Source organism: Oncorhynchus masou, chromosome 16 (assembly GCF_036934945.1).
Source record: "Oncorhynchus masou masou isolate Uvic2021 chromosome 16, UVic_Omas_1.1, whole genome shotgun sequence".
NCBI classification, from domain to species: domain Eukaryota; kingdom Metazoa; phylum Chordata; class Actinopteri; order Salmoniformes; family Salmonidae; genus Oncorhynchus; species Oncorhynchus masou.
In genome coordinates this window covers 28006442-28078530 of record NC_088227.1, presented here as the reverse complement: position 1 = coordinate 28078530, position 72089 = coordinate 28006442, and the positions used below count along the sequence as shown (strand labels likewise).

The window sequence follows — 72089 nt, the reverse complement described above, 5'->3', positions numbered from 1 at the left end:
GATGACAGCTTTGCACACTCTTGGCATTCTCTCAACCAGCTTCATGAGGCTGTCACCTGGAATGCATTTCAATTAACAGGTGTGCCTTATTAAAAGTTAATTTGTGGAATTTCTTTCCTTAATGCGTTTGAGCCAATTAGTTGTGTTGTGACAAGGTAGGGTTGGTATACAGAAGATAGTCCTATTTGGTAAAAGACCAAGTCCATATTATGGCAAGAACAGCTCAAATAAGCAAAGAGAAATGACAGTCCATCAATACTTTAAGACATGAAGGTCAGTCAATTCGGAAAATGTCATGAACTTTGAACATTTCTTCATGTGCAGTCGCAAAAACCATCAAGCTCTAAGATGAAACTGGTTCTCATGAGGACCACCGCAGGAATGGAAGACCCAGTGTTACCTCTGCTGCAGAGGATAGGTTCATTAGTTAACTGCACCTCCGATTGCAGCCCAAATAAATGCTTCACAGAGTTCAAGTAACAGACACATCTCTAGATCAACTGTTCAGAGGAGACTGTGTGAATCAAGCCTTTATGGTCGAATACACAACTACTAAAGGACACCAATAAGAATAAGAGACTTGCTTGGGCCAAGAAACACGAGCAATGGACATTAGACCGGTGGAAATCTGTTCTTTGGTCTGATGAGTCCAAATTTTAGATTTTTGGTTTCCACCGCCATGTCTTTGTGAGATGCAGAATAGGTGAACAGATGATCTCCGCATGTGTGGTTCCCACTGTGAAGCATGGAGGTGTGGGGGTGCTTTGCTGGTGACACTGTCAGTGATTTATTTAGAATTCAAGGAACGCTTAACCAGCATGGCTACCACAGCATTCTGAAGCGGTACACCATCCCATCTGGTTTGCGCTTAGTGGGACCATCATTTGTTTTTCAACAAATGAGATGGTTTGGGATGAGTCGGACCGCAGAGTGAAGGAAAAGCAGCTAACAAGTGCTCATCATATGTGGGAACTCCTTCAAGACTGTTGGAAAAGCATTCCAGGTGAAGCTGATTGAGAGAATGCCAAGAGTGTTCCAAGCTCTCAAGGCAAAGGGTGGCTACTTTGACGAATCTAAAATATAAGTGCTTTAACACTTTTTGTTGGTTACTACATGATTCCATATGTGTTATTTAAAGTTTTTGTTGTCTTCACTATTTTTATACAATGTAGAAAATAGTAAAAATAAAGATAAACCCTTGAATGAGTAGGTGTGTCAACTTATGACCGGTACTGTGTATTTTGATTAACAGCTGCATGGGAACTTTTTAAAGGAAGATAAGATATTTTCACCTCTCTCACTCTTTCTGTTGGTTTCAGTTTAGAAAGCTCATCATTTAGACAGATTTCAGTTGAATTTTATGTTCAAATGTTCAACAGTTTTTTAAATCATTCTCTTCAAAATGTTTCCAACTGTGTGACCTCAAGCACAGCAATGATGATGTTTCATGTGTGTAATAATATGTGAGTGGGTCCGGAAGGAGGCAATCATGTGTAGAGGCTTACTGACAAGAAGACATTGTGTACCTTTGTCCGTGGGTCACAGTATAATTCCTTTCTCTCTGCCTCTCTTTGAAGGTCACTTAGCATTGGAAAAGAGCGACATGGCTGATCAGGTATAGAGTGGCTGTCAGCCCAGGGTAATGTAAATGACCAAATGTTTAGTCTATGGTGTGTTATCCCTTCAGGTTTTAGACAGGCCATGGAGTTAATCATATACTTTGACCTGAGGCAAATGGAGACGACAGGTTTAGGACCTATTCATAGAAAGGTGGGCAAGGGAGAAGGAAGGGGGACTGAGGTGGGGGGTGGGGGGGTGAGAGAAAAGGAAGGTTAGAGGGGGAATGAAGGAGGGAAAATTAGAGGATATGAAGATGAGGAGAGCGAAAGAGAGAAAATAAGAAAGGAGATTCTCTTCAGGGCTCGTCTGTGTTCTTGGACCAACTCAGTGGCCTTGTGGTTGGTGTCAGTAACTATGAAGTATTGCTGGTTGTCATCTGACGTCATGAGATGTCTTACCTAAAGCATCTTCAGAGAAGAGGAGTTTGTGCCAGTGCTTCCTTATTAAGGCATCTCTACTGAGGTACATCTCAGATGTTGAGTATGAAGCATTGTTAGTTGTTTCCTGCGTGATCATGTCTTGATTAGTGTGTATGTGTGCTACTGCATCCTCGAGACAGTATAAGTGGATCCTTTGTCAGACTGGGTTTAGGACAATGAGGTGGGAAAGGAGAGGATGTGAAGAGGATAGTGGGAGGGAGATGAGAGGAGAGCAAAATGGAGAAAGGAGGAAAGGAGATTATCTTGACTATGTTTGACTATGTTTGACTATGTTCTCTGTGTGCAGTGTTTCCCCCATATTCATTTAGCAGCAGTGCACCGAAGAGAATTGGTTGGCGATGTCATTAAGATCAAGAGATCAAATTAAACTGTCCTCGATTTTCTGATAAGTTTCAAAGGAAGAGAGAATATTCAAATGTTCATGCATTTGAGTAATTGTCCTTTAGATTTCCATCCAATTGGAGACAGATTTTCATGCTAATATAAAATAAATCTGCCTAAAAACTATGTGTGCATTTTCCCACCAGAGATGTGTTTCCATCAAATTTACTTGTTGCTCGGCGTGATGACGTAGTGCATTTAAAAATACATTCCCATGTACCGAATAAGTTAGATGGGTTTTCGTCACATTTTCAACTCTGATTTTGTCACTAAAAGTGTAGCATTATAAAGCAAATGTGCCCACTCTGGTCTAGCGTACAGCTCGCAAATACAGTGTGGGTATAGCCTACATGATGAGACTATTATGGACCAAAGAGTAATATTATTTTATTTGTCAAACGGCAGCCAAGCATCGATCATCATGTCACCAGAATAAGACCCTTGATATTTGTTGGGAATCAAACTCATCACCTTGCACTTTCACCAACCTGTGAAGTACAACATGTATTTAATGCATAATACATTTTACCGACACAAACAGATCCCACTCGCATAAAAGGTTTGTATGGAAACCTAATTATAATCGTAAAAATGTTTCTCTAGGAAGACCCCACCCGTCTTACACTCCCCAATTCTACCTCTGCCATCGCTTTAAAAATTATTTTTTTAATACTTTGTTTGTTTGTAGGAACACAAAGAAAGTACAAATAAAGTCAAATAAAAGAACAAACGAAAAAAAGATTTACAGTGCACTTCATACTTTCATCATCATATCATCATATTAGTTACATTGACATCTTTGAATTAGACCTTTTCCAAGTACGAACCCCATTTTTCCCAGTATTCTTGACCTCTCTCCTGTTGAGTTCTTAAAGCAAAGGTTATACGCTCCATGTGGTGTATTTCTTCTACAATGTCTATCCATTGTGTCACTGTGGGAGGGTCTTTTTGTAGCCATTTCCTAGTGATAGCCTTTTTACTGGCTGCCAGTAGGACCTTCAAGAGGTACTTTTCTATATTGTGTAAGTTATCAGGTATTTCACCCATGTACAAAGAAATGAATGTTTGTCAAATCCCATTATTTTTCCAATGTTAGATCTTATTTCTCCCCAGTAAGTTTCAATTGCGGGTCTGCCACCACTTTTGAATAAAATCCTGAAGGAAACACTGGTGTGTTGAGTAGAAATCAGTGTATTGTATTATATTGTACAATAACTGATGAAACTAACACTGTAAAGTGTGAATGTTTTATCAGTGTTATTTCCTGATATTTGCTGGTTGAAAATACACTACACAGTAGGGGTGTGAAATTGTGATCCTTAACGTTAAGAAAAATCCCTAACCAAAAAGTAAACCGCATATTGCGTCAATTTCCGCAACAACTAAGAGTGTTGAGACACGAGGCTCAACTTCTTCCCTGTTTTGGTGCCCTGGCTAACACTCTATGAACAGTGTGACGTACAGGTATTGTGTGTGACTGTGAGAGCGAAGTGTTGCATCTCGCTTATCTCAATATCCTAGCCTATTCATTGATGATATGCCCTGCGTAATGGAAGTTGAGGAAAAATTTCAAGCCAAGAAATTGCGGGATACACCCTTCCATTGCTAGAGATGGCTTGTGATTGCAGATAAATGGGTCTAGTGCACGGTTCTGACTGTCTGCTTGGTGGCCGACCTGCTGTGCCACTCCCCTCTCCGTCCTTTGCTAGCTTGCAGTTTCCTGTGTGATCACGTCTTGATTGGTGTGTGTGTGCTACTGTGTCCTCAAGGCTGAGTATTTTTTTCCCCTGATTCTCTATATTGTTCTCCCAATCACACTCACAATCACTGCTACTGGAAAAGACTCCTCGGCCAGTCAGGACAGGTCAATTAAGACAATCTCATTACCAAACTGCCAATATCTGGTATTGTGTTTTCACTACTATGGTGCTGTGTTTCTAACAGGGTTGATTAGGACAAAAACACATGGTAACAACTGGGATTACAAATGTAAAACAACTGGAGAGTGATGGCACTGAGTCTAAATGTAATTATAAACAGGGGGGTTTGAGCCCTGAATGCTGATTGGCTGACAGCCATGGTATATCAGACCATATACTACAGGTATGACATTTATTTATTATTTTTACTGCTCTAATTACATTGGTAACCAGTTCCAGCAGCATCTGGTCTCCCATCCAGGGACCTACCAGGACCAACCCTGCTTAGCTTCAGAAGCCAGCCAGCAGTGGGATGCAGGGTGGTATGCTGCTGGCCGTAACACATCAACATGTGGATTAAGTCAAGGGGTATGAATACTTGACGGCACTGTATACAGTTGCGGCCAAATATATTGGCACCCTTGCCCTTTTCTTAAATAATTCTTGCTGAGCTTGCTGCACCTACTGGTAATTTGGCCGGTTTTCAGCAGCAAACTGCTCTCATTCTTCAATGTTTAATGGGTTCTCTCCACCAAGTGCTGTTTTTAGCTCTCACCATAGGATGTGATTCAGATCTGGACTCTTCTCTGACCACTCCAGAACAGTCCAATGTTCCTTCTTGAAACATTCCAGGGTGCTTTTGATGTTTGTTTAGGGTTGTTGTCCTGCTGCAAGACCCACAACCTTTAACAGAGAGACAGATTTTGAACAAATTGCACTCTAAAACACCTTGATAATCTGCTGATTCCATAATGTCTTGCACACATTCAAAATCCCCAGTAACAGAGGCAGCAAAGCAACCCCACCGCGTTATCTAACCTTTCCCATGTTTGATTGTGGGCAAGGTGTTCTTTTCTTTGAATGCTTCATTTATTTATTGTATTTGGCAGCAACTGTATATAGGGTTCCCTGGAGATACACTGTTGAGGCCATTTGCTTCACTAGGAGTTAAAGGAATTAATAAGTTAAGATCTATTTCTATATGTATATCAAGTCTATGTCTTTCTCTTGCAGGTGAGGGCGAGTCGTAATGCTGAGGCTGCGAAGAGGTGTTTGGCGACCATAGAGGAGTGTGCTCGTCCCAGGGAGGGGAACCTGCTGGAGCTGGCTGTGGGGCCTGCCAGAGCCAGGTGAGGAACTTTGCTAGTCCCGTGGTCAGAAACCCTGGTCCCATTGTCACTTTGGCAGTATGGTTTGTATAAGTAAGCAAACAATATAATAGAATACCAGGTAAGTATCAGTGTAAACAGCACTGTAATATAAAGCGCTGCCATGACGGATATATGTGGTTGTTTTTCCTACTAAAGATCAATATACAGAATGTAAATAACTCTGGATTAGAGCATCTGATAAATTGACTAAAACGTAAATATGTCTAAATGAATTGCCCTTGAAGGAAATGTGTTTTGAACACCTGTAACGTGTGCGTTGGGAGAAGGAAAGCAAGTTCAGGGAGTGCATAATTTAATAAACAAATGAACAAAACAAGTAACATGAACAACGCACAGACAAGAAACAGAAACAATGACACCTGGGGAAGGAACCAAAGGGAGTGACATATATAGCGCAGGTAATCAATGAGGTGATGGAGTTCAGGTGAGTGTCACTATGCGCTGATGTGCGTAACGATGGTGACAGGTGTGCACCATAACGAGCAGCCTAGTGACCTAGAGGCCGGAGAGGGAGCAGACGTGATAAGATTGACTTTTCATTATACCCAAAGTGGGAACATGATATGCCCAATAATAATACAAGCAATTCATCCAACTGTAGCTGAGTAAAATGTAAATGAATCTACACAAGTAACACTGGTCTTGTGAATGACCACAAATCCCTTCCTCCAAAGACACTCTGTTGCGAAGCATCATAAAGAACAGCTGGTTTGAAAGTTATTTATGTGGCAGGTACAGGAACAGGTGCAGTTGAAGTCGGAAGTTTACATACACTTATGTTTGAGTCATTAAAATTAGTTTTTCAACCACTCCACAAATTTCTTGTTAATATACAGTGTGTGCAAATGAGGTAAGATTAGGGAGGTAATGCAATAAATAGGCCGTAGTGGAGAAGTAATTACAATTTAGCAATGAAACACTGGAGTGATGGATGTGCAGAAGATGAATGTGCAAGTAGAGATACTGGGGTGCAAAGGAACAACAACAACAAAAATAACTATGGGGATGAGGTAGTTGGATGGGCTATTTACAAATAGGCTATGTACAGGTGCAGTGATCTGTGAGCTGCTCTGACAGCTGTTGCTTAAAGTTAGTGAGGGAGATATGAGTCTCCAGCTTCAGTGATTTTTGCAATTCCTTCCAGTTATTGGCAGCAGAGAACTGGGAGGAAAGGCGGCCAAAGGAGGAATTGGCTTTGGGGGTGACCAGTGAAATATACCTGCTGGAGTGTGTGCTACGGATGGGTGATGCTATGGTGACCAGTGAGCTGAGAAAAGGCGGACCTTTACCAAGCAAAGACTTATAAATGACCTGGAGCAAGTGGGTTTGGCGGCGAATATGAAGCGAGGGCCAGCCAACTAGAGCATACAGGTCTCAGTGGTGGGTAGTATATGGGGCTTTGGTGACAAAACGGATGGCACTGTGATAGACTGCATCCAATTTGCTGAATTGAGTGTTGGAGGCTTTTTTATAAATGACATCGCCGAAGTCAAGGATCGGTAGGATAGTCCGTTTTACGAGGGTATGTTTGGCAGCATGAGTGAAGGATTCATGGTTGCGAAATAGGAAGCCATTTCTAGATTTAATTTTGGATTGCAGATGCTTAATGTGAGTCTGGAAGGAGTGTTTACAGCCTAACCAGACACCTAGGCATTTATAATTTCCCACATATTCTAAGTCAGAGCCGTCCAGAGTAGTGATGCTGGATGGGTGGGCGGGTGCGGGCAATGATGGGTTGAAGAGCATGTAATTAGTTTTACTTGCATTTAAGAGCAGTTGGAGGCCATGGAAGGAGAGTTGTATGGCATTTAAACTTGTCTGGAGGTTAGTTAACACAGTGTCCAAAGAAGGGCCAGAAGTATACAGCATGGTGTCATCTGTGTAGAGGTGGATCAGAGAATCACCAGCAGCAAGAGCGACATCATTGATGTATACAGAGAAAAGAGTCGGACAGAGAATTTAACCCTGTGTCACCCCCATAGAGACTGCCAGAGGTCCGGACAATAGGCCCTCCGATTTGATACACTGAACTCTGAGAAGTAGTTGGTCAACCAGGCGAGGCAGTCATTTGAGAAACCGAGGCGGTTGAGTCTGCCGATAAGAATGTGGTGATTGAGTCGAAAGCCTTGGTCAGGTCGATGAATACGGCTGCACAGTATTGTATTTTATCGATGGTGGTTATGATATCGTTTAGGACCTTGAGTGTGGCTGAGGTACACCCATGACCAGCTCTGAAACCAGATTGCATAGCGGAGAAGGTACGGTGGGATTCGAAATGGTCGGTGATCTGTTTGTTAACTTGGCTTTCGAAGACCTTAGAAAGGCAGGGTAGAATAGATATAGGTCTGTAACAGTTTGGGTCTAGAGTGTCTCCCCCTTTGAAGAGGGGGATGACCACAGCAGCTTTCCAATCTTTGGGGATCTCAGATGATACGAGAGGTTGAACAGGCTAGTAATAGGGGTTGCAACAAGTTTGGCTTATAATTTGAGAAAGAGAGGGTCCAGATTGTCTAGCCCAGCTGATTTGTAGGCGTCCAGATTTTGCCGCTCTTTCAGAACATCAGCTATCCGGATTTGGGTGAAGGAGAAATGGGGGAGGTTTGGGCAAGTTGCTGTGAGGGGTGCAGGTCTGTTAACTGGGGTAGGGGTAGCCAGGTGCAAAGCATGGTCAGCCGTTAAAAAAAATGCTTCTTGAAATTCTCAATTATCGTGGATTTATCGGTGGTGACAGTGTTTCCTAGCCTCAGTGCAGTGGGCAGCTGGGAGGAGGTGTTCTTATTCTCCATGGACTTTACAGTGTCCCAGAGCCTTTTTGAGTTTGTGCTACAGGATGCACATTTCTGTTTGAAAAAGCTAGCCTTTGCTTTCCTAACTGCCTGTGTATATTGGTTCCTAACTTCCCTGAAAAATGACATATTGTGGGGGCTATTTGATGCTAATGCAGTACGCCACAGGATGTTTTTGTGCTGGTCAAGGGCAGGCAGGTCTGGAGTGAACCAAGGGCTATATCTGTTCCTGGTTCTACATTTTTTGAATGGGGCATGCTTATTTAAGATGGTGAGGAAGGAACTTTTAAAGAATAACCAGGCATCCTCTACTGACGGAATGAGGTCAATATCCTTCCAGGACACCCGGTTCAGATCGATTAGAAAGGCCTGCTCGCTGAAGTGTTTTCTAGGGAGAGTTTGACAGTGATGAGGGGTGGTTGTTTGACCGCAGACCCATTACGGACACAGGCATTGAGGCAGTGATCGCTGAGATCCTGATTGAAGACAGCAGAGGTGTATTTAGAGGGCAGGGTGGTCAGGATGATATCTATGGTGCTGTCAAGACAACTGGGAACTCAGAAAAAATACTAGGTCAAATATTGACATCAGTGATCTTTAGGTCGGAAAGTCTGAGCTCTAGAAAGAGGCCTGAGTTCCCGAGTTGGAATTCCGAGTTGGATGACCGTTGAAAAAGATTTCCCAGTCGGAGCTTGTTTCTTTCCGAATGCCCAGTTGTCTTGAATGCACTGAAGTCGGAGATTTCCAAGTTCCCAGTTGTTTTGAATGCGGAATTAATGCCCAGAGGAAGACGGCAAGGTATGCCCTTTGAGCCATGAACCAAATATCCTCCGTAGTGACAGTGAATGAGTTGTCTGCAGCATTCGGTCACATGAGCTCGATCAGCTGTTCGATTTCACTTACCAGCATGTCAACTGAGCCAGGATAACAGTCCAACGGATTGTGAAGTTGTTCCCAAAGTGCCCTTCCAAGCGTTGGAGGTGAGCAGTCATCACTCACGTGGAACACTTACTGATGCTGTTTTCTGTTATTTTCAGAGTCAACCAAGTCAGTTGTTTTTACATCCATTGTGAATGACAACAGTTCCTCTCTCAATGTGAAAAATCTTTCCAACCCTCCCCCTCGATAACCACCAAGCCTTGGAGTGAAAAAGAACATTGTCATGCTCTGATCCCATATCGCCACATTGTTTTGTGAACAGGCGTGTGCGCAGTGGATGTGCTGTAGTACATCTCGAGTTCTGTGCTCAGCTCTTTTGCCGTCAGTTGCTCTGTGTATCATACAATGCCTCCATATAGCAGAGGGAGACGCATTCATAACCAGAGTTCAGAGGCCTGCCTGCCGTCCCGGGATAGATGGAGCTCCATCTGTGCAAAAGCCCACCATTCCATCCCATATGGAATCTGTTTTTCGTCAACATGCCATATGCCGTTTCATGCTTGGGATTCGTAAGACAGAATAAGGTCCTTGTGATTAGCATCCCCCGACATGTATAGAGAACAAAAGCCAATGCATGGGCATCTCGGCCGTCACCGCTAACGTCCATTTGGAACATAAGCTGGGGAGTTTTGGTCGTTCAGTCAGTTTCCTCTTGATTGCTAGCAATAACATAAATTTTTTTCTCACAATTCTGGATATTCTCCAGCAACCCAATTTTCATTTCAGACTACCCATAGTTTGTGAACCGCTGGCCTATGACATTGGACTACACTACAACTCGTCTTGCGCTGCGCAGAATATCAGATCTCAACAATGATTAGAAAAGTGTTTAACATCACCATTAGGCTTAGGCACATCGTTATCATATAGATATTTTCATAAGCGCAACGTGAGAGGTTGGAATATCGGACTGACAAACCAAAAAATCTAAATTGGTGGTGTTTGAATTTTTTGAGATGTGGGACATGATTGTTTGGTTGCGAGACAAAAGGGCCAAAATGTGGGACTGTCCTGCACAATTCAGGACTAGTGGTCACCCTACAAGTATGGAGTCCCACAAGGTTAGCCACCATAAAATCAAGCTGTAAAACAGATGGAAAAGTAAAGACGCTTTTCTTATCGTAGCGGATGGTGGCTAGTCTCGTATTGCACTTCATAGGACTTTTAAACCATTTAATTCAGCAGCAATTGCATTCTTTAACTTGATTATACATGCAATTAAAAAGAACATTAAATATACGTTTTATTGCTGTATATGAAATCAAAGGAGACATGGGTATATTTGATGGAAAATGGGCTAGGTAAAAAATGGCCCATTATTCCCTATGTAGTGCACTGCTTTTGGCTAGAGCCATATAGTATGTGAGATGGTAGTGTTTCCTCTGCAGTCATTTATATGTGACGTATGTGAGGTAGAACTCATCAGTTGGACTGGCCTTTGGTTTCCATAGGCGGGCATGTTTTTTCACTGGACCTCCTATGTGTGCACGTGCTTGCGCATTCCACATTTTTTTAAATGAGTGTTATACTTAAGCAATAAGGCCCGTGGAGGTGTTGTGGTATATGGTCAATAAACCACAGCTGAGGGATGTTCTTTGCACGACACAACGCGGAGTGCCTGGACACAGCCCTTAGCTATGGTATAATGGCCATATGTCACGAACCCCCGAGGAGCCTTATTGCTATTATAAACTGGTTACCAACGTAATTAGAGCGGTAAAACTAAACGTCTTGTCATACCCGTGGTATACGGTCTGATATACCATGGCTTTCAGCCAATCAGAATTCAGGGCTCAAACCAGCCAGTTTATAGTAAAAACCATAAGCAGCTCGTGAGTTTCAAGTTTGGGGAAGCTTACAATTTATCCTACCATTTCTACCGATCTGTGTGCCAGTTCTAATAATTTGTATATGCTCATTTTTGTGAAACTTTAATTTCAATGATAACGTTTTTGTTTCTCAAAATCATTGTCACGTGGTTCATCATAAAAATCTGAAGTAAACCGATAAAAATCGGAAAAGTTCAAATTTAACTAGGGTGAGAGCACCAGCTTCTGCCATATGGGGCGGCAGGGTAGCCTAGTGGTTAGGGCGTTGGACTAGTAACCGGAAGGTTGCAAGTTCAAATCCCTGAGCTGACCAGGTACAAATCTGTCATTCTGCCCCTGAACAGGCAGTTAACCCACTGTTCCTAGGCCGTTATTGAAACTAAGAATTTGTTCTTAACTGACTTGCCTAGTAAAATACAAATAAAAACTTATATACACTGATCTATTGGCGGATAAAGAAATAAGTGCATAGAAGTCAGAAATATTCTATAGAATATGCAGCAGTAAACCCATACCATCATTGTCAACTAAGTAAAATACATAGACCTAAAGTAGAAAAATTAAAACAGTAGGAAATATTTCATTAATCTCTAGTCTGCTTATCTCCCTTTCTATCTGTCTTGAATTAAGCTATTGCTAGTGAAGTGCAACATTATACCAAATCATCAACTGGGTCGCCCTAAAGCAGTACTGAGCCAATGTGCGTGCGGGTTTGAGGTAATTTGTACATGTAGGTAAGAGTGAAGTGACTATGCATAGATAACAATGGGGGAGATGCAGCAGGATCATGTTGCAGAGGGAGGTGTTTAGTCCCAGGGTCCTTAGCTTAGTGATAAGCTTCATGGGCACTTTGGTGTTGAATGCTGAGCTGTAGTCAATGAACAGCATTCTCACATAGGTGTTCCTTTTGTCCAGGTGGGGAAGGGCAGTTTGGAGTGCTATTGAGATTGCGTCATCTGTGGATCTGTTGGGGCGGTACGTGAATTGTAGTGGTTCTATGGTATCTGGGAGGATGTTGTTGATGTGAGCCCATGACCAGTCCTTCAAAGCACTTCATGGCTACCGACGTGAGTGCTATGGGGCGGGAATCATTTAGGCAGGTTACCGTCACTATCTTGGGCACAGGGACTATGGTTGTCTGCTTGAAACATGTTGGTATTACAGACTCGGTCAGGGAGAGGTTGCAAATGTCAGTGAAGACACTTGCCAGTTGGTCCGCCATGCTTTGAGTACACATCCTGGTAATCCGCCTGGCCCCGCAGCTTTGTGAATATTGACGTGTTTAAAGGGCTTGCTCACATCGGCTACCGAGAGTGTTATCACACAGTCGTCCAGAACAGCTGGTGCTGTCGTGCATGCTTCAGTGTTGCTTGCCTCGAAGCGAGCATAAAAGGAATTTAGCTTGTCTGGTAGGCTTGCGTCACTGGGCAGCTCGCGTCTGGGTTTCGGTTTGTTGTCCGTAATAGTTTTCAAGACCTGCCATATCCGACGAGCATCAGAGCCGGTGTAGGACTATTCAATCTTAATCCTGTATTGACACTTTGCTTGTTTAATGGTTCGTAGCAGGATTTCTTATAAGCGTCCGGATTAGTGTCCCGCTCCTTGAAAGCGTTCTAGCTCGTTGCGGATGTTGCCAGTAATCCATGGTTTCTGGTTGGGGATATGTACGTACAGTCACTGCGGGGACGACGTCGTCGATGCACTTATTGATGAAGCAAGTGACTGAGGTGGTATAATCCTCAATGTCATTGGATGAATCCCGGAACATATTCCAGTCTGTGCTAGCAAAACAGTACTGTAGCGTAGCATCCGTGTCATCTGGCCACTTCCGTATTGAGCGAGTCACGGGCACTTCCTGCTTTCGTATTTGCTTGTAAGCAGGGTTAGGATAGAATTATGGTCAGATTTGCCAAATGGAGGGCGAGGGAGAGCTTTGTATGCTTCTGTGTGTGGAGTAAAGGTGGTCTGTAGTTTTTTCCCCCCCTCTGGTTGCACATGTGACATGCTGGTAAAAATTTGGTAAAACGGATTTAAGTTTGCCTGTATTAAAGTCCCCGGCCACTAGGAGCGCCGCTTCTGGATGAGCATGTTCTTGTTTGCTTATAGCCTTATAGAGTCTGTTGAATGTGGTCTTAGTGCCAGCATTGGTCTGTGGTGGTAACTAGATGGCTACGAATAATATAGATGAGAACTGTTGGTAGATAGTGTGGTCTACAGCTAATCTATCATAAGGTACTCTACCTCAGACCAGAGAATCTTGTTTCTCCTGGTTTGAGAATCTTTAGGTTCCTTTTGGCAAACTCCAAGCGGGCTGTCATATGCCTTTTACTGAGGAGTGGCTTCCATATGGCCACTCTACCATAAAGGCCTGATTGGTGGAGTACTGCAGAGATGGTTGTCCTTCTGGAAGGTTCTCTCATTTCCACAGAGGAACTGTAGAACCATCGGATTCTTGGTTACCTCCCTGACCAAGGCCTTTCTCCCCCGGTTGCTCATTTTGGCTGGGCGGTCAGCACTAGGAAGAGTCTTGGTGGTTCCAAACTTGTTCCATTTAAGAATGATGGAGGCCACTGTGTTCTTGGGGAACTTCAATGCTGGAGAAATGTTTTGGTACCCGTCCACAGATCTTCCATCCTGTCTCGGCGATCTACGGACTATTTTTTTTGACCTCATGTCTTGGTTTTTGCTCTGACATGCACTGTCAACTGTGGGAGCTTATATAGACAGATGTGTGCATTTCAAAATCATGTCAAATTAATTGAATTTACCACAGGTGGACTCCAATCGAGTTGTAGAAACATCTCAAGGAAGATCAATGGAAACAGGATGCACCTGACCTCAATTTTGATTCTCATAGCAAAGGTTTTGTAAATAAGTTTTTTCAGTTATTTATTTGTAATGAATTTGCAAACATTTCTAAAAAAATGTTTTCTCTTTGTCATTATGGGGTATTGTGTGTAGATTGAGGACAATTTTTTATTTGATCAATTTTAAAATAAGGCTGTAAAATAACAAAATATGGAATTCTTTCTGTTCTTTCTGTAACTAAAGTTACTTTGAAAAAGTAGTTCACTACATGCTAACTACTTTGTGAAAAATGATCAAACCTAAATTTGAATTGTCATAGACTACAAATTGCAACAACAGATCTCTCTGGAGTCAGATGTTAACATAATGTGTAACTTAGCCCATTAAACACAAAAAAAATGTTTAAAGGGAGAATTAGGCAGGTCTGATGCTGAATAAGAAAGAAAATTATTGCCTCCATTACCAATATTTTCTTTTTGCAAAAAAAGCCGTGTGTAATTCCAGTAATTAGCCACACCGCTACATGGCAAAAAAGTCATTAACAACTAAATACACTACCAAAATTTGAATTTAGTTCAACTTCTACCAAGCTACAGTAAAATGTTGTTAAATTACTTGTTGAACTACATGTAGTTCACTACTCCCCAGCACTGTGTATACAATCACCTAAGAAATACATAACAGCATTTTTCTTTGAACCCAGGACTCCCCTGCGATCAGTGCAGTGCAATTGTTATTGAATGGACTATCCTGGTTAAATAAATACAGTAATCTGAAATGGCAGGGAGTGTTGAAAGGAGAGCTTGTAAAAAACCCTGCTTATATATACTGGTGTCCGGAATTATTGGATCAGATCAAATCAAAGTTTATTAGTCACGTGCGCCGAATACAACAGGTGTAGTAGAACTTACAGTGAAATGCTTACTTACAGGCTCTAACCAATAGTGCGGAGAAAAAAAAGTTTGTGTGTGTGTTTGTGGGTAAGTAAAGAAATAAAACAACAGTAAAAGTATATTTGAAAATAAGAGTAGCAAGGCTATATACAGACTCCGGTTAGTCAGGCTTATTGATGTAGTATGTACATCTGGGTGACTATGCAAATATGATGAACAGAGAGTAGCAGTAGTGTAAAAAGAGGGGTTCGTGGGTGGTAGGACACAGGGCAGATAGCCCGGTTAGCCAATGTGTGGGAGCACTGTTTAGTCGGGCCAATTGAGGTAGTATGTACATGATCCCTTGATTAAGATCAGAAAAAAACTGTATAAAATAAATAATACAAATACTGAGCTATATCGTATGCTCACATTTACAAATATATATATTTTACACTAATACAATTGTTCCGCTAAAGATATTTAGTTTAACAAGAAATAATAAAAAAATAGATTGCAAAATGATTGGCTCCCCTGTTTTCAATACTCTAGCACCCTCCCTTTACGAAGATAATGACGCTGAGCCTTTTTCTAAAATGTTTTATGAGATTGGAGAACACATTGGGAGGGATCAGACCATTCCTCCATAAAGAATCTTTCCAGATCCTTGATATTAATTGTCTGTGCTTATGGACTAGCCTCTTCAATTCAAACCACAGGTTTTCAATGGGGTTCAAGTCCGGAGACTGAGATTTCCATTGCAAAATGTTTATTTTTGTGGTCAATTAACCATTCTTTGTGGATTTGATTTGTGCTTGGGGTTATTGTCTTGTTGGAAGATCCACTTGTGGCCAAGTTTCGGACTCCTGCAGAGTGTTGTTGACCTTAACAAGGGCACCAGGACCAGAATAAATAGCTCAGTATTTATTTAAATTTTATTCAGCCTTTTTAGCTGATATTTTTCAAGGGATCCAATAATTCCGGGTCCCACTGTATGTGATTAAAAGAGAAGATTTGTTAAGACATGCTGTTGTGTATTCCCCAGATGTTCTGTAGGGGAGATCACGGATGCCATGAAGGCTGTGTTTGGGGAACATAAAGCCAGCACCAGAATGGTGAGTGGAGCCTATCGCAGCGAGTTTGGAGAGCATGAGGAGATCTCTGCAGCACACAACCGGTAAAAGCAAAAAGAATAATACTTCAAATTGTCTTCTCCTCTGCTCTGTTTTCAACCTCCTGAGTCTCACTATTGATATGATTTATTCATCTTCTCCCAGGGTGGAGGAGTTTAAGAAGCATGAGGGCAGAAACCCTCGTCTGCTGGTGGCCAAGATGGGCCAGGACGTCCATGACAGAGCTGCCGAGCTGGGATTCGACATAGACATCGGACCGCTTTTTCCAGGTGAACTTAGTAGCTAGCTAGCTACTGGACTTGGGAAAAAAATACTCTTTCAATTCTCTTCAAGTCTTCATAGAACTCCAGGACAGCATGTGGAGATCAACTGAGGCAGGGATTCAAACCAAAGCAGATAAACAGCCTGTGTACTGCGATTAAGCCGTTAACAGCGAATGTGATCTCTGCCATTGTCTGGGAAGTTGCCTTTATATTTAAATCTGTTGCTTTGCATAGGTTGTTAATTTGCTTTGGATTGAATCCTGGCCTCAATGTAATTTTATTCATAACTGAACTAATTCTTACAGGTTAAGGCAGTCAATCACATATCAGCTACAATGATCACGCTATGGAACTCAGTGTGCTAACAATGGCCCTCTAATGCAGCAATGTTAACATGTGCAGACATACCACATAACACTCGTACGTGGAAAAAGGTGGGCCATACCTCGGTAAAGCCTCCTTTCAAATGATTAAAGCTGTAATTCATCTGTGTCTGTGAGTCCTTCTGGTCCACTCCATGGAAGGCAAATACAACCAAAACATTCCCTACATAGGCATACTAACTTCAAAGCTGCATACCGGCCTGTTAAGCTACCGTTTCACCACTGTTTTCACAATAAGGCTAATCTCAGTCTTATGTTCTGTTATTGGTGCTCTAGTAGCTACTTCCCCTTAGGTAGACCTACTGTACCCTATACTCCTGAGTTTCATTAGCAGGCAGCAGTCTCAACCTCTCTCTCCTAATCCCTCTCGCCTATCTCTCTCCTCTAGCCCCTCTTACCCTCTCTCCCAGTCCAGGAAGAGATGGAGGGGATAGAGATGCATATGGGCTAGTAAGGTGAACGCTGATGCCACCCCTGAGATAAACAGTGCCCTCTTTGCCAAAGGCAGGGGCAAGATGCAGCTTAGCCTATACGGTAGAACGAGTATATAGCCTCTGTGGCCATTTCTGTAACTTACAGGGCAACCAAATTTATGACAATTTCATGAGACACACTATTTACATCATGCGTGTTTCCTATCAAATGGCCTAAATGGCACCTTATCAAATAAAAATGTGCTTTGATGTGAATATGAATGAACATGTTAACAAACACAACATACCCTAAAAACAGGATGGGTTACAGAAAAATTGACAATAGTCTATGGAATGAAATTAGGCTACTCACGACTGTTGTCTGGGAGTTTCCCTTAGTGGGCTAAATTGTCATGATAATTAGCGATTGGTCAATTTCTGATATGATCATGGTGAAGAAGAAAATACGAACTGCATTTTCCAAGATAACGCAACGCCTGATCATTTTGGGTGGCTGAAATAGGCAACGTGTGAGTTTCATCTTTGGGGGAAGCTAAGAATTTATCCTACCATTTCTACCAATCTGCGTGCCACTTATGATTTAAACTCAGCTTATTATTAGTGGTGGTCAGAAATCAGACATCCCCAAATTCGCACTTTCTTACAGTTGCACTCAGCAGGCTAGGTAGCCTACTTTATGCATGCTCAGGCACTCGGTCAACATTAACAGCACAGAGAAACAAACCATACACACGCTAATATGGAGTGCTCCAAACAAAAGACAATGAAAACATTTATAAAACTCGTAAATTATGATATGAAATAAACCAAAACAACAATTCCACTCCGAGAATGAGAATGGTAAATAACTAATTAATACATGCATTAACAGGAATTTATGTAACCAAATGCGTGCAACTGAAATGTGTCTTCCGCATTTAACCCAACCCCTCTGAATCAGAGAGGTGTAGGGGGCTGCCTTAAATCGACATCCATGTCTTCGACACCCGGGGCCCAGTGGGTTAACTGCCTTGCTCCGGGGCAGAACGACAGATTTTTACCTTCCCTGTCATTTGGTTACATAAATTCCTGTTAATGCATATATTAATTAGTTATTTACCATTCTCATTCTCAGAGTGGAATTGTAAGCCTGCTCACTTGTGATTTGAAACAATCCACAGCAATTTCTTTTTAAGAAGCTAATGATCCTCTGTGGCTAAGTATTTGTAATTATTTTATTTAAGGCAGGATTCATTTTATGAATTTGGTAAATTTATTTCAATTTACGTTAGGATGTGCCGCCTATGATATTCAGAATCATCAAAATGATTTCTCTTTGTCAGGTATCAGGACTATATAGCCAGTGCAACTGCCTGTTTTACTAATGGTAGGCTACCACATGGATAGGCATTCATTAAAGTGTATTGTTGGCTGACACTGTATAGCCTAGGCTACTATTCTACTTTGCGAGGATAGGAGGAGGGCGTACATTTTTTTTGTCTCGCCTAGGGCGTCATATCAGCAAGGACCGTGTCTGCGAGCAATACATCAAAAGTAAAATATAAACAAACAGGCATTACAAATGGCTATCAAAATATTGCGGTATGGAAATTGCGCATATTGCAATTTCGCTTAAAATTTGGTAAGTTGTGCAGCCCTATGTCAAACACACACTCCTCACTGGTGTCAACATTCATGGTTACTTTGAGTCATATGTCAGCATCACTATTGATCCAACACCTCAGGACTTCAGCCCGAGTACACACACACACGCTCTCTCTCTCACACACACACACACACACACACACACACACACACACACACACAGGGAGAGCTACATGTCACTTTCTTTATATTATCAGCTTTCATTTTCTCTAGCTTCTCTGATAATTTTTTTAATTTGGTGCACAAGGACTCTTGAATATAATAGTATGAATATTGTCAAGCAACACGTGACCCAATCACTCAGTGATGATAATGTCCACTATTGTCCTGTGGCTGTATCTCTTCTCTTCTCAATCATGTGTTTTGTATTCCACATTCCATTCAGGCCAGACCTGGGCCGTCTCAGTCTTGAAATGGGACGGTAGTAGGGTGGGCATTATTGGGATATCATATATGGTTAGTGTAACAGCCGTTGGTGGAAGAAGGTGAGGACCAAGGTGCAGCCTGGTACGTGTTCATCTTTATTTATGAATTGAACACTGAATGAAAAAAACAACAAAAGAGAATGAACGAAACAGTTCTGTCTGGTACAGAATACAAAAACAGAAAACAACTCCTCACAAACACAGTTTGGAACAGGCTACCTAAGTATGGTTCTCAATCAGAGACAACGATTGACAGCTGCCTCTGATTGGGAACCATACCAGACCAAACACATAGAAATACATCACACAGAACAAAACATAGAAATGAAAAACATAGAATGCCCACCCCAACTCACGACTTGACCAAACCAAAATAGAGATATAAAAAATGAACTAAGGTCAGGACGTGACAGTTAGACCTTTTGTGCCCATTTGATTGCATTTTCTGGACTTTTCTGGCCATTTCCCCCCATTTGTTCCCCCCTCTGAGACCTCATTAATGTATAGGTTATAGGCACTGAGCTAAAGGATAGAGCTGCCTCTTTTATGGAGCGGGGCTCTAATCCATAAGCTAATAAGAAATCCCGCTATGCCCGTCCGACAAACCATCAAACAGGCATAAAAAAACATCAAAAAAGCATCGAATCGTACTACACCGGCTCCGACGCTCGTCGGATGTGGCAGGCGTTACAAACTATTACAGACTACAAAGGGAAGCACAGCCAAGAGCTGCCTAGTGACACAAGCGCTAAATTACTTCTATGCTTGCTTCGAGGCAAGTTCCGACGCTCGTCGGATGTGGCAGGGGTTGCAAACTATTACAGACTACAAAGGGAAGCACAGCCAAGAGCTGCCTAGTGACACAAGCGCTAAATTACTTCTATGCTTGCTTCGAGGCAAGTAACTTTTAAACAGGTCAACATTCACAAGGCCGCAGAGCCAGACGAATTACCAGGACGTGTACTCCGAGCATGCGCTAATCAACTTGAAGTGTTTTCATTGACATTTTCAACCTATCCCTGTCTGAGTCTGTAATACCAACATGTTTCAAGCAGACCACCATAGTCCCTGTGCCCAAGAACACTTAGGTAACTTGCCTAAATGACTACCGACCCCTTATCAAGTGCTTTGAAAAGCTGGTCATGGCTCACATCAACACCATTATCCCAGAAACCCTAGACCAACTCCAATTTGCATACCGCCCCAACAGATCCACAGAGTATGCACACCACACTATCCTTTCACACCTGGACAAAAGGAACACCTATGTGAGAATGCTATTCATTGACTACAGCTTCATTATAGTGCCCTCAAAGCTCATCCCTAAGCTAAGGACGCTGGGACTAAACATCTCCCTCTGAAACTGGATCCTGGACTTGCTGATGGGCCACCCCCAGGTGGTAAGGGTAAGCAACAACACATCCACCAGGCTGATCCTCAACACAGGGGCCCCTCAGGGGTGCATGCTCAGTCCCCTCCTGTACGCCCTGTTCACTCATGACTGCACGGCCAGGCACGACAACCCAAAACACCATCATTAAGTTTGCAGATGACACAACAGTGGTAGGCCTGATCATCGTCAACGACGAGACAGCCTATAGGGAGGTGGTCAGAGACCTGGCCGTGTGATGCAAGGACAACAACCCCTCAACAAGATCAAGACGAAGGAGATGATTGTGGACTACAGGAAAAGGAGGACCGAGCACGCCCCCATTCTCATCGACGGGGCTGCAGTGGAGCAGGTTGAGAGCTTCAAGTTCCTTGGCATCCACATCGCCAACAAACTAACATGGTAAAAGCACAACAAGACTGTCGTGAAGAGGGCACGACAAAATGTATTCCCCCTCAGGAGACTGAAAAGATTTTGCTTGGGTCCTCAGATCCTCAAAAGGTTCTACAGCTGCACCATCGAGAGCATCCTGACGAGTTGCATCACTGCCTGGTATGGCAACTGCTCAGCCTCTGACCGCAAGGCACTACAGAGGGTAGTGCGTACGGCCCAGTACATCACCGGGGCCAAGCTTCCTGCCATCCAGGACCACTATATCAGGCGGTGTCAGAGGAAGGCCGTACAAATTGTTTTAAGGACTCCAGCCACCCTAGTCAAACACCTCTCTCTGCTACCACACGGCAAGCGGTACCGGAGCGCCAAGTCTAGGTCCAAGAGGCTTCTAAACAGCTTCTACCCCCAAGCCATAAGTCTCCCGAACATCTTATCAATGGCTACCCAGACTATTTGCATTGCCCCCCCCCCCCCCCCTTATGCTGCTGCCACTCTCTGTTATTATCTATGCTAAGTCACTTTAATAACTCTACCTACATGTACATACAGTGGGGCAAAAAAGTATTTAGTCAGCCACCAATTGTGCAAGTTCTCCCACTTAAAAAGATGAGAGAGGCCTATAATTTTCATTATAGGTACACTTCAACTATGACAGACAAAATGAGAAAAAAAAATCCAGAAAATCACCTTGTAGGATTTTTTATTAATTTATTTGCAAATTATATCTGTCAGAGACAAAGGATTCTCTCGATCTCTGTGTTTTCATGGCGGCAGATTCTTCTTCAGGTGTCGGATCATTTTTTTAAATGTATTCATCTTTAACTGACTTGCCCTGTTAAATTGTCTAATTTTGGTAGAATTTCAGCCAGTAGTTTTGAAAGTGGTGCTCACATGGCATCATACCCTGGGTTTTCCTATGTTTGTTGTTATTGTGAAGAAAATGTTCAACATCTGACTCCATTCTAGGCACACCCAAATTTTGATCTGCTTCTCTGAATTGCCTAGTGAAATCCTCACACTAAGATCATATTTTATAATTTAGTTAGTCATATTGACAATAGAACAAGCTTTCAAATTATGCCCACCTGACCCAAATTGCGATTTATAATGGACCGCTTTTGGATTGCTTAAGCAACAACAGTAATTGTGTAAAGGCGGGGATTCAGGGCTGTGTTCCAATTAAAACAACTATAAGTGTGCTTGCTTTAGTTCCTCAACGGCCCAGCTTGGAGAGCTAAAAAAAACACCTTATAGTTGAAGATTCTTGAGTCATAAAAGTGCATTAAAATTACTTAGGAACTGTGTACACTTTTGAGAGATGTGTGGCCACTTGGAAACACCAGTTAGACCTCTCACTCAAACCCTTATTTTCTTTTGTCTTATATTGCACCTTCCCCAAATTTTCCAATAATATTTTTATTGTGTTACTGAATATATCCAGACTATTTTCAAATTTCGTTATCAAGAAAAAAGGACAGTAATGTTTGGATTCAGTCTTGTCAGGTCAACTGCTGTGTTCTCACCTTTTAGTCTAATAATTTTCCCATAATCTCCAAACTGTTACCTTTTACTTGCTACCATGGTCATGCATATGCTTCCCATTTTTCTCCCGTAAGAAACATTTAAATTTAAATATCCATATAGGCCAATTCCCATGAGTGTAAGGGGCTTTTAAGATGAATGCACTAACTGTAAGTCACTCTGGATAAGAGCGTCTGCTAAATGACTCAAATGTAAATGACTACTGTTTTTTAGTACTACTTTCTCTTCTCTATAGACCCCCCTGGAGGTGGCCCAGCAGGCTGTGGATGCAGACTGTGTTGGGGTCAGCACGCTGGCCCCAGGACACAGGCTCTTCAAGGAGCTAACCAACATCAACCACCCTGACATCCTGGTCATCTGTGGAGTGGTCATCCCACCTCAGGTACACTATACCCTCTGACCCCTAACCCAACCTCCATCGCCCTGACATCTGTGGAGGGGTCATCCCACCTCAGTTACACTATAATCTCTGACCTCGAACCCAACCTCAACTGCCCTGGCATCCTGGTCATCTGTGGAGGGGTCATCCCACCTCAGTTACACTATAATCTCTGACCTCGAACCCAACCTCAACTGCCCTGGCATCCTGGTCATCTGTGGAGGGGTCATCCCACCTCGGGTACAGTAACCTCTGACCTCTTAGAATGATGAGCCCCTTCTCTTTCCAATACCAAATTATTATTTCTGATACCAAATTATTTCTGATACCAAAGTCCTTGTCTTAAACAACCCCCAGCACCAAACAATTTCAAAATCAAGTTCAAAGTTAATTTGCCATGTCTAAAGAATACATTGGAAAACTCAGTCACTCAAACTCTCACGATAAGAAATAAACACACAATATTTGCTCTTTCCCACTATCTTTCTTTTCTCTCTGCAGAATACTAAACAGCGGTAGTGGTGTTTCCTTTAAAAAAGCTACTGGCACAGGCGAGTCGTCAATTACGCGTCCACAGAATGTTTTTTCCAAAAGTAACTTTTTTGGGGTGAAGTTTGCATTTACTACTAATACAACAGATAAATGGTTCCAATACAAATACACTACATTGAAAAAAGTGCTTTTCAATCATCTCATTCCAAAAATCAGGCATTAATATTGAGTTGGTCCCTATTTGCTGCTATAATAGCCTCTACTATTCTGGGAAGGCTTTCCACTCGATTTTGGAACATTGCTGCGGGGACTTGCTTCCATTCAGCCACGAGCATTAGTGAGGTCGGGACCTTATGTTTGGCGATTAGGCCTGGCTCGCAGTCGGTGGTCCAAATCCCAAAGTTGTTAGATGGGGTTGAGGTCAGGGCTCTGTGCAGGCAAGTCAAGTTCTTCCACACCGATATCAACAAACCATTTCTTTATGGACCTCACTTTGTGCACAGGGGCATTGTCATGCTGAAACAGGAAAGGGCCTTCCCCAAACTGTTTTCACAAAGTTGGAAGCACAGAATCGTCTAGAATATAATTTTTATGCTGCAGCATTACAATTTCCCTTCACTGGAACTAAGGTTTACCTCTCTAAGGGCTCATAACAGCCCCAGACCATTATTCCTCCTCCACCAAACATTACAGTTGGCAATATGCATTGGGGCACGTAGCGTTCTCCTGGCATCCGCCAGACCCAGATTTGTCTGTCGGACCGCCTGATGGTGAAGCATGATTCATCACTCCAGAGAATGCGTTTCCACTGCTTCAGAGGACAATGGCGGCGAGCTTTACACCACTCCAGCTGATTAAATAACCCCCCCCCCTTATCAATCTACACATAATACCCCATACTGACAAAGCAAAAACAGGTTTTTAGAATTTTTTGCAAATGTATTACAAATAACAAACAGCAATACCTTATTTACATAACTATTCATACCCTTTGCTATGATACTCGAAATTGAGCTCAGGTGCATCCTGTTTCCATTGATCATCCTTGAAATGTTTATACAACTTGATTGGAGTCCACTTCTGGTACGTTCAATTGTTTGGACATGATTTGGAAAGGCACACGCCTGTCTATATAAGGTCCCATAGTGGACAGTGCATGTCAGAGCAAAAACCAAGCTATGAGGTCGAAAGAATTGGCCGTCAAGTGCAGAGACAGGATTGTGTCGAGGCATAGATCTGGGAATGGGTACCAAAAAAATGTCTGCAGCATTGAAGGTCCCCAAGAACACTGTGGCCTCCATCATTCTTAAATGGATAAAGTTTGGAATGACCAAGACTCTTCCTAGAGCTGGCCACCTGGCCAAACTGTGCAATCGGGGGATAAGGGCCTTGGTCAGGGAGGTGACCAAAAACCCATTGATCACTCTGACAGAGCTCCAGAGTTCCTCTGTAGAGATGGGAGAACCTTCCAGAAGGACAACCTTCTCTGCAGCACTCCACCAATCAGGCTTTTATGGTAGAGTGGCCAGACGGAAGCCACTCCTCAGTAAAAGGCACATGAAAGCCCGCTTGGAGTTTGGCAAAAGGCACCTAAAGGACTCTCATGAGAAACAAGATTCCCTGGTCTGATGAAACCAAAATGGAACTCTTTGGCCTGAATGCCAAGCGTCACATCTGGAGGAAACCTGGCACCATCCCTACGGTGATGTCACGCCCTGACCTTAGAGAGCTTTTTATGTCTCCATTTAGGTTTGGTCAGGGTGTGATTTGGGTGGGCAAACTGACAGAGCTTGAGAGAATCTGCAGAGAAGAATGGGAGAAACTCCCCAAATACAGGTGTGCCACGTTTGTAGCGTCATACCCAAGAAGACTCAAGACTGTAATGTGCTTCAACAAAGTACTGAGTAAAGGTTCTGAATGGTTACGCAAACAACTATTTAAAAAACGATTTATTCCAATAAGGCTGTAATGTAACAAAAGGTGTAAAACAGTCAAGGAGTCTGAATACTTGCCGAATGTGCTCTATAGCGTAGCTTACAGTGATTGGAATTAATCGTTTTTGTAATCTTTTAGTTGTCACTGTAATTTAATAAGCATAGTTGATTTGATGATGTTGAAATGAAGCTAGAATAGTGGAGGCAGCTCCTGTTTTCATGCGACTTGTGTAACTCTCTGGTGTTCTAAATCAATAGTTGTTTAGTAGTCTAAAGATGTCGAAAACATTAGCTTGATTGACTATGCTGTAGGTCATACAACATTTTGTCACATGCAATATGTTTTGTGGACTCCACCTGACATATGTTGCTCTTCGGTTTTGTGAGCCGCTGTGTCTTATTGTCTCGGCCTTAGGCCTATATATTATGGTGCCAAGGCATATGAACTAACAGGTTATAGAGCAAACAACACAATTATCACAACACATACAATAGGTTGTAATTTGGCTTTTTTTTCCTAGGCTTGGCTCGCCCAGTGATTTTACCCATGCACCACTACTGTTCTCATAACTATTTTTACTTTCGCTCTTCATTATCATGTGTGACATTGTGAATCCTAACATTCCCTTTATCTCCAGAACTTGCCCTCAGACAAATAGTAATGACTAAATTCAATATAGATCATGGAAACCAGAATGAATCATAACTGGAGAAACACAAGAACAGCTCTGACTACATGCTTAAATCACTCATTGTGTCATATGGGTTAGAGATTTTCCTGATTCTCTGTTCTCAAGCTCTCAAATTGGAGACTCTAACTGATGAGGGAAGGTCAGAGGTTTGCTCAAGCAGATCAGATCAGACATAATACATAGTGGACTGTTGCTGGCTATATTACGCATTTAGTCAGATAGCCTTTTGCCTTTATGTACAGTCTTTTGTAATATCTTTATCTTATTAAAAAGCCCATCTGCTGGAGCTTTCAACCGGCTTATTGGAATAAGAGTTGAGTGCTATGGAGACTGATTATACCCGCTGACTGCGGTTGACTTGCTTAAGCTCACATCTCTGCTCTCAACAACATAAAGCTCAACAACCCTTTCTTTCTCTCTGTCCATCCCCACTAAACCACAGCCAATCACCACCCAGAAACAACACCTAGCCCTTAGGGATTACCACTAACCCATACACTTGGTACCCCAAGGCACTTCTGTAACTTCATCTGAACATTTTGGAATCAACTATTATAAGAGTGTGAGGTGGAGGCGGAGCTACTAGAATATTGGTTATTCCTACCCATTCATTTCAAGTACCTAGGCGGTAGGGTTATTTCTGTACAGGGCCACAGTAGCAGAATGGTTGTGTATTTTGTCCAAGGATGAACTCCATGTTTTCCTCTACATCTTTTCATGCCTGGAGTCCGTCTATCACAGATAGCTATCATAGACAAGTGTATTTGTGATTCTGCCCTGAGGTTCACTGACATGGGTAATGAAAAAAATAATCAAGTGTTTAACTTTAAACTGAGGCTCTCCCTTTTATCAGTGTTGTGGTCTCTCTGTCTCATACACACACTCACTCTTTTTCTTTCTTTCTCTCTAGTGTAATGATATGCAGGATTAGAACTGTGTTTAAAAAATAAATACCATTTTTTAACCTTTGTTTATCCAGCTGAGTCCATTAAGAACAAAATCTTAATTATATTGACTGCTTGGTGTTGACAAAAGCCCTGATAGTAATGTAAAGTAAATCCTCATGAAGCCGTGGCCAGTGAAGCATGTCTTATGAAAAGCTTAGGAAAGCTTACAACAGTCAATATTCCTAATACCAGCCATTTGATGCCACGTTCTCAGGTGCTGTCTTGGTATTGATCTGCCTTCACATGATAAATCTGTCTCTTCCAGTTGGCTGGCTGGCTGACAGGGTGAGACCGGAGGATGGTAGAGGAAATGAGGAATTTCATGGTGAATGGTGAAATTGCCTTCAGTTGACAGCTGAGCGAAGGAGGGGATGGGAGGGTTAGGAAGGTTGAGATGGACAGTAGTGGGTGATGGTTGAGAGAAGGAGGAGTGAATGTTGGGTGAGGGTGGTGGATAAATGGGTGAGGGAGTCATGGGGCTTTCATTATATACAATATGTTTTAGTCACAGCACCAGCCATGCATGTCTTTATGTTTTAAACAGTCGACATTCCTATAAACAGCCATTTGGTGCCACATTCTCAGAGGCTGACTTGGTATTGATCTGCCTTCACATGATTTATCTGGCCTTTCCGGGTAAAAGAGTCATGATGGAGGAGAGTGAGATAGGTTACAGCTGAATGGAGGAAGGGGTCAGGAGTGTTTGAGGCCTAATTGAAGAAGGGGTGAGATACGGGAGGGGGTAAGTTGTGAAGAATGGTTAAGGGGTGACGGTTGTGTGAGGAGTAAGATAGAGTGGGTGTTGCAAAAGGGGTCTTACAGTATATAATGCCTGTTGTTCTAGTCAGAGCAGCATGACTAGAACAAGGGTGCTTCCTCTCATTATGATTTCCGTGCTATGTATTCCTCCACGCAGGGCCTGAGAGGAGAACAGCATGAGAGCCGCATGATGGGGGGGATTTCTCTGCTCTGAAGGTGACTGTTTTTATTTGAGAGAAATGGCTGCAATCTCCATGACACTACGGCTCCATCTCCATAGTCTACAGTGGATTCCTCTCCATGACATTATGGCTCCATCTCCATAGTCTACAGTGGATTCCTCTCCATGACATTATGGCTGCATCTCAATGGTCTATAGTGGATTCCTCTCCATGACACTACGGCTCCATCTCCATAGTCTACAGTGGATTCCTCTCCATGACACTACGGCTCCATCTCCATAGTCTACAGTGGATTCCTCTCCATGACACTACGGCTCCATCTCCATAGTCTACAGTGGATTCCTCTCCATGACATTATGGCTGCATCTCAATGGTCTATAGTGGATTCCTCTTCATGACACTGCGGCTCCATCTTAATAGTCTATCATGGATTCCTCTCCTTGTGGATTTTTCTCTCTTCTTCAGGAATTTGCTGTTACAAAATCTGTCTCAAGCCATACATTGCCTACATTGCTGATCTGCCATAAAAGCAGTGACAGTGCTATGTATAATTTCCCCCTTTTAGTCTGTCCTTGTAAGATGACTTCAGTCACCCTAAGCACACCCTCACTTCATAAGCCTGAGATAAACAATGTCATATAAACACATTTTCCCACAAAAAGTGTTGTTCATTGTTATAGATTTCACATTGAGATGAAACATAGCACATTGAAGTGGTATGCAAGGCTGAGGGTATAGCCAGTGAGAGGAAAGTGACAGTTAGGGAGTGGCTGTTGGAGAGAGTGGCAGTCATCTTCCTCTGTGTGAGTAATAACTGCTACTCTCCCCAGTCAGCCAGCCCAACAGCCGTGTGAAACCTTACCATGTCATTGCTTGGACACATCCAGATCACTAAATAATGGATGGTAAATGTCCTCAGTAAGACAAGATGCTTTCAATCACTTCAAGATACTTTTTATTGACTAGCCGTGGTAGAAAAGTAACAGGGTTTTTCTTAAAATGCCCAGCGACAGTAACAGAGGAAGAGAGAGGCCCAACTCGGCAGAAACTCGTCTCCCTCCAGCAGGTGGTGTTTTTCATTGTTTCAACCAACATGCAAGGAGTTTTTGTATGGAGGTCAATGTGAAAGTGTGGAATTTGGTCAACATAAAAGTTAATGGCTTATTTTCTATGTGAGTTTTATTTGATTGAATATTCAAAATAGGTTTACAATAATGAGATATATCCACCAATCCAAATAAAGGGTACGTGGGAGCTACACTAGACTGCCCACATTTGTGGACAACGACTCCCATTGTTAGGGCAGAGAGACATGTATGTATCCTGTCAGTATAGCCATAATTTTTGACAGTAATAATGGTTGAGTGTGAGGATGACATCACTTCTTCTCCAAAGACTGAAATATTTCCCCCATCTTTTCGATTTTGTGTGAATGTTTCTCTCAAAGAGTTAAAGAGCAGTTTTCAGTTATACAATATTCCATATCCATTTAATTGAGCCTCTCCAGGCATTTGTTTCTCAGTAATGTTGGCTCCTGTTTTTGTCTTCCTGAAACATGTCAATGGCACCTCTTGATTAAATTAATGAGCTTCTCACCGAATTAAAAATCAAAATTAATCACACCAATTAGCACCTTCCCACAATTCCTCTCCAGTTGGCACCAATGTTGTCTTGCTTGCCAGACACATGGCGGCCGTGGAGAATAGCACATATGCTCCCAATCAAATATTGCAACTGTCATTTTACAATATTTTTCCCCCTCTTTTAGTCCGGTCTTTGACGTACGCCATCCAGAGAGGATTGTGGCTAGTGAGAGGTAGACATACATCCGTGACAACCTTCAATTGTTAAAATGGTTCCGTCAAGTGAAAAATGTGCCTTCTGAAACTTCAATCTGATCTCCCTTTTTAAAATCCATGTAGGCATGACAGAAAAAATGTTCTAAAATAAATTAGTTTCAGGGTTTTTTTTTGAAGAAGAGAAGAAGTAGCTGTATCAATTAAAGAAACCTTGCGCGTGTGCGTAGTTTACAATATATTTTAAAAATGTTTTATACATTTTCAAATGGAAACAATGTATTTGATTGAAAATATGTTAGAGACAAAGAATATCCTTGGTCGGAAAGAATAATCATCACTCCACAAATGTATTTTTCTGTAATGAAATATGTATTTCTGATCATTTGCTTTGAGCAGTAAAATGAACAGAAAGCTACATCAGAGAAACACAACATATTGAAATAAAGGACTGTTTGAATTGCTTCTGCATCAATTATGCAAATATCAACCAATCTGCCTGTCTGAATAAATACTTCTCTAACCATTATATTCAGAGCATCAATGATCATCAGTTTCATTGAACAGCTAGAGATGTTATGAACCATTAACTTTGTCCATTAGATAATATTGTAAATATAATCAGTAGGGCCCACACTGAGCCAATAATTTATCAATAAATTGACTGTCCTCCTCTCGCTGTATCATTGTCTGTCTCTGTAGGAGCATCAATGATTTACTGTACACCGCAACCCTTATAAGCATAGTATCCATGTTTTGTAGGTAAAGGTAGACTCAGCGAAATGATGTAGAAAGTTAACAGCATAGTGGGTCAACTAATAGCATTGAAGATTGAGGCTCAACTTCTCCACTGTTTTGGTCACGTGGCTACCACCATGTGAACCGTGTGAAGTGAACCCGCGCTCATCTCAATATCTGCGGTTCTGCTCGTTGCACCGTTTTTCTCTGAGTCTACCTTTAAATTTGGACGTAGTCTGGCGTTTGAAAGTTTAAACACTGCTTGTGTCTAGATTCTTGTCAGCAATAGTTTTTTTTTAAATCAAACGTGGGCATTATAGGGGATACAAGTGGTTTGCAGTCAAACAGAACGTCACATTCCACACAGTTGAACACAACAGGTAGACAGGTTTTTGTTATGGCTTTGCTGTAAGGGAGTCAACCAAGCAATGCTATAAGGAAATGGAATAACTGTAATAAGTCTCCCATGCTTTTGTGAATCAAGCTTGCTTTGTCCTGCAACAACCCATTGTTTACAGATGGCTAGTAGTTGAGGCTTCTGTAGCCTGGCATCCTTTATCAACCAAACCTAAATATTTGGTTTCACAAAAATAAAGTTTACCCGCAACAGAGGCCCATCCAATATCTCTAGCAACAATACTTACAATTTGTCAGGTTGAATGTGTTCTTTGAAACACATCTCCCATTTTCCGCCTCTGTGCTGCCATTGTCTAGACCACGCAAGAGCAGGCTACTATGTAATCTCCCATTTCTACAGGTGGAAAATGGGAGACCCTGGATAAAAACGTGTTTTAAATACTTATTTGATAGCAAAGGACACACTCAACTTGATTAATCAAAATTATTGACGGGAAACCTCTGTTACGGAAGCTTGCGCAACGAGCCATCTGTAAACATTGTTGCGGGCCAAGGCAACAATCAACCATTATTCTACAATACAATTAGAATGAGCTTTTCTTCTATAGTTTGACTGAGATGGGACCTAGCCAGAAATATAATGGTAGGGGGTACTTCTGCAAACATCAATAATAAATCATACAAATGTATTAATTAGGTATTGCTTTTTCATAATCAGCTATTAGGAATGGATTCAATCCGTAGCGCTGAAGTTCGACATTACAGCGTGATTGTCACGATCGTTATAAGGAGTGGACCAAGATGCAGCGTGGTATGTTTCCATCCTTTTATTTGGAAGAGAAACTCAAAGAACAAAAATAATAAAGCGTAAAAACGAAACGTGAAGCTCAAAGTAGTGCTCGCAGGCAACTATACCTAGACAAGATCCCACAATGCAATGGGGAAATGGCTGCCTAAATATAATCCCCAATCAGAGACAATGATAAACAGCTGCCACTGATTGGGAACCATACCAGGCCAACATAGTTCATTAATCACCTAGATAACCCACCCTCGTCACTGTCACGCCCCAACCAACATAGAGAATAAACAGCTCTCTATGGTCAGGGCGTGACAGTGATTGAAATTTAAAGGCTGTTTCCACGTTGGTGGAAACTGCATTCACGGTAAATGCTGCATCAGCTCAGTTGAAAATTACCTTTACATTTCAACCGTGCTACAATACTGATCTTCAGCATTGTGGATTGAATACAGCCCTTAGTCAATAAATGTTGGTTTGCAAGTACACAGTGTGCTGGAGTCACTTCAACCAAAGTTCTTAATTGTTCTTCACTGATATACACCTGTTTATATGTGTACTTCATGTGTGTCAAAGTGATCTTTACTTGAGTTGCAAAACTCCTAGGATAGGATAAGTAATCCTTCTCACCCCCCCCCCCCCCTTTATGATTTAGATGCACTATTGTAAAGTGGCTGTTCCACTGGATGTCAGAAGGTGAATTCACCAATTTGTAAGTCGCTCTGGATAAGAGCGTCTGCTAAATGACTTAAATGTAAATGTAAATGTTTTGGGGATGTGAATTGTGTCCTTTACCAGTTCAAAACATGACTTAGTGATGCTACTGTAGGTGATTAAAATGTCCACATCTGAAACAGTTTTTATGGGCTTTCAGAAACAGTAATTATATAACTGTATAACAGGGATTTTATCAGGGGTTGGTCCTGGAAAATAACATTTTTCAAGGAACCGAAACAGATTTTTTTTTTTAAGCATGGGAACTGGTTAATAATGGTATTTTATTTTCTAGTCCCACAAAAAAAACGAACAAAGCATCTATGCAAAGCCCTCACTCTGTCACTCAGAAACTTACTTCAGTGTCTGCCTGCAAGCTGAAAATCTTTGCCAATGTGTGTGCGTGTTTAGGCTACCTGCCCCTCCGAAGCATAGGCTACTGTACTGAAGTTAAAATCTTGATTCAGAAGATAGGAAGAGAGATTTTTAATTAGCTAGAGAAAAAATGTATTCACTTTTTCAATGTTAGTTAAGGATACTATAGGCATAGTTACCACGTTTCATGTTGGATTTATTAACTACAGAAAGGTAAAAACGAGTTTTTAAATCTTGTGCCGCTCTGCACAGACAAGCTTGTTAGCTAGCTAGCTCAAAAGACATTCAAAGTTCCTTCATAGGTATAATTCTGTAGACCGAATTCAGATAATGCATGTCATAACAAGATGCCCAGCGCTTCAAGCCTCCTCCTCAACCATCTCTAGTTCTCTCAGTCAGATCCTGGCTGACTGGCGGTTCCGGCAGATCCTGGCTGAATGGTGGATCCTGGCTGACTGGCAGATCTGGAAGATCCTGGCTGACTGGCGGATCTTGGCTTACTGGCGGATCCTGGCTGACTGGCAGTTCTGGCGGATCCTGGCTGAATGGCGGATCCTGGCTGAATGGCGGATCCTGGCTGAATGGTGGTTCCGTCAGATCCTGGCTGAATGGTGGATCCTGGCTGAATGGCGGATCCTGGCTGACTGGCGGATCCTGGCTGACTGGCAGATCCTGGCTGACTGGCAGATCCTGGCTGACTGGCAGTTCTGGCGGATCCTGGCTGAATGGCGGATCCTGGCTGAATGGTGGATCCTGGCTGAATGGCGGATCCTGGCTGAATGGCGGATCCTGGCAGATCCTGGCTGAATGGCAGATCCTGGCTGAATGGCGGATCTGGCGGCGCTGGGCAGACTGGCGGCGCTGGGCAGACTGGCGGCGCTGGGCAGACTGGCGGCGCTGGGCAGACTGGCGGCGCTGGGCAGACTGGCGGCACTGGCGGCGCTGGGCAGACTGGCGGCGCTGGGCAGACTGGCGGCACTGGGCAGACTGGCGGCACTGGGCAGACTGGCGGCTCAGGCAGCGCTGGACAGGAAGGCTCTGGCAGTGCTGGACTGAGGAGCTCTGGCGCCTCTGGACTAAGGGGCTCTGGCACCTCTGGACTAGCAGTTAGAGTGTTGAACCAGTAACCAAAAGCTCACTAGCTCAAATCCCTGACCTGACAAGGTGAACATTTGATGTGCCCTTGAGCAAGGCACTTAACCCTAATTGCTCCAGGGTCGCTGTTCATAATGGCATTTAAAAATTAGTATTTTTTATTTAACTAGGCAAGTCAGTTAAGAACAAATTCTTATTTACAATGACAGCCGACCCCGGATGATGCTGGGCCAATTGTATGCCGCTGTAATGGTTTTCTTGTGGGGAAAAAGAGGCGGACCAAAATGCAGCGTGGTTAGTTTTGCGCATCTTTAATAAAGATGAAAGTACGACATGCAAAAACCAAAACAGTGCAAAAACCAAAACAGTCCGATCTGGTGCCACAAACACAAAGACAGGAACAATCACCCACAAAACCCAACACAAAACAGGCTACCTAAATATGGTTCCCAATCAGAGACAATGACTAACACCTGCCTCTGATTGAGAACAATATCAGGCCTAATATAGAAATGGACAAACCAGACACACAACATAGAATGCCCACCCAGCTCACGTCCTGACCAACACTAAAACAAGGAAAACACACGAACGATGGTCAGAACGTGACAGTACCCCCCTCAAGGTGCGGACTCCGAACGCACAACCTAAACCTATAGGGGAGGGTCTGGGTGGGCATCTGTCCGCGGTGGCGGCTCTGGCGCTGGACCCCACTCCATAATTGTCTTAGTCCCCCTCCTTAGCGTCCCTTGAGTGGCGACCCTCGCCGCTAACCTTGGCCTAGGAACCCTAACAACGGGCCACACTGGACTGAGGGGCAGCTCCGGACTGAGGGGCAGCTCGGGACTGAGGAAGCTCAGGACTGAGAAGAAGCTCAGGACTGAGAGGAAGCTCAGGCAGGTAGATGAATCGAGCAGATCCTGGCTGGCTGGTGGTTCCGGCAGATCCTGGCTGGCTGGCGGTTCCGTCAGATCCTGGCTGACTGGCGGTTCCGGCAGATCCTGGCTGAATGGTGGATCCTGGCTGACTGGCGGATCTGGAAGATCCTGGCTGACTGGCGGATCTTGGCTTACTGGCGGATCCTGGCTGACTGGCAGTTCTGGCGGATCCTGGCTGAATGGCGGATCCTGGCTGAATGGCGGATCCTGGCTGAATGGTGGTTCCGTCAGATCCTGGCTGAATGGTGGATCCTGGCTGAATGGCGGATCCTGGCTGACTGGCGGATCTGGAAGATCCTGGCTGACTGGCGGATCTTGGCTTACTGGCGGATCCTGGCTGACTGGCAGTTCTGGCGGATCCTGGCTGAATGGCGGATCCTGGCTGACTGGCGGATCCTGGCTGACTGGCAGTTCTGGCAGATCCTGGCTGACTGGCAGTTCTGGCGGATCCTGGCTGAATGGCGGATCTTGGCTGAATGGCGGATCCTGGCTGAATGGCGGATCCTGGCTGAATGGCGGATCCTGGCAGATCCTGGCTGAATGGCAGATCCTGGCTGAATGGCAGATCCTGGCTGAATGGCAGATCCTGGCTGAATGGCAGATCCTGGCTGAATGGCGGATCTGGCGGCGCTGGGCAGACTGGCGGCGCTGGGCAGACTGGCGGCGCTGGGCAGACTGGCGGCGCTGGGCAGACTGGCGGCACTGGCGGTGCTGGGCAGACTGGCGGCGCTGGGCAGACTGGCGGCACTGGGCAGACTGGCGGCACTGGGCAGACTGGCGGCTCAGGCAGCGCTGGACAGGAAGGCTCTGGCAGTGCTGGACTGAGGAGCTCTGGCGCCTCTGGACTAAGGGGTCTGGCACCTCTGGACTAAGGGGCGGAAACTCTGGTAGCGCCGGACAGGCGGGAGCACCTGTGTTGATGGGACGGAGAGACAGCCTGGTGCGGGGAGCCGGCACTGGTGGTACCGGGCCGGGGACACCCACCTCCGGGTGAGTGCAAGGAATAGGACACACTGGGTTGAGAAGGTGTACTGGAGACCTGGTGTGTATAGCCGGCATCAAATCCCCCGGGACTCCAACACACGTTTCAGGCTGAGTACGAGGAACTGACACAGGTGGCATCGGACAGCTGACACACTCCTCAGGGCGAATGCCGTGCATACTATGCCAAACCAACAGCTTTCTCTCTACTCTGTCCAATACATCCTCAACACTCTCAGACTCAGCCCTCAGCTTCGCCGACAGCTCCAATTCCATCCATGGCTCCTTACGGTAAACAGGGGGAGTTGGCTCAGGTCTGACTCCTGACTCTGCCACACTCTCCCTGTGCCACCCCCCAAGAAATTTTTGGGGCTGCCTCTCGGGCTTCCAGCCGCTCTGCCATGCTAGCTCCTCATAATGTCGCCTCTCTGCCTTCGCTGCCTCCAGCTAGGCTTTGGGGCGGCAATATTCCCCTGGCTCTGCCCAGGGTCCTTTCCCGTCAAGGATCTCCTCCCAAGTCCATTCTTCCAAATAATGCAGCCTCTCCCACTGCTGCTGCTGCTGTTGCTCCTGCTGCTGCTGCTTCTCCTGCTGCCTCTGTTGCTGCTGCTGCTGCTGTTGCTCCTGCTGCACCTGTCGCTTCTCCTGCTGCCTCTGTTTACCACGCCGCTTGGTCCTTGGTTGGTGGGTGATTCTGTAATGGTTTTCTTGTGGGGAAAGAGAGGCGGACCAAAATGCAGCGTGGTTAGTTTTGTGCATCTTTAATAAAGATGAAAGGACAACAATCTACCAAAACAAGAAACGTGCAAAAACCAAAACAGTCCTATCTGGTGCCACAAACACAAAGACAGGAACAATCACCCACAAAACCCAACACAAAACAGGCTACCTAAATATGGTTCCCAATCAGAGACAATGACTAACACCTGCCTCTGATTGAGAACCATATCAGGCCTAACATAGAAATGAACAAACCAGACACACAACATAGAATGCCCACCCAGCTCACGTCCTGACCAACACTAAAACAAGGAAAACACACACGAACAATGGTTAGAATGTGACAGCCGCCCAATGGGACTCCCAATCACAGCTGTATGTGATACAGCCTGGATTCGAAACAGGAACTGTAGTGACACCTCTTGCACTGAGATGCGGTGCCTTAGACCGCTGCACCACTCAGGAGCCCCTCTAAAATTATTGACCCCACTCCCTGATGGTGTCTCACATTTCCAATGTTAATTTTTTTTGTCTGTCATAGTTGAAGTGTACCTATGATGACAATTACAGGCCTCTCTCATCTTTTTAAGTGGGAGAACTTGCACAATTGGTGGCTGACTAAATACTTTTTTTGCCCCACTGTAAGCACCCATCAAATTATACTGTCCCCTGCCCTTTAAAAGCAAACAACTGCACTCAGTCTGACAACTGAATCGGTGTAAAGTGGCCTTTTGTAACATTGAGGAACAACGTGTTATAAGATTTTCTCATCTATCTACTGTATATATATATATATTAACATGTATTTCTTCCGTGAAGGTTTAGAGATATGATCAAATGATTGTGACAGGCCTATACATTTAAACTTTTGGTTCCCTGACAATAATGTAATTGTATTTTTCAGACATTGCTTTAAAAAGAGTACAAAGAGGGAAGTTATTTAGTATGCAACACTTAAGACAACACTGGGGGTGAGGACATTGGCAAACCAGTGATAGCAGAAATGAATAATCCATGAAGACGCTTACATAATAACTACGTTCCAAAAACCAGAACTGCTCAATACCACAGGACTGTATTCACAATAAAGTTCCAAACTATACCATGGTTGCATGACAAGCATGACAACATTATTTGGGGCCATATAGGGTAATTCCCCCCCCCCCCCCCAATACTTGGGAAATAGGTTATGTACTGTATATCTCATCTTCATGGAGCTCCTAAACTACGTATATATTTGTAGGAACTAGAGGTCGACCGATTATGATTTTTCAACGCCGATACCGATTATTGGAGGACCAAAAAAAAGCCACTAACGATTAATCGGATGATTTTAAAAATGTTTTTGTAATAATGACACTTACAACAATACTGAATGAACACTTATTTTAACTTAATATAATACATCAATGAAATCAATTTAGCCTCAAATAAAATAATGGAACATGTTCAATTTGGTTTAAATAATGTAAAAACCAAAAATGTTGGAGAAGAAAGTAAAAGGGCAATATGTGCCATGTAAGAAAGCTAACGTTTAAGTTCCTTGCTTAGAACAGGAGAACATATGAAAGCTGGTGGTTCCTTTTAACATGAGTCTTCAATATTCCCAGGTAAGAAGTTTTAGGTTGAAGTTATTGCAGGAATTATAGGACTGTTTATCTCTATACCATTTGTATTTCATTAACCTTTGACTATTGGATGTTCTTATAGGCACTTTAGTATTGCCAGTGTAACAGTATAGCTTCCGTCCCTCTCCTCGCTCCTACCTGGGCTCGAACCAGGAACACAACGACAACAGCCACCCTCGAAGCAGCATTACCCTTGCAGAGCAAGGGGAACAACTACTGCAAGTCTCAGAGCGAGTGACGTTTGAAACACTATTAGCGCGCACCCTGCTAACTAGCTAGCCATTTCACATTGGTTATACCAGCCTAATCTCGGGAGAGGATAGGCTTGAAGTCATAAACAGCTGCTGGCAAATGCACGAAAGTGCTGTGTCAATGAATGCTTACGAGCCTGCTGCTGCCTACCATTGCTCAGTCAGACTGCTCTATCACTTAGTTATAACATGATAACACACAGAAATATGAGCCTTAGGGGTTTAAAAATATATACTTCTGTGTATTGATTTTAAGAAAGGCGTTGATGTTTATGGTTAAGTACACATTGGAGCAACGATACGCACCACATCGATTATATGCAACGCAGGACACGCAAGATAAACTAGTAATATCATCAACCATGTGTAGTTAACTAGTGATTATGATTGATTGATTGTTTTTTATAAGATAAGTTTAATGCTAGCTAGCAACTTAACTTGGCTTACTGCATTCGCGTAACAGGCAGTCTCCTCATGGAGGGCAATGAGAGGCAGGTGGTTAGAGCGTTGGACTAGTTAACTGTAAGGTTGCAAGATTGAATCCCCCGAGCTGACAAGGTAAAAATCTGTCGTTCTGCCCCTGAACAAGGCAGTTAACCCACCGTTCCTAGGCCATCATTGAAATTAAGAATGTGTTCTTAACTGACTTGCCTAGTTAAATAAAGGTGTAAAAAAATATTTTTTTTTTTAAATCGGCCAAATCAGTGTCCAAAAATACTGATTTCCAATTGTTGTGAAAACTTGAAATCGGCCCTAAATAATCGGCCATTCCGATTTATCGGTCGACCTCTAGTAGGAACCCAGATGCATCACCTATGAGATTAGTGTACAGTCTATGGCATAGCCCGGTCAACTAGATGTATGAAATCCCCATCATCAATCCATGGTTGCCCACCCAGAGGAGCCTCAGCAGGCTCCGCTCACAGTCCTGGCTGACTGCTACTTAGCATGCTAGCATCCTATTTAGATAAGAGTGCCTGCTAAATTTCAAGACAAATATAATATAATAATACAGTATTATATAGAATATATGCCATTTAGCAGATGCTTTTATCCAAAAGGAATTACTGTCATGGTAAAGTGGGTTTGCCAAGCTATGTGGCCATGGGGATATTAAACAGAATTAAAAGGAAATATGAACAGACACCCAATTCGTCCTTCACAAAGATTCCGTCCGACCTCAACTATGACTTTTCAACCCCCTTAGTGGCTGGCGTGTAACCTTTGAGGCTGGGCTGGGATCAGTCCTGAGCACTAGAAGCATCCTTTTCTCCATCCTCTCCTCTCATGGGATCAGTCCTGAGCACTAGAAGCATCCATTTCTCCATCCTCTCCTCTCCTCATGGGTTCAGTCCTGAGCACTAGAAGCATCCATTTCTCCATCCTCTCCTCTCCTCATGGGTTCAGTCCTGAGCACTAGAAGCATCCATTTCTCCATCCTCTCCTCTCATGGGATCAGTCCTGAGCACTAGAAGCATCCATTTCTCCATCCTCTCCTCTCCTCATGGGATCAGTCCTGAGCACTAGAAGCATCCATTTCTCCATCCTCTCTTCTCCTCATGGGTTCAGTCCTGAGCACTAGAAGCATCCATTTCTCCATCCTCTCCTCATGGGATCAGTCCTGAGCACTAGAAGCATCCATTTCTCCATCCTCTCCTCTCCTCTCCTCATTGGATCAGTCCTGAGCAATTAACAGTGCTCTTTAGTGCAGGGCACTACTTTTGACCAGGGCCCATATGGCTCTACATAGGGGATAGGCTGCCCCCAGGCTTAGTGTCTCCATCCATCCTCTCCTCCATGGGAATACGGTCACTTCTTTCCTCTGCATTGATCAATGGAAGCTGTGTTTGTCTAAAGAAAACAGCCCACCTACTGTACGCTCCGTCCATTCAAACCGTATACGGTCTATGATTCCCTATTGGCTATAGCATATTGTCAATCCTCTTCACTCTGGCAGCCAATTGGCTTGGGAACCAGTCCAGAAATCCTCTCATTGGTTGCCATTTTTCACTCACATCCATTAAGTTAAGATACAGTAGTGCAAACACGCCCTCTTTCATGTAACCATCAATACAGGATTTGATATTACCCTGCAAGTTGTTGCACACAACAGTTGTACTTAAAGTATAACTTGTCTTTATGTAAAAACTATTTTCATGCCAACAGCAACTGATTCAGGCATATAACAATAAAATCATATATATTGGTCTTAGCTCATTTCAAATTATATACTGTATGATGTCCTCCCCCCCCCCCCCTCCCTCCCTCCCCGAGGCCTTCCTATTGGCTGTCGAATGAGTTTAACCTGGTCTCCATCTTCCGGCTCTTCCCAGAGGACAACTTATCCTCAGTGGTCCTCCCAGCCACCGTGGTCACCACCTTCTCCTCATTCTCCGTCCGGCTGCCGTCACACACCAGGTAGATGGCGTTGTCCGTGATGTTGTTCCTGGCTCTGGAAGCGTGGCATGCGTTGGATCTACCACACAGCTGCTTAACCTCCTGCTTAAAGGTCTTGCTGAAGATATAGTAGATCAGGGGGTTGTAAAGAGTGGAGGACTTAGCAAACAGGCAGGGCAGCATGGTCACCTCTGGCCGGATGAACTCACTGCCCCTGATGACAGACACCAGGCTCACCAAACCGTATGGAGCCCATGATAAGATGAAGCCCAGGCTGATCAGGACTGCTATCTGTAAGATAGAAGAAACACTGTGAAAATGGGCAGGCAGAGAAAATGATCTGAAACAGAGGGCAGAAAGCAAACCAGCTAAATATACTTTGAAGACCATGCAGTTGTAACATTGTTGTTGAATCCATATCTTCAGTTAAAATCTGATTTGGACACTGTCCCTGAAACAGGATCTTGAACGGTGGGATTTCCTTTCTCTTTCTTTGGGCATAAGAAATAACACTTAAAATGAATGTATTACCTATGTTTTTAAACTTATTTCTATGTATTCCTATCTTTCTGACAAAATCTTTTTATTTTTATCTCCATAGATAAACTGATATCTGCTTTTATCTGGAACAAGAAAAGCCCTTGGATACGTAAGAGCGTATTGCAGAGATCTCACCCCCAGGGTGGTCTAGCACTTTCAAACTTTTTCAATATTATTACTGTTACAGGCCCGAAATGGTTGACCTTGGAGATGTCATCCTGTGGACCCACCTCCTTAGCTGCCTTACTCTGTTATAAACTAGCTGAGACAGTTCATTTCCAAATACATTAAGAACCCTATTGAGAAACATTCTCTAAAAAACTGGAAATAGTTCAGGCGATTGTTTGGTCTCAGTGAATTTTCAACTTCAGCCCCGTTATTTAAGAACCATACATTCTCTCCATCATTATTAGACCGGGCGTTTCATATCTGGGCTGGAAAAGGGATCTCCTCACTGAACGTTGTACGAGATCTTCAGTTTCTTGGCAATTTCTTGCATGGAATATGCTTAATTTCTTAGAACAAGAATAGACTGACGAGTTTCAGAAGAAAGGTCTTTGTTTCTGGCCATTTTGAGCCTGTAAATGAACCCACAAATGCTGATGCTCCAGGTACTCAACTAGTCCAAAGAAGGCCAGTTTTCAGCTGTGATAACATAATTGCAAAAGGGTTTTCTAATGATCAATTAGCCTTTTAAAATGATAAACTTGGATTAGGTAACACAACGTTCCATTGAAACACAGGAGTGATGGCTGCTGTTAATGGGCCTCTGTACGCCTATGTAGATATTCCATACAAAATCTGCCGTTTCCATCTACAATGGTCATTTACAACATTAATTTGATGTTATTTTAATGGACAAAACATGTCCTTTTCGTTCAAAAACAAGGACATTTCTAAGTGACACCAAACATTTGAATGGTAGTGTATATATCTAAGACATGCTGTAATTCAATTTAAAATAGTTCTTCAGCTGCATTGGTCAAAGACAAAATGATCCAAGATTAGACCAGAAATAGATCCCACTTGTGACCGATGGCAGCAGACTCTGCTACTTTATTGCACTCGTTTTCTAAGATACTGGAGAGAACTATAAAACCTTCTGCCTTTATTGCATTATTCAGAGTGCCACCACAGGAGGCCCCTCTAAACAGTTCTATGGAGTGATATCGGTGACCAACAGACACATACCTGCATTCCCAGTCATCTGAAATCCATAGATTAGAGAATCATTTATTTATTTAAATTGACTGATTTCCTGATATGAACTGTAACTGTTGCATGTTGCGTTTATATTTTGGTCAGTATATATAACGTAATAAGTTAATAGTATGTGTAAATAGGCCTGTATAATGTCCATGTTCTAGTCCTTTAAAAAATCAATTTAAATTAAGATGGTGTGACAAAAACAACTCTATAGGAATTCAACTCCAAGTCAGCATGTCACTCACTATGTGAAGACGGCGGTGCGTCTTGATGATGTTTGGGATACTGGAGAGACCTATAAAACCTTCTGCCTTTATTGCATTTTTCAGAGTGCCACCACAGGAGGCCCCTCTAAACAGTTCTACGGAGTGGCACGACAGGAGGCCCCTCTAAACAGTTCTATGGAGTGGCACCACAGGAGGCCCCTCTAAACAGTTCTATGGAGTGGCACGACAGGAGGCCCCTCTAAACAGTTCTATGGAGTGGCACCACAGGAGGCCCCTCTAAACAGTTCTACGGAGTGGCACGACAGGAGGCCCCTCTAAACAGTTCTATGGAGTGGCACGACAGGAGGCCCCTCTAAACAGTTCTATGGAGTGGCACGACAGGAGGCCCCTCTAAACAGTTCTATGGAGTGGCACGACAGGAGGCCCCTCTAAACAGTTCTATGGAGTGGCACGACAGGAGGCCCCTCTAAACAGTTCTATGGAGTGGCACGACAGGAGGCCCCTCTAAACAGTTCTATGGAGTGGCACGACAGGAGGCCCCTCTAAACAGTTCTATGGAGTGGCACGACAGGAGGCCCCTCTAAACAGTTCTATGGAGTGGCACGACAGGAGGCCCCTCTAAACAGTTCTATGGAGTGGCACGACAGGAGGCCCCTCTAAACAGTTCTATGGAGTGGCACGACAGGAGGCCCCTCTAAACAGTTCTATGGAGTGGCACGACAGGAGGCCCATCTAAACAGTTCTATGGAGTGGCACGACAGGAGGCCCCTCTAAACAGTTCTATGGAGTGGCACCACAGGAGGCCCCTCTAAACAGTTCTATGGAGTGGCACGACAGGAGGCCCCTCTAAACAGTTCTATGGAGTGGCACCACAGGAGGCCCCTCTAAACAGTTCTATGGAGTGGCACGACAGGAGGCCCCTCTAAACAGTTCTATGGAGTGGCACAACAGGAGGCCCCTCTAAACAGTTCTATAGCAACATGCTGGCATGTACTACCCTTCTAGCTAGATGTCTTCTACTAACTAAGTGGAAGGATTGGTTTCTTCCTACTTTTAACCATTGGATAAAGGAAGTTATGCATCATCTCAAGCTAGAGAAAATACGCTACTCCATTAGGGGATCTGTAATTACATTGTATAATATCTGGCAACCTTTCCTATCCTTTGTAGAAGACATGGACCCAGCTAATTTCACAACTCCATAAACCAACCCAAATTAGAATTTGTATAACTATTTTGAACTTTTTGTTTTATAATATACTTTAAATTTATTTTATACTATTTGATTATTTTACTCATTCTATATCATGCCTGCTTTAAGTCTGGTATTGGGGTGGGGCTCTGTTGGAGCATGGGGGGGTTGGTTTGATTTGGTAGGGGATCCGTGTGTGTTTTGCGCTCTACCTGTTATGTCTGTATTATCTGTATAATCATTAAAAAAAGCCAAATAAAAAACCTTTGAAAAAAAATAAGTCTACAAATGTATAAAATAACAAAATATCACACATTTCTCCATGTCTGAGCAGTGGAGCTGGAGGCAGAATCATTTATACAATACATTTATTCAAAAGGAAGTTTGTTCTGATGTGTTTTTACATGTATGTAACCCCTTTTTGGCACGATGTCTCCCTTTATAAATATCTCTCTTTCAAGGGTTTTTTCTCACTGAGCTCGAGCTGTTTTGCAAGGAGGAATGGGAAAAAAAATTCAGTCTCTCGATGTGCAAAACTGATAGAGACATGCCCCAAGCGACTTACAGCTGTAATCGCAGCAAAAGGTGGCGCTACAAAGTATTAACTTAAGGGGGCTGAATAATTTTGCACGCCCAGTTTTTGATTTGTTAAAAAAGTTTGAAATATCCAATAAATGTCGTTCCACTTCATGATTGTGTCCCACTTGTTGTTGATTCTTCACAAAAAAATACAGTTTTATATCTTTATGTTTGAAGCCTGAAATGTGGCAAAAGGTTGCAAAGTTCAAGGGAGCCGAATACCTTCGCAAGGCACTGTATATACACAGAACAAAAATATAAATGCAACATGTAAAGTGATGTTTCATGAGCTGAAATAAAATATGTATTTCTCTCAAATTTTGTGCACAAATTTGTTTACGTTCCTGTTAGTGAGCATTTTTTTCTTTGCCAAGATAATCCATCTATCGGACAGGTGTGGCATATCAATAATCTGATTAAATAGCATGATCATACACAGGTGCAGCTTATACTGGAACAATAAAAGGCCACTTTAAAATGTGTAATTTTGTCACATTCACAATGCCACATATGTCTCAAGTTTTGAGGGAGCGTGCAATTGGCATGCTGACTGCAGGAATGTCCACCAGAGCTGTTGCCAGTGAATTGAATGTTCATTTCTATACCATAAACTGTCTCCAACGTCGTTTTAGAGAATTTGGCAGTATGTCCAACCGGCCTCACAACCGCAGTGTGGGCAAGCGGTTTGCTGATGCCAATGTTGTGAACAGAGTGCCCATGGTGGCGGTGGGGTTACCTTATGGGCAGGCAGGCATAAGTTAAGGACAACGAACACAATTGCATTTTCTTGATGGCAATTTGAATGCACAGAGATACCGTGATGAGATACTGAGGCCAATTGTCGTGCCATTAATCCGCCGCCATCACCTCGTGATTCAGCATAATAATGCACAGACCCATGTTGCAAGGATCTGTAGACAATTCCTGGAAGCTGAAAATGTCCCAGTTCTTCCATGGCCTGCATACTCACCAGACATGTCACCCATGTTGCTCTGGATTGACGTGTACGACATCGTGTTCCAGTTCCTGCCAATATGCAGCAACTTCGCACAGCCATTGAAGAGGAGTGGAATAACATTCCACAGGCCACAATCAACAGCCTGATCAACTCTATGCGAAGGAGATGTGTCCCACTGCATGAGGCAAATGGTGGTCATACCAGATACTGACTAGTTTTCTGATCCACGCCCCTACCTTTTTTTTAAAGATATCGGTGACCAACAGACACATATCTGCATTCCCAGTCATCTGAAATCCATAGATTAGAGAATAATTTATTTATTTAAATTGACTGATTTCCTGATATGAACTGTAACTGTTGCATGTTGCGTTTATATTTTGGTCAGTATATATAACGTAATAAGTTAAATGTATGTGTAAATAGGCCTGTATAATGTCCATATTCTAGTCCTTTAAAAAATCAATTTAAATTAAGATGGTGTGACAAAAACAACTCTATAGGAATTCAACTCCAAGTCAGCAAGTCACTCACTATGAGAAGGCGGCGGTGCATCTTGATGATGTTTGGGATATTTTTGCTGTTGTCGAGGGACTTGTAGGTAATGTACAGCTTCAAGGCAATGCCAAAGTAGCAACAGAGGATGATGAAGGAGGGCCCCAGCAAGTTGAAGGAGAAGACTGAGATGACGAAGGAGAAGCCTTGTTCCTTCATCTCTCCCCAGGCCAGGGTGCAGGAAAGGCCGAAGGGCTCTGGACCGTACCGGCCCCAGCCCAGGAGAGGGAAGCAGGCCCACAGCAGGGCATAGAGCCACGTCCACAAACACAGGAGCTTCACGTTCCTCCGGCTGATCTTCTCCTCTAGGGAAACACACACAGACAGTGGGTCACTAAGAGGTTTAGGGGGAGAGCAGTACTTCCTGTGTGGCTCAGCTGGTAAGAACACTAGCAACAGAAAGGCCATGAGCTCATGTCCTGGAGGGCTCACATATGCACACCAAACATGTAAGCACTCACTGTAAGTTGCTCTGGATAAAAGCGTCTGCTAAGGGGTATATATTACACTTCTGACCTCAAGGTCCGGACTTTAGACATTTTCCCTGATCTCTGTAGTGTGAGAGTGATAATATAATTTGAGCAGCTTTATATAGTTTATCTGTTGCTATATCTGGGTTGTACTCTTCAAAAACAAGAGGTATATTTCAGGTTTAAATGCTTGGTGGGGTCAGTTGGGGTCCCTAACCACACACCACTTTTGTAAATGTTTCCTTGTTTGTGTGTTTTTTTATTCCAAACATTCACAATTACTTTCCAAAATGTTCCTATGATTACAAGTGGTGGTACTCACTCACTCACACACTCACACACTCACTCAAACATACACAAATTCCAATGGTCCTAACATAATTTCCTGTGGTACTCCTACTCCACATGCTCTATATACTCACTGGGAGACTGGAGGCTGAGGGAGACGACGAAACGCACCACAGCCATCACGGTCATGGTCATTATGCTGGCCGTGCCAAAGAGGAAGCCTACCAGGCCGTAGTAGATGCATGTGGTGTCTCCTCCCAGCCAGTGGTGGTTCCAGGCCGAGGCCACAGCCAGAGGGTACATGGCGACAGCAGCTCCCAGGTCTGTCACTGCCAGGTTGACACTCAGCAGCTCCGGGGGCTTCATGTGAGATGAGTGCTTAAATGCCATGATGAGCACCAGCAGGTTCCCCACAATGGACAATATAGCTAGAGAGAGGGGAGAGAGACAAAGAGGGAAAGGGAAGAGAGCGAGAGAAAACGGGAAGGAAGAATAAAGAGCAATATGATGAGAGAGAGAAACAGAAAGAGAGATAGCAATAGAGAAAATAGGAAAAGAGGAAAGACCTTGCCTTAACCCTCCATTTCCCAACACCCAGGCCAGACCCAACAATCCCACCAGTCTAACATTGGTTATTTTCTTGTCTGGGTAAACACTAAATTATTAGGCATTCAAAAAACACATGAATCCCTCCGCAGAGAGATTGATTTGGTCAACATGGTCTCCACGTACATTCAATGCCCAGACCTGTGTAATGGTTTAGTGAAAGAGATTACATAACGTTAACACAAGATAGCGCAATAGCATGAGCCATAGAGAGTTAGCTGTTTAATTTTCAGACAACCCAGAGGGTTAACTGAAGATCAGAACTAGATTCCTCAAGCTGTCATGGCGATTGGACCATTGAAAAGAAACCTCTGTTTACCAACAGGAAAACATCAAGTTGTATAAACTGTGAATCTTTTCTCAATGGGTCTTTTGTTGTGCCAATGAATGGCGAGCACATTCAGTTTTGTTTGATTGGGAGTATTTGAGGTCATCAGTAATAGACAAGAAACCAGGTCTGATAGGATCTGACAAGGATCCCATTTTGAGCCTAATATAATTTCCAGATAAAAGAAATATGAAGAGTATATGCCTCTGGCAGAGGTTCGTCGTCTGAGTAAATTAATGTGGGCCAAAAAAATATCACGTTACCTTGAACTCCAAATACACAGGAGTTAGATAAGATAAAGTAAGATCGAGTTCAGACTTCAGCAGGATATTGATAACTCAGTAAAACATTGTAAATTGGTTTTATTTCAATGCACATTGAGTTAAATAAAAAAGCTATTGGAAAAACAAATCCCGTTTTCTGTGGTATACCCCACACAACTGCAGGTCAAATGGAAGAAAAGAGACATCCCACTAAAATCAGCAAAAGAAGACACCTGATTCCTGGACAAGGACAATGGTGGAAATGGCAATGAATGAACTGTATAGACTACAGGACAGCCTCTCAACAGACAATGTACGACAGATGGGGCACTGGAATACTTAGGCTACTGAAACACTCTTTTTGAAAATACAATCATAGCACCACTCAGGAGATCTGTCCAAATGACTAACACTTTAATGACTATTGGCTATGCAGCTTAAATGACAACCAATTAATTGGTAGGCTATAGCCATGATGTATTTGTTCAAGCAAACTGACAAGTGAACAGGACAACGTGATGATTGCTATGATCTGGACAATTATTTGCGAATGCTCCCCAGACAATAGGCTCCAAAGGCTTGGGTGTCTTCGCCCCAGACATTAGTGACCATTGACCCGCTGTTTGTGTTAGAGATGAGATAAAACAACAATCCTAGCCTCATGTCATCACAAAGAGGAACTTTAAAAACATAAGTGAACAGTTTTTTTACATGATCTTTATTTTAGTGACTTTGCTCGTATTTCAGCTATCCCTGAACCTGATTTAGCTTTGAACCTTTTTGCAGATGTCTTCCACACTATTGTGGATAATCACGCTCCCTTCCAAAAATTAAGGGTTAAAGCTAATGCCTTGTACACTCCGGAATTATTAGAAGTCATTCATAAAAGAGATGATGCTTGGGTCAAGAACAAGAACAGAGGCTTAGGCCTGGACTGGCAAGCTTTTAAGCAACTGAGGAAGCATTGTGTAAAACTAATCAGAAAGGCCAAATCTGATTATTATGTAACCGCTCTTTGGATTGCAATGGGAACATGGCTAAATTCTGGACTACTGTCAAATCCCTGAAGGGTTCTACTTACTCCTTTGGGCCACAACAAAATAATTTTGACACTGGTCTCATTACAAAAAAAGAAATGTCATCTTCGATGCATTTAATCACCATTTTACTTCAGCGTGCTATCTCTTTGAAAAGACTTCTAAGCCTATTCACAATGATATTGCGCTGGAAGCTGATAGGGGAAACTTGCTGAATGATCAGAGAAATTATAGTCAAAGCTTTTCTTTTAGGCTATTTACAGAAAAATAAGTCCTGGATGCTTTGCTAGCAATAGACAACAAGAAATCCACAGGGGCCGACCAATTGGATCCTGGTCGGTTTAAGTGTGCAGCACCCATCATTGTTTGCTCAATAACCCATATTTTTTTATTTAACATTGTTATCAGGAAATATTCCAAAAGTATGGAAATCAGCTTTTGTGCTGCCTTGTCTATTTAAGATTGTTGAATCCTTGGTAAATGTACCAAGCTTGTGGCTTCCTTGTCTAGCTAAGATTCTTGAATCCTTGGTAAATGTACAATTTAGCTTGTTTTATGTAAACCAATCATGGTTTAGGCCTGGGCATAGCATTATTACAGAAACCACTATAGTTGTTAATGATCTGGTCAATGCTTTAGACACTAAAATTAAATGTGTTGCTTTGTTTCTGGATCTGTCAAAAGCTTTTGATACTGTTGATCAGGATACTTTATTGAATAAGTTGTCCTCGATAGGCCTGAGCTCTGACATCTGTTCATTGTTTCATGATTATCTTAATGACAGAACTCTGGCCATCAAGATTGATGGAGTTAAGTCTGAATTTCTCCCAGTACATAAAGGTGTACCACAGGGATGGATTTTGGGACCTGCTCTCTTCACTATTTAAAAAAACACCATTGGTCAATCAAGTTAATCTATACGCGGATGATACATATGCTATTGCGCCATCTGTTGATCTGGCTTTGTCAAATCTACAGTTAGATTTTATAGCTACTGTATGCAGGAATCCATTACATTACATTTAAGTCATTTAGCAGACGCTCTTATCCAGAGCGACTTACAAATTGGTGAATTCACCTTCTGACATCAGTGGAACAGCCACTTTACAATAGTGCATCTAAACCAACAGCCACTCCCCAACTGTCACTTTCCTCTCACTGAATCCCTTGCTGATTTGCTTAATATGGCCAATATGAAATACATGTTGTTTTTAAACTCTCGTAAGAATGTTGCTGCTTAATTACATGTTCATTCATTAGACAGTTCTCCAATTGTACGTGTTCCCGCATATAAATACTTAGGCATTTGGATTGATATGAATTTGACCTTTAAAAAACATATAGATGAGCTGGTTAAGAAGCTAAGATGAAAAGTAGGCTTTTTCTACTGAAACAGATCATGCCTTTCCCTAAGCAATAGGAGGCAGATTATTCAGTCAATCTTTTAATCTGTTCTTGATTTTGTTGATATTATTTATCAAAGTGCTACTACTCTTAAACCTTTGGATGCCATTTAACGTAGTGATCTTTGTTTTGTTACCCATCACTGCATCCTGTATCAAAAGGTTGGCTGGACGTTGCTAGAAATCTCGACATTACTCCATTTTTGCTTACAAGGCCCTAGTACTTCATAAACCTCCGTCTTATCTAACTTTGCTGTTGAAGTATCGACACCTGAGTTGCCTAACCCTTTCACAGGATTGGTTAACTCTTGAAGTTCCTAGGGTCTCCACCAAGCTTAATTCATCGCATTGTTGGTACAAAATTCTAAATACATTTCATCTTGATGTTCTGGTGCCTTTTGGGCAATTTAAAGTATTGATTGAGGACTTATTTGTGGAGGAATGTAACAGTTTTTCTGGGTGATTTGTGATGTTTTATTTGTGCTTCCCATAACTTTTTTATTTCATGTGTATATACTGTATATGTTGTATTAAGGGCACATTTGAAATATAGACCTAAGTCTCAATATGTATTCCCTGTATATATATATATATATATATATATACATACATATACACAGTTGAAGGCGGAAGTTTACATACACCTTAGCCAACTACATTTTTCACAATTCTTGACATTTAATCCTAGTAAACATTCCATGTTTTAGGTCAGTTAGGATCACCACTTTATTTGAAGAATGTGAAATGTCAGAATAATAGTAGAGAGAATTATTTATTTCAGCTTTTATTTCTTTCATCACATTCCCAGTGGGTCAGAAGTTTACATACACTCAATTAGTATTTGGTAGCATTGCCTTCAAATTGTTTAACTTGGGTCAAATGTTCCGGGAAGCCTTCCACAAGCTTCCCACAATACGTTGGGTGAATTTTGGCCCATTCCTCCTGACAAAGCTGGTGTAACTGAGTCAGGTTTGTAGGCCTCTTTGCTCGCACATGCTTTTTCAGTTCTGCCCACAAATTTTCTATAGGATTGAGGTAAGGGCTTTGTGATGGCCACTCCAATACCTTGACTTTGTTGTCCTTAGGCCATTTTGCTACAACTTTGGAAGTATGCTTGGGGTCCATTGTCCATTTGGAAGACCCATTTGCGACCAAGCTTTAACTTCCTGACTGATGTCTTGAGATGTTGCTTCAATATATCCACATAATCGTACTGCCTCATGATGCCATTATGAAGCGCACCAGTCCCTCCTGCAGCAAAGCACCCCTACAACATGATGCAGCCACCCCTCGTGCTTCACGGTTGGGATTGTGTTTTTCTGCTTGCAAGCCTCCCCCTTTTCCTACAAACATAATGATGGGCATTATGGCCAAACAGTGTTCAGACCAGGACATTTCTCCATAAAGTACGATCTTTGTCCCCATGTGCAGTTGCAAACCGTAGTCTGGCCATTTTATGCGGTTTTGGAGCAGTTGCTTCTTCCTTGTCGATATAAGACTCATTTTACTGTGGATATAGATACTTTTGTACCTGTTTCCTCCAGCATCTTCACAAGGTCCTTTGCTGTTGTTCTGAGATTGGTTTGCACTTTTCGCACCAAAGTGCGTTCATCTCCAGGAGACTGTCACGTTCTGACCATCGTTCGTGTGTGTTTTCCTTGTTTTAGTGTTGGTCAGGACGTGAGCTGGGTGGGCATTCTATGTTGTGTGTCTGGTTTGTCTATTTCTATGTTTGGCCTGATATGGTTCTCAATCAGAGGCAGGTGTTAGTCATTGTCTCTGATTGGGAACCATATTTAGGTAGCCTGTTTTGTGGGTGATTGTTCCTGTCTCTGTTGTATCAGATAGGGCTGTCTCGGTTTTTTTTTTACATTTCTTGTTTTGTAGATTGTTCATCTTTATTAAAGATGTTTACCAGTAACCACCCTGCGTTTTGGTCCGCCTCTCTTTCCCCAGAAAACCATTACAGCGACAGAACGAGTCTCCTTCCTGAGCGGTATGACAGTTGCATGGTCCCATGGTGTTTATACTTGCGTCATGCACAAAAGATGTCCTAACCGACTTGCCAAAACTATAGTTTGTTAAGAAGACATTTTCGGAGTGGTTGAAAAACAAGTTTAAATGACACCAACCTAAGTGAATGTAAAATTCCAACTTCAACTTTACCTACATTTACGCTATGGTCAAAAGATGCAGGCCTTTTTGTCCTCAAGATTTCTAAGCAAACAGCTGGAGGCAGAGCTTTCTCCTATATAGCTCCATTTTTATGGAATGATCTGCTTATCCATGTGAGAGACGCAGACTCAGTCTCGGCCTTTAAGTCTTTACTGAAAACGGGGCGGCAGGGTAGCCTAGTGGTTAGTGTTGGACTAGTAACCGGAAGGTTGCAAGTTCAAACCCCCAAGCTGACAAGGTACAAAATCTGTCGTTCTGCCCCTGAACAGGCAGTTAACCCACTGTTCCTAGGCTGTCATTGAAAATAAGAATTTGTTCTTAACTGACTTGCCTAGTTAAATAAATGTAAAAAAGACTCATCTCTTCAGTAGGTCCTATGATTGAGTGTAGTCTGGCCTAGAGTTGCGATGGTGAATGGCAAGACACTGGAGCGACGAACTGCCTTGCTGTCTCTGCCTGGCCAGCTCCCCTCTCTCCACTGGGATTATCTGCCTCTGACCCTATTACGGGGTCTGAGTCCCTGGCTTACTAGTGCTCTTCATGCCATCCCTAGGAGAGGGGTTGAGTCACAGACATGATCTTCCTGTCTGGTTTTGCGCCCCTCCCCCTCAGGCTTGTGCAGTGGAGGAGATCTTTGTGGGCTATACTCAACCTTAGCTCAGGGAAGTAAGTTGGTGAAACTGTTGATATCCGTCTAGTGGTGGGTGGGGTCATATCCTGCTTGGTTGGCCCTGTCTGGGGATATTGTCGGACGGGGCCACGGTGTCCTCCGACCCACCCCTGTCTCTGCCAAAGCACAGCCCCCACACCATAGTCTCCAGTATCTATGCTGCAATAGTCTATGTACTGGGGGGCTAGGGTCAGTCTGTTATATCTGGTGTAAGTCGTATCTGGTGTCCTGTGTGAATTTAAATATGCTCCCTCTAATTCTCTCTCCCTCCCCTCCCAGATGACCTGAGCCCTCGGATCATCCCTCAGGACTACCTGCCCTGATGACTCCTGGCTGTCCCCAGTCCACCTGGTTGTCCTGCTGGTCCAGTTTCAACTGTTCTACCTGCGGCTAGGGAATCCTGACCTGTTCATCAGACGTGCTACCTTGTCCAGGACCTGCTTCTCTCTCAACCTCTGACATTTACTCCTGTGGTACTTACCTGTTGCACCCTCTCCAACCACTGATTATTATTTGACCATTCTGGTCATCTATGATCATTTGAACATCTTGAACAACAATCTGGCCTTAAATGGCCATGTACTCTTCTAATCCTTACCCGGCACAGCCAGAAGAGGACCGGCCACCCCTCAGAGTTCCTTCTAGGTTTCTTCCTAGGTTCCTGCCTGTTTGGGGTTTTAAGCTGGGATTCAGTATAACATTTTGTGACATCTGCTGATGTAAAAAGGGCTTTATAAATACATTTGTCTGATTGATTGAGAGGATCTGCAGAGATGAATGGTAGAAACTCCCCAAATATAGATGTGCCAAGCTTGTAGCGACATACCCAAGAAGTCTTGAGGATGCTTCAACAAAGTACTGAATATTTATGTAAATGTGTTATTTCAGTTCTTTATTTTATACATTTGCAAACATTTCTAAAAACCTGTTTTTGCTTTGTCCTAATGGGGTATTGTAACGGTTCTCGTCTGTCGAAGGAGAAGCGGACCAAAATGCAGCGTGGGGGTTATTCATGTTCTTTAATGAAAAAGGAACTCGACATGAAATAACTAATAATACAAAAACAACAAACGGAATGTGGAAACCTATACAGCCTATCTGGTGACAATAAACACAGACAGGAACAATCACCCACGAAATACTCAAAGAATATGGATGCCTAAATATGGTTCCCAATCAGAGACAACGATAAACACCTGCCTCTGAGAACCACTCCAGACAGCCATAGACTTTGCTAGATAACCCCACTAAACCACACACCCAACACCCCATAAAACCAAGACAAAACACACCACAATAAACCCATGTCACACCCTGGCCTGACCAAATAAATGAAGACAAACACAATATATTACGACCAGGGCGTGACAGGTATTGTGTGTAGATTGAGGGAAGGGAAGAAAAAAAATCAATTTTAGAATAAGGCGGTAATGTAACAAAATATGGAAAAAGTCAAGGGGTCTGAATACTTTCCGAAAGCATTGTATGTCAGTGGCAGTCAGGGGCATTTTTTTTCATGAGCATGGCCTTATTTCTATTACCGCATATTGAATGAGTGTCATTCATATTCCATTCACCCAGTTCAATATAAGATTTGTCTGCAACATGTTTTGGCTACGACATGATGCTCAAATTTCCCTATACCCATCATGAGGTTGCTACATAATAGCCTACGAATGAAAGTTTACAACGTAGTTGTAAATTCATTCATTGGAAGAAGGTGAAGACCAGGGTGCAGCGTGGTACGTGTTCATATTATTTATTGACTGAACACTTAATACAAAATAACAAAATAGCCGAAACAGTTATGACAGGTGCAAAAAAACACGAAGCAGAAAATAACCACCCACAACTAAGTGGGAAAACAGGCTACCTAAGTATTGTTCTCAATCAGAGACAACGAAAGACAGCTGTCCCTGATTGAGAACCATACCTGGCCAAAACATAGAAACACACAACCTAGACATACAAACATAGAATGCCCAACCACATCACACCCTAACCAAACAAAAAATAGAAACATACAAAGCAATCTACGGTCAGGGCGTGACAGTAGTTGAACACAGGTTGAGAGAGAAATTTGAGATGAAAGACAGTGACACATTCAATACCGCCCTGCACACTCTTGCCTGGATCTAGCTGATCTAGGGTGTAATCATAAGTTCAACAGTTGTAAATGAGAGTTTCAATTGGACACATTCAGGTACTGTATGTTAACCATGTTCCATTCTGTTTGATTCCATTTAAGAAAAGTTTTTCAACAGAATCGGCAGAATGAATACACCCCTGATCACACAGTTCACTTTTATTGCAGCCACGTTGTATTCCTTCTTGCATATATGTGCTCTCCACCTCTTACCTTTTCCCTTTGCTTGTTGACTTCAATGTACAACTCATCAGCTATATGTGAACAGGTGAAAACACCTTTCCAAGCCAAACCATATCATAACCGCTACACACAGCCTATATCGTTGTTACCAAATGAGCTAAAGTAACATCACAGTCAACATAGCTAATAGAACTAACGCGTTAGTAAACCCGCTACAATCATGCAGTACACTGTACAGTCATTAAGCAGTTTAGCTGTTATACCGGTGGGCCCCAGCGGCAATAAATGAGTAAAACCAAACACTTATCTTGACTTGGAAGAGTTCCAGTAGTAGTTGGATAGTCATAGCCAGCTAGCTAACATAGCATCCCTTTGTTTGAGTAGGCTAAACTAGCTAGCTGCATGTGCTAGCTAAGTAAGTGAACATCACATGCTCGCTCTCTGTCCTCTAGGTCACCAGGCTGCTCATTATGGTGCACACCTGCGCATGGTCAGACTCACCTGGACTCCATCACTTCTCTGATTACCTTCCCTATATACAGTTGAAGTCGGAAGTTTACATACACTTAGGTTGGAGTCCTTAAAACTCATTTTACATCCACTCAGCAAATTTCTTGTCAACAAACTATAGTTTTGGAAAGTCGGTTAGGACATCTACTTTGTGCATGACACAATTTTTCCAACAAATGTTTACAGACAGATTATTTCACTTATAATTCACTGTATCACAATTCCAGTGGGTCAGAAGTTCACATACACTAAGTTGACTGTGCCTTTGCTTGGAAAATTCCAGAAAATGATGTCATGGCTTTAGAAGTTTCTGATAGGCTAATTAACATGAGAAATTTGAGTCAATTGAAGGTGTACCTGTGGATGTATTTCAAGGCCTACCTTAAAACTCAGTGCCTCTTTGCTTGACATCATGGGAAAATCAAAAGAAATCAGCCAAGACCTCAGAAAAAATTTGTAGACCTCCACAAGTCTGGTTCATCCTTGGGAACAATTTCCAAACGCCTGAAGGTGCCATGTCCATCTGTACAAGCAATACCACTCAGGAAGGAGGTGCATTCTGTTTCCTAGAGATGAATGTACTTTGGTGCAAAAAGTGCAAATAAATCCAAGAACAACAGCAAAGGAACATTTATTTTTTTATTTTACCTTTATTTAACCAGGCAAGTCAGTTAAGAAAAATTCTTATTTTCAATGACAGCCTAGGAACAGTGCCTGTTTGGAGGTTTGAACTTGCAACCTTCTGGCTCTAACCACTAGGCTACCCTGCCTCCCCAAAAGTATCTATATCCACAGTAAAACGAGTCCTATATATAGTCCTATGCTCTGGATAAGAGCGTCTGCCAAATGACTTAAATGTAAATGTAAATGTATATCGACATAACCTGAAAGGCCGCAAAGCAAGGAAGAAGCCACTGCTCCAAAACCGCCATAAAAAAGCCAGACTACGGTTTGCAACTGTACATGGGGGCGAAGATCGTATTGAAGCAACATCTCAAGGCATCAGTAAGGAAGTTAAATCTTAATCGCACATGGGTCTTCCAAATGGACAATGATCCCAAGCATACTTCCAAAGTTGTGGCAAAATGGCTTAAGGACAACAAAGTCAAGGTATTGGGGTGGCCATCACAAAGACCTGACCTCAAACCTATAGACAATTTGTGGGCAGAACTGAAAACCGTGTGGGTGTGAGCAAGGAGGCCTACAAACCTGACTCAGTTACACCAGCTCTGTTGGAGGAATGGGCCAAAATTCACCCAACTTATTGTGGGAAGCTTGTGGAAGGCTACCTGAAACGTTTGTCCCAAGTTAAACAATTTAAAGGCAATGCTACCAAATACTAATTGAGTGTATGTAAACTTCTGACTCACTGGGAATGTGATGACAGAAATAAAAGCTGAAATAAATCATTCTCTCTACTATTATTCTGACATTTCACTTTCTTAAAATAAAGTGGTGATCCTAACTAACCTAAGACAGGGAATTTTTACTTGGATTAAATGTCAGGAATTGTGAAAAACTGAGTTTAAATGTTGAATTTAATGTTTGTGACCTCATTGAGAGACAATACAGAGACAATACAGCCACATTACCATAACTATATAAAATTAATGAGTAAAGATTAAACTATTTGTGAAAATATGTAATGTAATTTTAAACTGTTTAATGAAAGAGAATCCAATTCCCTTTGAAGTTAACTAAGTCATTGGTCCGCCCCGTGAGCACAGACATTGATCTGGCATCATGGAACAGCCTTTTCTGCTGTTCCGAATAAAACCCCCATCTAGAGAAATCATCTGCAAACCATGCGTACCTTGATTACCGAGAGGGCTAAGGTTTGAGTAGAGACCATGCATTCCTCGGTTGTTGAATTCCTAACCAAACCACGTGGAGCATTGGCGATACTGGTGGAAATGGTTCAACTCTGAGACTATCGATACCGACAGAATAAGAGCAAATCTTTGATACTAATTACTAGTCTGCAGCTAGAATTTATGTTGACTATATGCGAAGACCGACAACCGCCGAAACATCTATTTCATAAGAATATTTCTGAATGGGACTCTGAAGTATCCATTCTAACCAAGAAAAGACTCCAGGGACGCAAAGAGAAGTTCAGATGAACTTTCCAACAGAAAGACGGACGACTCCAACAGAGATCATGACGACACACTTAGCGTAAATATATATATTGATTGCAATTATTCCCAAATGAGTGAGAGTTCATGTGCAAAGGATTAGTATTATAATTATCAACTGTGTCGTGTCTCTTGTCTTTCCCGGCCTTCTCAGTCCACACCCACTTCCCTTATCATTTCCTTGTAACCATATATATTGTTGTCTGTTTATGCATTTCTGTGATTACTTAGTTAGTTAGTAAATAAATGATTAAGACAATTGATGTATGGATGATTCATAGTGAAGGCTGGGTTCGTGCAGATAACTAACAAATTATGACGTTTGGAATGAGACTAACGTGAGGTAAAGAATGATTCATTAATTAGAAGACTAACTGATCAGATATTAAAATATCTGAGAAGTTATATTAGGAAAACTATAACTTTGTAATTTGAAGACTTTCTTTGGTGCCCCGACTTCCACATTATTTAAATGTACATGATTCGTTTAATCGCGTAATAATAATTACAGAGAATGGATTTGATAAAACAAGTCTTCACTTTAATGATGCCAAAGACACGACACTATCTTTGAGTCAACAACTCATGTTGTGAGTGCTAGCTGTAGCTTATGCTTTCAGTACTAGATTAATTCTCTGATTCTTTGATTGGGTCGACAACATGTCAGTTCATGCTACAAGAACTCTGATAGGTTGGAGGACATCCTCCGGATGTTGTCATAATTACTTCTATGGAAGGGGGTGAGAACCGTGAGCCTCCTAGGTTTTTGTATTGAAGTCAACATACCCAGAGGAGGACAGAAGCTAGCTGTCCTCTGGCTACACCATGGTGCTACCCTACAGAGTGCTGCTGAGGCTACTGTAGACCTTCATTGCTAAAGAGTATGTTTTAATCAACTATATATTTAGTATATTTTTATCAAAAAAGGACACATTTTTTTATGTTTCACTATTTATATTTTTACAAAATTCATTGAGGAGGATGATCCTCCCCTTTTTCCTCTGAGGAGCCTCCACTAATGTACAGTACTAGTGAAAAGTTTGTATACTCCTACTCATTCAAGTTTTTTTTACTAAATATTTGTACCATTTTCTACATTGTAGAATAATAGTGAAGACATCAAAACTATGAAATAACACACATTGAATAATGCAGTAACCAAAAAAGTGTTAAACAAGTAGCCATCCTTTGCCTTGATTACAGCTTTGCACATGTTTGGCATTCCCTCAACCAGCTTCATGAGGTAGTCACCTGGAATGCATTTCCTGTCCTTCTTAATGCGTTTGAGCCAATCAGTTGTGTTGTGACAAGGTAGCGGTGGTATACAGAAGATAGTCCTATTTGGTAAAAGGCCGAGTCTATATTATGGCAAGACCAGCTCAAATAAGCAAAGAGAAACGACAGTCCATCATCACTTTAAGACATGAAGGTCAGTCAATGCGGAACATTTCAAGAACTTTGACCGTTTCTTCAAGTGCAGTCGCAAAAACCATCAAGCTCTATGATGAAACTGGCTCTCATGAGGATCTCCACAGTAAAGTGAGACCAATAATTACATTTGCTGTAGAGGATAAGTTCATTAGATTTACCAGCCTCAGAAACTGCAGCCCAAATAAATGCTTCACAGAGTTCAAGTAACAGACACATCTCAACATCAATTGTTCAAAGAAGACGTGAATCAGGCCTTCACGGTCAAATTTCTGCAAAGAAGCCACTACTGAAGGACACCAATAATAAAAAGTGACTGGGTTGTGCCAAGAAAACACAAGCAATGGACATTAGAACGGTGGAAATCTGTCCTTTAGTCTAATGAGTCCAAATTTGAGATTTTTGGTTCCAACCTCCTTGTCTTTGTGAGGCGCAGAGTAGGTAAACGGATGATCTCTCTACATGTGTAGTTCCATTGGGCATGTAGAAGGCGGTGTGATGGTGTGGGGGTGCTTTGCTGGTGACACTGTCAGTGATTTATTTAGTATTCAAGGCACACTTAACCAGCATGGCTACCACAACAATCTGCAACAATAGGCCAGTCAATCTGGTTTGCGCTTAGTGGGATTATCATTTGTTTTTCAACAGGACAACGACCCAACACACCTCCTGTCTGGGTTAGGGCTATTTTACCAAGAAAGGAGAGTGATGGAGTGCTGCATCAGATGACCTGGCCTCCACAATCACCCGACCTCAACCCAATTGAGATGGTTTGGGATGAGATGGATCACAGAGGGAAGGAAAAGCAGCCAACAAGTGCTCAGCATATGTGAGAACTCCTTCAATAATTTTATTAAAGCATTCCAGGTGAAGCTGGTTGAGAGAATGCCAAGAGTGTGCAAAGCTGTCATCAAGGCAAAGGGTGGCTACTTTGAAGGATCTCAAATATAAAATGGTTACTACATGATTCCATATGTGTTATATACTTTTTTTGATGTCTTCACTGTTATTCTACAATGTAGAAAATAGTAAAAATAAAGAAAAACCCTTGAATCGGTAGATGTGTCCAAACTTTTCACTGGTACTGTATGTGCTATTATTTCATTGTGGCTAGGAATTTATTCCATCTCCACGATTTTGTCTGTTGGGAAATGTTAATATTGGTCTAATTGCTGCAAAAATGTGTATAGCCATCAATTGGAAACGCCTCATATTTACAATCAATAACAAACTGGAGGACTGAACTATCTAGTTACATCCCACTAGGTTTCTATATACTATGAAGTCAAACAAAAACCAGACTTATATGACAGGGTTTGGAGGCCATATGTGGACCATTTCGGGGAGTGTGGTGCTTAAGTGGAAGTGACGGCTACTTGTGCCGCGCATGTGTGCCGGTCGGGGCTCGGGGGTTTCCAACTTTCTGACTGGTTGTGGTTGTGCACATGTCGCGTTTGTGTTTTTTTGTGTGATTGTGGGAAAGTGCGGGCATGTATTTGTGTGTTTTGTTTTTGCAGTGTATTGTTTCTGTTTGTGCATGTCAGTTTATTTTGGATAGATTTTTTACTTTAATATTTTGTTCAATATAAAAAAACATTATTTGTGAATGTTGAACCATTATCAAAATAAACATATTTTCTAGCGAATAAGCCATAATATTGTCTAGATAAGGGGTGGGCAATTTCAGTCCTCGAGGGCCTGATTGGTGTCAGTTTTGCCCCAGCTAACACACCTGACTCCAATAATCACTTAATCATAATCTTCAGTTCAGAATGCAATTAGATTAATCAGCTGTGTTTGCTAGGGATGGAGAAAAAGTGTGACACCAATCAGGCCCTCGAGGACTGGAGTTGCCCACCCCTGGTAGATGATGCACTGATTTCTCTTCATGGACACTACTGTACCCTACCCTGGTGACCAAAGTAGTGTTCTGTTAAGAATAGATGACAGGAGAGCAGAGGAACCTCTTGAAGCCATTAATGGCAGCCTCACTCAGCTTAAGTGCCTGTGTGTGTGTGCATGGATGTGTGTCCCATCCTAAATCAGTCCTGTTCCTGAGGGACTGTGAGGAGTGTCTCTCCCCGTCTACCTGAGGGACTTGTGGATGACATTAGATCAGTCAGGCCTACTAATCCAACTAATGACTCCCTCATACATGCTCTCACACACACACACACACACACATACACATACACATACACACACACACACACACACACACACACACACACACACACACACACACACACACACACACACACACACATACACACACACACACATACACATACACACACACACACACACACACATACACACACACATACACACACATACACATACACACACACACACACACACACACACACACACACACACACACACACACACACACACACACACATAGACACCTGTGTTGGAGCTCAAAGCCTCAGGCTATTAAAGCCATCTCCCCTCCTATTCCCCTCCACCCCCTCACCTCTCTCTGTGTTACGGTGAATGCATAAATGTGAGGAGATATTCCATTATGAAGGGAATTCAATAGGTGGCTGCATTGCTTAAGCCTGGCCTGGACTCATTAAGGTCAGGGTCATAATATCAACACACACACACACACAACACACCCACTCTCTCTACCTGGAGTGACTTTCCAGTACATCTCTCTCAGACTTATAGGAGAGCTGGAGCTGGAGGCATCACCTCAGGCTCTTAAAACCACCTCCCCTCCTCCAGCTCTCCCCTCTCTCTACATGTCATGGTACATACTTACATACAAGGTCCATGGTCACAAAAGCAGCACTTCTATTCATACATATGTGAGGAGAAACTCCATTATGAAAGGAATTAACTTAACTGGCTGCATTGCACTAGCCTGGCCTGTATCTGTACCCCGTGCTTTTACATCTGCATTGCTTGCTGTTTGGGGTTTTAGGCTGGGTTTCTGTATATCTGCTGTTGTAAAAAGGGCTACATAAATACATTTGATTGATTACGATTAGGGTAATAATAACAGTAATTATCTATGGCTGAATATGGTAAGCTAAATGTTTCATACAGCAGGTAATCATACAGCAGGTTATCATATAGCAGCAGTGGCCACTCGTCATTCAGGGCACATTGAGCCCCACATTTTTAGCTAAAAAAGTATTAAAATAAAATAAAGAAATTGGGTATTAAAATGTGTCACATATATATCATTGAGTTAATAAAGCCGCATGGTCTCTTTGTTTTCTTGAGTATGGCAGCTCCAAAATGCAGGTGTTTCAGCCGAGCTCAGTGCTTTCTGTGGTGGGGCAAGCCAGCAGAAAATACGGAGCGTTGCGCCATGATTGTCTCAGTGTTTTGTCACTCATGGGGACACTACGTTACCACCAAATCTAAGGGTAGACCTCGAAAAATGTTGCCCTTTGGGTGCTGCCATAGAGTTACATTAGATGTGCCCATCCAAGAAGGCTCTAGGTCATTGGCCACAGATAGAATTACATCAAATGACATTATATGTACAGTAGCTTTGATTGGACTGATCATGTCAACATCATACTTTCAAAATATTAGCTAGCAGTCATCATCATGAATCAAGTCGACAATCTACTGGGAAATCCCTTTTAATCTTTGTCATATGAAGAAAAATAATGAAGAGAAATTATAGATAAAACGAATTGGTACTCATCGGCCATTGGACATAAACATTACGCAACAAGTTGGAAATCGCAAATTCAACAATGAGTGGTTTGGAAGGAATTAGTGACAGTGGCTGTGTGGTCCCAAATCTGGGATTAAGGGGCTCTTTTCCAAGTTTAAAATGATAAACATTCAACATTGGCCATGCTGTTGATGAGGCATGATTTGTACCGTGCCCAAAAGAACAGTTAACTCGGAACTGCGAAAACTTGACTTCAGCGAGTTCAATAACTCAGAATTGTAAATCTGGCCTCTTTCTTGGTACTACAACCTGAAGAATATTTACATCATCATGATTCAACCTTGTTTTTATCAGAGTTCCCAATTGTTTAAAAAGCACCATAAATTCAGAGAATGCCAGACTTTTATGACAAAAATTGCCCATGAAGGACCGCCGCACCAACTTCCTTTTCATGTGAGCACAGCACAACAAGGTGAGTCCAAAAATGTATTGTATGATGCTGCAAAAATAATGTAAAATGCCAGGGAGATATGTATACTGTAGCTAAGAAAGTAATACTAAGTATATGTTGTGTAGTACAATGTTAGTAGTCCATGTGCAGAAGCCTAATCATTTGGTCTATTTACCCCTCTTAATTTCACCTACTGTTCTGTGCATATGTAGCCTATAACCTGTTTTAGAGAAATGTAATCATTGAATATTGTAAGACGTTCATTGTCTGCTTATATGCCCCCTTTATTTATCCTACGGTTCTGACTTGGTGTACAGGGAGAACACTGTAAGAATGGCCCATGTTCTGAGTTCTGTCCCTGTACATTTCAAAAGTGCCTAACAAACAGTTATATTGATTACGTCTGTCTAGTTTTTGATTCATGTCTAATCGAAATTATGGATTTCCTCTTATCAGCTTGTCGTTCCCTTATAGTTTGTACATCTCTATTTTCAGTAGTAACCACATTTGTTTAAGCAAGCCAGTCATATAAGCTGTAAGCTAAATGAGGCTGAATTAAAAAATTTGCTGCCAGACAAGGCTCTGCTGATAGCCAAGTGTAGCAGTGGTAAGGATTCCCTCTATGGTGCTGAAAAGAACGCTCTGCTGTTGGGACAGCTTCATGTAGGCCCTAACAGTTTGTGGGCACTGTTTGTCACTGTTATAGTGCAATTAATGTATTGTTTAGTGTTGTGTTGTGGTTTTGCTGGCATGCGTCTAAAAATAATGTTTTTTGTTTGCCCCCCCAAGATATACATGCTAAAATCGCCACTGTGGGAGACTAATGGATAATTAAGCATTTTATTACTATTAATCATTCTATGTATATGGTTATCAGTTTGAGCTCCAAAATCATAGTCTATTACCAGCCCTAATTTCAGGATGCATGAGAGACATTATTCCAGCATTTCCAAAACTCTGTCCTGGGAACCACAAAGGGTGCACGTTTTGGTTTTTGCACTGCACAGCTGATTCAAGTAATCACAGCTTGATAATGAGTGGATTATTTTAGTTGCTAGGGCAAAAAATAAAATGTGCACCCCTTGGGGTCCCGAGGACCGAGTTTGGGAAATGCTGCATTATAACAATATTAGTTTGACGGTATGACAATGGAAGTGGAATAGAAAAGTCTTCTTTGTGATTCAAAACCAAGTGTTTCTGAATTACATCAATTGGTGTGCTAGAGAAAGCATAGCTTAAAGTCAGTGTTGGAAAAGTATCCAGTTGTCATACTAAAAGTACAGACACCTTAATAGAAAATGACAAGTAAAAGTCACCCAGTAAAATACTACTTGAATAAAGTTCTAAAAGTATTTGGTTTGAAATATACTAAGTATCAAAAGTAAATGTAATTGATAAAACATGCTGAAGTATCAAAATAATTTCAAAGTCCTTATATTAAGCTAACCAGATGGCATCATTTTCTTGTTTAAATTTGATTTGTGTATAGCCAGGGCCACGCTCCAACACTCAGACATAATTTACGAATGAAGCATGTGTTTAAAACCTGTTCAGGCTCGGGACAATTACTGCCCCCTTTGGATGAATTGCGTGCCCATAGTAAACTGAAAATAAATCTGTCCAAAATTGCTAATATATGCATACAATAATTATTATTGGATAGAAAACACTCTAAAGCTTCTAAAACCGTTTGAATTATGTCTGTAAGTATAGCAGAACTCACAGGGCAGCCAATCTCCCAAACTAGTTTTGGAAACATGAAAGTTGGGCCAACTTTGACGCCATCGCCCCCACCCTTCCCAACCAGCTATGGATCTGGAAACACTTTCTATGTCTTCCACTAGATGTCCTCATTCAGTAGAGCGTTTAATTGTGCAAATCCCGCGAGCTTTGACCCTTTGGGTGGCAAAAGAGTGGGTGTCGCGAGAAAATACATGCGCGTTAGGGCGCGAATTGTACACAGTCATTCCTCTGTTCCATATTGTCTGAGAAGAATTGCTTTTGTCCGGTTAAATCGCCAATTGTTTTGTACGTTTATAACATCCTAAAGCTTGATTCTGCACTTAGTTTGACCAGTTTAGTCGACATATAATATGCAATTTTGAAGTTTTGATGCGCAACTGTTCGGGACCAGAAGTCATTTTGGATGCATTTCAGCTGAAAGTGTTAGCAGATGCTAATACAAAGACACACGACTTGAAACAAAACAATGTATTGGGTAAGTATGACTCCTTCCACTACATTCTGATCGAAGACCATCAAAGATAAGGGAATATTTATGTTGTAATTTTGTATTTCTGTTGACTCCAACATAGAGGAGAAATATTGCTTACGTCTGAGCGCCGCCTCAGATTATTGCATAGTGAGCGATTTCTTTAACGTTAAAAATAAATGTGACAAAGCGGTTGCATTAAGAAGCAGTGTATCTTTCTAACTATATGTAGAACATGTATATTTAGTCAAAGTTTATGATGTGTATTTCTGTTATCTGGCGGAGCTATCTATAATTTCTCCGGACATTTTTGAGGATTTTCTGAACATGGCGTCAATGTAAACGGTGATTTATGGATATAAATGGCATATTATTGAAAAAAACAAATGTACTGTGTAACATGTCCTATTACTGTCATCTGATGAAGATTTTCAAAAGGTTAGTGAATTATTTTTCTTTTAATCCTGCGTTTGTGATTGCATCTTTTGTTCGACAAGATGGCTGTATATCGTCTGTCTTTGTGGTGGTTTGACATAAATATGTGTTATGTTTTCGCCGTAAAACATTTTAGAAATCTGACTCGCTGGGTAGATGAACAAGGTGTTTATCTTTCATTTGAGCTATTGGACTTGTTAATGTGTGGAGGGTAAATATTTCAAAGAATATTTTTGCATTCTGTGCGCCACCTTTTGAATTGAGCGGGGGGGGGGGCCCTTGGGGAACCTGTACTGTGAACATGTTAATGAGTCCTCCAGATAAGAGGCTGTAGGGATGACCAGGGATGGTCTTTTGATACGTGTGTGAATTAGACCATTTTATTGTCCTGTTAAGCTTTCAAAACATAATGAGTACTTTTGAGTGTCAGGGAAAATGTATGTATGGAGTAAAAAGTACATACCCTTCTTTAGGAATGTAGTAAAAGTAAAAGTTGTCAAAAATATAAATATTAAAGTACAGATACCCCAAAAAACGACTTAAGTAGTACTTTCAAGTATTTTTACTTAAGTACTTTACACCACTGCTTACAGTGCATGACTTTCATTGGTGCCTGGCTGCCAAACAATCTTCAGAATGCCAGAAGTGAAGAGGTCTCCACCTCATGTGTCAGTTGGCACGAAGAATGCAGAGACCTAGGTTGAGGTCACTTCATGCAATCTCAACCTATATTCCACTAGTTAAATATTCTCTACCAGCCTGTGGACTCAAATTTATGCAACGATATCATGAGAGAGTAAAAGGCAGCAATCACCCTGTCGCATGGATGGTCACACACAAATTCACACACACACATGGCTAGTCACACGCATGCACGCACAAGTTCCTCGGCGTACACATCACGGACAAGCTGAAATAGTCCACCCACGCAGACAGTGTGGTGAAGAAGGCGCAACTGCGCCTCTTGTCACCAAAAACACTCACAAACTTCTACAGATGCACAATCGAGAGCATCCTGTCGGGCTGTATTACCGCCTGGTATGGCAACTGCTCCGCCCACAACTGTAAGGCTCTCCAGAGGGTAGTGAGGTCACCGGGGTCAAACTACCTGCCCACCAGGACACCTACAGCACCCGATGTCACAGGAAGGCCAAAAAGATCATGAAGGACAACAACCACCCGAGCCACTGCCTGTTCACCCCGCTATCATCCAGAAGGCGAGGTCAGTACAGGTGCATCAAAGCAGGGACCGAGAGAATGAAAAACAGCTTCTATCTCAAGGCCATCAGACTGTTAAACAGCCATCAGTAACATTGAGTGTCTGCTGCCAACCTACTGACTCAAATCTCTAGCCACTTTAATAATTAAAAATTGCATGTAATAAATGTATCACTAGTCACTTTAAACAACACCACTTTATATAATGTTTACATACCCTACATTAATCATCTCATATGTACAGTGGAGCAAAAAAAGTATTCAGTCAGCCACCAATTTGTGCAAGTTCTCCTACTTAAAAAGATGAGAGGCCTGTAATTTTCATCATAGGTACACTTCAACTATGACAGACAAAATGAAAAAAAAAATCCAGAAGATCCCGTTGTAGGATTTTTAATGAATTTATTTGCAAATTATGGTGGAAAATAAGTATTTGGTCAATAACAAAAGTATATCTCAATACTTTGTTATATACCCTTTGTAAAGCATGATGTTTCCACCCCCATGCTTTACAGTAGGTATGATGTTCTTTGGATGCAACTCAGCATTCTTTGTCCTCCAAACACGACGAGTTGAGTTTTTACCAAAAAGTTATATTTTGGTTTCATCTGACCATATGACGTTCTCCCAATCTTCTTCTGGATCATCCAAATGCTCTCTAGCAAACTTCAGACGGGCCTGGACATGTACTGGCTTAAGCGGGGGGACGCGTCTGGCACTGCAGGATTTGAGTCCCTGGCGGCGTAGTGTGTTACTGATGGTAGTCTTTGTTACTTTGGTCCCAGCTCTCTGCAGGTCATTCACTAGGTCCCCCCGTGTGGTTCTGGGATTTTTGCTCACCGTTCTTGTGATCATTTTGACCCCACAGTGGTCTTGTATGTCTTCCATTTCCTAATAATCACTCCCACAGTTGATTTCTTCAAACCAAGCTGCTTACCTATTGCAGGTCTTCCCAGCCTGGTGCAGGTCTACAATTTTGTTTCTGGCTTGTTTGTAGGTGACCAAATACTTATTTTCCACCATAATTTGCAAAAGAATTCATTAAAAATCCTACAATGTGATTTCTTGGATTTAAAAAAAATAATTTTGTCTGTCATAGTTGAAGTGTACCTATGATGAAAATTACAGGCCTCTCTCATATTTTTAAGTGGGAGACCTTGCACAATTGGTGGCTGACTAAATACTTTTTTGCCCCACTGTATTATATACTGTACTCTATACCATCTACTGCATCTTGCCTATGCCTTAGGGCCATCGCTCATCCATATATTTATATGTACATATTCTGATTCATTCCTTTACACTTGTGTGTAAAAGGTAGTTGTTGCGAAATTGTTAGATTACTTGTTAGATATTACTGCATGGTCATTGTCAGATATTACTGCATGGTCAGAACTAGAAGCACAAGCATTTCGCTACACTCACATTAACATCTGCTAACTATGTGTATGTGACCAATAAAATTTGATTTGATTTGACACACATGTATGGTCACACACATGCACGCACACACATGGATGATCACACACGCATGCACATGGATGGTCACACAAGCATGCACATGAATAGTCATACAAACATGCACATGGATGGTCATACAAGCATGCACATGGATGGTCACACACGCATGCACATGGATGGTCACACACGCATGCACATGGATGGTCACACACACATGGATGGTCACACACGCATGCACATGGATGGTCACACACACATGGATGGTCACACACGCATGCACATGGATGGTCACACACGCATGGATGGTCACACACGCATGCATATGGATGGTCACACAGGCATGCACATGGATGGTCACACACACATGGATGGTCACACACACATGGATGGTCACACGCATGCACGCACACACATGGTCACACACGTATGCACGCACACACATGGATAGTCACACACACGTGGATGGTCACACAAGCATGCACACACACATGCATGGACACACATGGATGGTCTCACACGCATGCACGCACACACAAATGGATAGTCAAACATGCATACACATGCATGGTCACACACGCATGCCCGCACACACATGGTTGAGCAGTCTTACTACTATGTACTGAGCAGACAGTGTGTCCGAGCCAAGGCAGTATCACTTAATCTTTCATCCTCTCCTCCTCTCTTACTCTCCTTTCTTTCTCTCTTTCTTTCCTCCTAGAGGAGAGCATAGTGGCATGTCGCTCGACAACCAGAGATGCAGAGAGGAAGGCATGGGGAGGACTCACACTCAGGCAGGCAGGTACACATACACACACACACAGGCACACTAAACATGGTCTGATTCACATCCTCAGCTAACCACTTGTCTGCCACCGACTTCTGTCTATGACACTAGACGAACAGTGAAATGTGTTTGTGTTCATTGGTGTGTGTGTGTGTGTGTGTGTGTGAGAGAGAGAGAGAGAGCGAGAGGATGAGGGTGGATGAGAGAAAGAGAGTGTAAGACAGAATAGAAAAGTGTGAAATGTTTGAGAAAGTACGAATTTGTCTTGAGAGCCTTTATGATCCCTAATGACAAGACTGTTTAGAAGTGGAGACTAATAAAGACATTACCATCGAATCAGATGGTAACTTGAGAGACATATATTTCAAAATCCATGCACACTTCATAATACGTAATAATAAAGTTATTCAATAGACTAGTTGAGTAGGCTAATAACCAAGCCATCACCCGCCATGTGTTTGGTAAACAGCTGAGGGATGGAGATGAAGAAATGTAAATGCTGACAACCATGAGATCAAAATGATAGGCTATGTTTTGAAGCTACATTGTTTGTTTACGATTACATTGTTTACAAACAATGGAGTAAAAATAGCATAAGCTTATTTTGGGTTCGATGGGGTGAGATTGTTGAACTAATCTCATGAAGCATTTCTAAATTATATTCTTCAATAATCATGCACCAATCCCAGATTGCCCGTTTATTAATTTGGCTAGATTAGGTACTGTAAATACTTCATCAGTTTCTTATCATCAAAACTATTGAGATAAATCGTAAAATCGAACCATTTGCGCGACAAATTAAACTAAACATTTACAGTGACATAGGAAAAAGCGTTTACCTATAATGAGTAGGAAAGCACCGGCTGCGAAATCCACTGCAGGTGATAACTTCGACGAGTAAATATCCATCTGGGACATTAATTTGTAGATTTGCGCCGAAGCACAAATCCAAAGGCAAAAAGCTGTAAAATATTCTGCTTTCATGTAAACGCAAACCTAAATACGCAGCGGAGACAGACACAATTGATGTTGTGGATTTCTTGTGTCTAAACCATCTGACTTGAAGAATCCAGACCAGCAGCCTGTACTAACTAGGCTAGCTGCGATGTGAGAGAGGAGTGCGTTTAGATGGAGTTGACACTGCTTCCAAAGTCAGAGAGTGAGTGTGAGAGAAGGGTGGACTCGGTATCTGAAATCCCGTGCAACCAATGTGTATATCAAACACTATCGTTTGGGGGAGTGTTATGTTGAATACAATTCAGTCACATAACATTAGAACAGGCACTGTCTTTGTCCATGAAAACAACTTTTGAGCGTGCATAATAAACGTGTGTGTAAAGTGGCGGTCACGGACAGCGCAGACAAGCTGGTCTTAGAGCATTTCGTATTATTCTGTACATAAATCCGAGATGCTTCATAAACAGTTTTATGGTGTTATGTTTGGTATGGTTACATATGACAGATGGTTACCCAAGGCAAAAACAAAAGGAGGGTGGTTGGTTGGGGTGGAAAGGTAATAGCTCAAATCTTATCAGGACAACTTTAGCATTTTATCTAATTAGAAACTTTTCAATTACTTACTACTTTTTAGTTACTTTGCACCTACTTGGCATGTTAGCTAACCCTTTCCCTAACCCTTTTAGCTTACCCTTCACCTAACCCTAACCTTAAACCTTAAACCTAATTCCTAAACTTAACCCTAACCCTAACCTAGCTAATGTTAGCCAGCTAACTAATGTTAGCCACCTAGCTAGAATTCGTAACATGTCATACGTTCAAATTCATTACATATTGTACATTTTGCAAATTCGTACCTTATTGTTTATTCATCAAATTTGTAACATATAATACAAATTGTAATTCCTAACATATCATATGAAATGGGCATCCAGAAATGAATACATACTGTAATGAAACAGCAGGGAGCAGGTCTCGACCCCTCGACCTCCGGCACATACAAAATGTAACGTATCATACTAAATGGAGAGTCCGGGTTTACGTACAGAATAAATCCAAATGCTCTGAGACCAGGTTGGCGCAGACAAGCAGTCCCATAAATAGCCAGTTTGTCACACTTACATTGCATGCATGTGTGATGGATCTTCTTTGTCACCTTTTCTTGCACAGCGACTCCCTCCCAGGCAAACTGGTGACCCAGGAACCCCAATCATACTTTAGCACAAAAAATATGTTTCACATGTCTTGTCGTATCATCAGGTGAATGAAAACGGCAAGGAGAAGTAAATCAACAGAAAATGAGTAGATTTGAGTAGATTTGGTAATAGTTTTTCACAATTTGACCTCCCCACATGATAAATGGAAGAGGAAGTGTAAACTCTAACATAGTCTACTAGCTAGAAAGGTACCTCCAAACACATTTTCGATAAGAGCAGCTACCCAGCTAACAAAAGTACTTTCCAGGACGTGACCAAAGTT

General features: G+C 42.3%; 1 protein-coding gene across 1 annotated transcript; it reads right to left on the bottom strand.

The window, feature by feature from the left end:
• Positions 1–40430: 40430 nt before the first annotated feature.
• opn8b (opsin 8, group member b) lies at positions 40431–70872 on the bottom strand. Its single transcript, XM_064990483.1, has 4 exons — positions 70493–70872; positions 46697–46990; positions 45784–46109; positions 40431–40838 (listed from the first exon to the last, which is right to left on the bottom strand). The coding sequence occupies exons 1-4, from the start codon at positions 70635–70637 to the stop codon at positions 40431–40433; spliced, it is 1173 nt and encodes a 390-aa protein (XP_064846555.1). The 5' UTR covers positions 70638–70872.
• Between the last annotated feature and the right edge of the window lie 1217 nt (positions 70873–72089).

What these genes read in the sequence shown, in the direction of transcription:
- opn8b (XM_064990483.1), bottom strand. Translation starts at nt 70,637, where the DNA reads ATGAAAGCAGAATATTTTACAGCTTTTTGCCTTTGGATTTGTGCTTCG. An exon ending in TGCTTTCCTACTCATTATAG is followed by an intron (nt 46,991 to 70,492) that starts GTAAACGCTTTT and finishes CCCTCTCTCTAG; the next exon opens with CTATATTGTCCATTGTGGGG. An exon ending in TGCACCGCCGCCTTCTCATA is followed by an intron (nt 40,839 to 45,783) that starts GTGAGTGACTTG and finishes TCTATCTTACAG; the next exon opens with ATAGCAGTCCTGATCAGCCT.